The following is a 72089-nucleotide window of genomic DNA, read 5'->3' as shown; positions in this document are numbered from 1 at the left end:
GGTTTTGGGAAGGTGGTGGGAGGGCTCTTGGACCCTATAGGGGAGTGGTCTATTCTCCCTAGTCCACTGAAAGCATGCTACTGTTGAGTCCCATACTTCAGTGTGGCCTTGAGCCAGGGCCGTCTTAAGCATACCCGGCGCCGTGGTGCAAAGATCCCTCCGGTGTCCATCCCCCCTTTCCCAGAGTTGTCGGCCTTTTTTTAGGGCTGGAGGAGGCGGGCAGCAGCTGGAGGGCGGCTCCTCTGGCGGGGAAGAGGCGGAGGCTGGACGCGGAGCCTCCCGGCTCAGCTGGACACTTCATGCCACCGTGGCTACACCAGGCAGCACACCTGCGCTGAGCGAACGAGGGCACGTGCGCTGCTCCCGCTGAGCGTCAGTTCGGTTTCCCTCCTTTTAGCCCTCTGCCCCACAGAATTCTGCATCTGAAGGCTAAATTGGGAAAAAACTGAGTCGGTGCTCGGCGGGAGTGGCGCACACACCCTTGCTCACTCAGCGCGCTCATTCGGTGTTCCCCGAACTCTCGCCTGGCGCCCTCCAGAACTTGGCACCCTAGTGCCCCGCGCCACTAGCCTCTATTGGTAAGACGGGCCTGCCTTGAGCAAATGCCATCAGACTGGCTCAATCTCAGCGGGTCAAAGCTGAATTAAATCGAAAGGTCTTCCCACATTTCTGACAGACCGCTGGGCTTGAAAGCAGCCAAATTCTCCAGGAAGGTGGAGTTGGGTCAAGCAAAACGACCAATTTCTTAAGATGCAGCTAGATGCGCAGGAAGCATTAGCAGTAATTTGGCCTTACACATGGGGAGCAAATGAATAATCCTTACTAGGGAAGCGCACAGAACACTGTGTGCTGAATTTAAACTGCCGTGAATTAACCACAGAGGTGGTTAATGCCCTGCCTTACAGGGCACAGGTGTTGTGTGGACCACAAGAAGGAAGGAAAGGAACAACATTTCTAGGCAGATGAAAAATGTCCCAGTGAGCCCATTTTCCTTTATCTGTATTCGTAGCTACTTCTTCAGAAGATGCGGTGGCGCTTGGCAGACTTGTTGTATCTGGCAGATCTCGGGCTCTCCAACCGGTGTGTAAGTCTGCTGAGGCAGTGGGCAGCATGTCTGGACGGGAGGGCAGTACCGTTGGATGGGAGGGCAGTACTGCTGCACGGGAGGGCAATACTTCTGCTGCTTGGGTGGGTAGCATTTCTGAACCGGAGGGCAGCATTGTTGCACAGGAGGGCAATATTTTTGCTGAGGCGGGCAGCATTTTGGGACTGGAGGGCAGTACTTTTGAATGGGAGGACAGTACTTTTGCGCAGGAGGGCAGTATTTCTGGGCGGGAGGGCAATATTTCTGCTGAGGCGGGCAGTATTTTTGCTGAGGAGGGCAGTACTTTTGCTGAGGAGGGCGGTATTTTTGCTGAGGCGGGCAGTATTTTTGCTGAGGAGGGCAGTACTTTTGTGCAGGAGGACAGTATTTTTGCTGAGGTGGGCAGTATTTTTGTGCAGGAGGGCAGTACTTTTGTTCAGGAGGGCAATACTGTTGTGCAGGGGGATAGTATTGCTGTGATGATGTACCACAGTAGTCCACCGCGGAGCCCGAGCTCACAGAGTGACAGGGGTCCCACGATGGCTCAGAAGACACTGGTGCTCCATAATCATCACAGGAATCTTGACCATCTCTATTCTGGGGCGGATACATCTCCTGGGAGTATGGACAAGACCTGGAAAAATGTGCAAGAATTATTATTATCCTTACAGGTACTGTCACCGTTCTGTTGCTGTTGGTCTTGGAAATATACCTTCACTATAAGTTTCAGAGCTGATTACAAAAGCAAATGAAACATTTAATACACAAGCTTTAAAGCACAGATTAAAGCATCAAAACATAGAACATGAGAACAGCATTCACACACCCTCCTCACTCCTATTTTCCAGGGACAGTCCCGGATTTAGAGAAGCTGCCCGATTTCTGATTTGATCCCAGAATGTCCTGCTTTCCCTTAAAAAAGGTAAAGGGACCCCTGACCATTAGGTCCAGTCGTGACCGACTCTGGGGTTGCGTCGCTCATCTCGCGTTATTGGCCGAGGGAGCCGGCATACAGCTTCCAGGTCATGTGGCTAGCATGACAACAAAGCCACTTCTGGCGAACCAGAGCAGCACACGGAAACGCCGTTTACCTTCCCGCTGTAGTGGTACCTAATAATCTACTTGCACTTTTACGTGCTTTCAAGCTGCTAGGTTGGCAGGAGCTGGGACCCAGCAACGTTGTGGGGATTCGAACTGCCGACCTTCTGATCGGCAAGCCTAGGCTCTGTGGTTTAACCCACAGCGCCTCCCATGTCCCCTTAGGACTTCCCTATTTTCATCAGAGAAATATTGGAGAGTATCCTTCCCCAGCAGCCATTCGCGCGCCCAACCAGACAGCTGCTCCGGAAGCCCTGCAACTTCTGCTCGGCGCCTCCACGCAGCCATGCTCCCTCCTTCCCCAGCAGCCATTCGCACGCCCAACCAGACAGCCGCTCTCCCATTCGTGTGCCTGCCCTGCTTTGTCTTGCGAAGCACGGCCATAGGAAACTTCGTCTTACGAGTCTCCAAAAAACTCGCAAAACGCTTTCGTCTTGCGAGTTTTTCTTCGTGCGAGGTCTTCGTCTAGCAAGGTATCGCTGTACATCAAACTGAAAAAGCATGCAGTGGGTAAGTGTCAGGGGACCACCAGGGGTCAGCGGAGAGTCCAGAAAGTGTGGACAAGGGCTCCCTGATGCAGTAGGAGCCCAGGACGGCAGCACTTCAGAACTGTTCGCAGAAGGTGGTGCTGACCCTCAGACAGCAGTGCAGACCCTTGATAATGCTGAGAGGGAAAGGTTCCCAGAGGGAAGTGTTGGAGGGTCAGATCAGAGCACTCAGGAAGGGGAGGTGCCAGAGGAGACAGCACCAGCCCCCCGGCTGGGCAGTTCCAGTGGGGAGGGTTCTCCAGCAGCCCCATCACCCCAACAATGGAGGGGTGAAAAGAGGCGGGCAGAGAGGAGGAGATTCCGAATGCCCAGTGTGTTCTGTTGGAGGAAGTCACGAAGCGGGGTGCTTCCAGATTCTGACTCGGGATAGAACAGTCATGCTTTTTGTTGCTCTTTCTTGTACATATGTATATAAATAAAACTCCATAAAAACAAGCCACAGAGTTTGGAGCGGATTACTGGTGAGGAAGCCCCAGCACCATTTCAATAAGAGCAATCAAACTTATTAATAAAAGCAGAAAATGTCCTTAGAACACTTGCTGAAATCGGAAAGTCTTTTTCCAAGAGCACTACAATTTAAAGAAATTTAAAGACACTGCGACACTTTTTGGGGGAAAGGGTTCTGCACCCTTTTTCATCTGCTGCATCTGTTAATACATTGTTCCACCCAGTGCTTTTTTTCCTAAAAAAGAAAATGTTTAGGGGTACTCTCATTTTGACTCAAGAAACCCCACCATTTTATAGTTCAAATCGGGAAAAGTAAATACAGTAAATGGACAAAAGTACAAAGATTCTCAAAAGGTTTAGGGGTATGCATACCCCTGTGTACCCCAGAAAAAAGCATTGGTTCCACCGACAGAGTGATTCAGGATTCAGGAGCAAAGTTCTTGCTTTACATCAAGAGTGGGGTACCTTGGGCCTGGAGAGGAGGGAATGTAGCCCTCCAAAATCAGAGGTTTCTACACAGAAACACACATACCCATGTCTCCAAGCTTCATCTAGGCAAGCAGGAAGCATTTTTCAGCCCAACGGCAAGCTCAAGCTTAGGAACACTACTCGACAAAGGCATACAGGAGAGCTGTTGAGTTGTGGGTGGGTGGGTGGCCCAGAGAGAGTTTCAAGGGTAACACAGAGAAAGAAACCTGGAAGGCCACTTCTTCCTCTTCTGGGCCTGAGGTTCCCCATCCTTAATGCAAAGGAAGATCTTAGCCCCTGGATCCTTCACCTTTTCAATGCAACAGCATAAAAAAATCAACCATTTGGAGCAGTTGGAACAGGTTGAGGCACAGAGTTTCCCATTAAGCACCTGAACAAATTGTGCTGCTCCCACAGTAATAAACCGGTCCATTATTATATTGCTGCACAAGCTATTAGCAGGAAGGAGTGGATGAAGCACCATGCTCAGCAAATTCCTTCAAAGAATACCGTATTGCCCCAAATATAAGCCGCACTTCAACATTTCATGGTCGACACTTGGGGAAAAAAGTGTGGCTTATATTCGGGCCAAGCTAAAAAAAGTATCCATCTGGCTCAAGCAATTGCGTCAAAATTAGTGCTGAGTGAAGCTCTGAGTTTCTTCTGGGTTCCTCATGTCCCCCAATTTATGTTCAGTTCTGCGATTTGCGCATCAGTTTGCAATTATGATTATGATGACTAAGCCTCATGAAAATGCATCTGAGTTCTATTACAAATACAGGGTGCTGTTTTGCCAGGGCGTTTCCTGCAAGGAACATGCTGGCAAAGCAGAACCCTGCAGCCGGCAGGATTGAAATTTGTGGTCACCAGCCAGATTCCTTTCATTCTATGGCCATATCATTGTTATTGTTATTGCTATTGCTATTGCTATTGTTATTGCTATTATTTATTATTATTAATTATTATTATTATTATTTATTTATTTAAGGCATTTGTACCCTGTTCTTCTGCCAAAAATGTTCCCAGAGCAGCTTACATACAATCAAAATAAGACAGTTCCTACCCACAGGATTACCATCTAAACAAAAAAATAAAAATAAAATAAACACAGCACACAAGGGAAAGGGGACTGGGAGGGAAGAGGAAAACAAAACTCAGAAACCAGTTTCTAAACAGTTGCTCCTATAATGACCAAATGCTGGCACAGTTCAGGGACAGGAGGTGCCTGGTGGAACTGGGCCTTCAGCAAAGCTGATGAAATGAGCCCTTCTTCCTATCTCTCCTGCTGGGGCAGCCTAATGGAATGTCTGTCCCCAGGGAACAGCTGAGATGAGAGGAGAAGGCCTGTTGGATAAGGCCTGTCACAGCAGAACAGATGGAGTGAGCTCTGCTTCCCAGCTTTCCCACTGCACAGCCCAACCAACACCAACACTCTTCAGCCCATGCCACCCAACAAATGACACACTTGAAAAGGAATTTCAACCCAGGTCTTTCCTCAGCTGGAACCCAACCATCTCAGGGAGACTGCTCCCTTAAACCATGTAGTCCTTAGAAGGCAAGATGCCATATACTCTCAATGAATGAGGTTCTCTTATAATGGCAGTGGTACCCACCAGAGAGTGGCCAGAACTGAGTTCTGAGTGGCCGGAACTTCTGCTTATACTGAGTCAAATCTTTGGTCTATCTATCTAGCTAAGGATTGCCCACACTGATGGGCAGAGGCTCTCTAGGATTTGTAAATCATTCTTAGGGACTGGACCTGGGACCTTCCACATGAAAATGTCTAGAGCTGAGTCCTAAAATAAGGTCCCAGTCCGCATGCATTCTAAGGAAAGGTCTGATTTAAGTAGGAACACAGGAAGTTGCCTTATACCAGATAGCTACAGTGAGTGGCTGTGGGTCATCAGGCTTTTGGGCAGAAGTTTTCCACAGACTTTCCTAAAAAGCTCTGGAGATTCAGCCTGGGAAATTCTGCAGGAAAAGCTGATGCTCTGTCGCTGAATTGTGGCTTTTTTTCTCATTGGGAGCCCTCAGTAACAAATTCAAATTAATTCCCCATTTGTCAAAGGGAGCAGAAGGTTCAGCTGTGCTCAACCACAAATAGGTGACATCATGGCTTCGCTCACCTCACCTGAAGCCACAAATCCCTTAAACCACAACTTAAGCCAAATCCCTTAAACCACAAAGCCGTTACAGCCTTGCTAATTATGTGCAGGGCTGTCAGGGATTGGTTGGATGACAAAGAGCGGCAGGTAAAGGTAAAAGGTAAAGGTAAAGGAAACCCTGACTGTTAAGCTCAGTCGCGGATGACTTTGGGGTTGTGGCGCTCATCTCGCTTTACTGGCCGAGGGAGCCGGCGTTTGTCCGCAGACAGCTTCCGGGTCATGTGGCCAGAGCAGTGCATGGAAATGCCGTTTACCTTCCCGCTGGAGCGGTACCTATTTATCTACTTGCTCTTTAATTGTGCTTTCGAACTGCTAGGTTGGCAGGAGCTGGGACCGAGCAACAGGAGCTCACCCCGTCGCGGGGATTCGAACCGCCGACCTTCTGAATGGCAAGCCCTAGGCTCTGTGGTTTAGACCACAGCGCCACCCGTGTCCCGAGGAACTCCTTAGGGAAGCTGAAGAAGAAGAAGAAGAAGAAGAAGAAGAAGGAGGAGGAGGAGGAGGAGGAGGAGGAGGTTCAGACCCAGGGGAGTGGTGGTGGGATCCAGAAGACAGATCAGAGGAGGGAGGAACCCAGGAGGTAGAAGACGCAGAAGGCTTGAGTGAAGAGTGAAGAAGGCAGCGAGTTCTTCAAGGACAGGGCTGGTTGCAGAGGGACCCACTCTGAGTGCAGGGTCTGACGGAGAGGACAGGGAGAGGTCAGACGCTGCCTGGTCCCTCTGCCTTGAGCTCCCCTTCCCCTTTGACTCTGAGGTCATGCAGAGCATTAACATACTGGTAGCTAAACAGGAAGTCAGAAAAGCCTAATGAAGGGGTCCCTCCTTCCCCCAGAGTTTCTGTCTGCATGGAAGATTTCAGGAAGAGGAGGGGTAGCAGGAGGGGAGATGCCATGAGCCAGTCTTGGCAACATCTTCATGGAGGCAGCCATGCCAGAATGATCTCTAAATTTCCTAAATAAAAGAGCTGACTTTTCCTTCGAGGCTCTGAGACTCCCTTCTGACCCGTTGATGAAGCTGCTCCCTTGACAGCCCCCTGACAAGGGTTGGCACAAGCCAACGACATCTCTGGGCATCTGCTAGAGCCCCATCTCCCCATCTGTCCTGCATGCTGAGGCTCCCAGTTGCAGTCCCTGGCATCTCCAGATAGAGCTGGGTGGGAGCTGTGCCTGAAATCATGAAGAGTCACTGCCAGTCAGTGTAGGCAATACTGAGCTAGATGGGGGCAATGATCCAACTTGCTACAAAGCAGAAAACTTCCCTTAGTCCTGTGCTGGGAGAATGGCTGCTGCTGCCCACCACCTCTTGTGAAGACTTCCAGGCAGCATTGCTGCCTTCAACTGTGGAAACAGAGCATGGTGATCATGGCTGATAGCCATCAATAGCCCTTCCTCCATCAATTTGTCTAATCCTCTTTCAAAGTCATCTCGGTTTGGGGCAATCACTGCCCCCTGTGGGAGCGAGTTCCATAGTTCAACCACACACAGCATTGTTCCTTGAATCTAAGACGTCTGCGCCGAACAAAGCACTTGCTTGACTACATCCCAGGTGTCTTTTTCAAAAAAGTATTCCACCCATGGATGTCAATGTCATAGCCATGAATCTGACTTACCCAATAGGCTGGTAATCGTCTGTGAAGGAGATCTGCAGTTATGATAGTGAACAGTGCCAAGACGAGGGCCTTTTATATGGTTCTGGAACCACCCTCTTATGATTGGGCTCTTCATTTCCTGCATAAGTTCTAAAGGAGAGAAGACAGAATGAATTCAGAATCGCCCGGTCACCCTTCTGGACGCATGGCTTTTGACTTCGTCACCTTCATTTTTCTCTTATGCCTTGCCACTTTGCTCGTTTGCAAGTTGATCAGCTGGAGGAAATTAGGACATCTTCCCACCTGCCTTGGGTGAATCTACCAATAAGAAAGAACAGGGATGATGAAAGAAGTACGCCTAAGGGAGTATCACCTGTGGCAGAGATGTGATTAGGCAAAACAGACTTCTGGTTCTCAGCCTTGTGACGGCAGCAGAACAGAAATGTATAAGTGTGATGGACAATGCTGATCGGAACGCATTGCAAATGCAGTTACGATGGACTTCATGTTGGACATGGTCATGCTCACAAGGGTGGCGCATGCCATATCGCAGATCACATGCCACATGGATATTCTGCAAGAGCAGAAGACATCTTCTGTTATATCAAGAACCACTCTATGCTCCAGAAAATAGTTTCTGGGCTCCAGAATGGGGGAATTATGACACCCATCCTGAGACCCTATGGTGGGTGCCGCTCACATTCCACAGGGATGGACAATTCAGGACATATACCAGGAAAGACTTCCTGGTTAAATCATGGAGTTCTCTCCAATGAGATGTAGGGATCGCCACCAACTTGGATGACTTTAAAAGAGGATTAGACAAAGATATGGAGGATAAAGTGATTGATGGTCGACAGCCATGATGACCATGTTCCTCCAAATACCAGTTTATAGCAATGAGAAGCATAGCTGTCAACTTTTCCCTTTTCTCGCGAGGAATCCTATTTAGAATAAGGGAATTTCCCTTAAAAAAGGGGGAAAGTTGTCGTGTGGTTATTCTTTTCGACAACATATTGTTGATGTACATTGCTTTTTTTAATTGTTTGTATACTTTTGAAACCAATAAAGCTTTATTATTATTAAAAAAAAAGGGGGGGGGAAGTTGACAGCTATGATGAGAAGTGGGGAGCGTGCTTTTGAGCTCAGGTTCTCCTTGTGAGCTTCTTATACAGGTAGGCATCTGGTTCCCCACTGTGGGGAAGAGGATTCTGGGCCAATAGCCTTTTCCAGTAGGCAGCCTCTTGCATTCCTTTGTTACATCCCTTAACTCACAAACGTGAACCCACTTTGTCTACCAACTCCTCCTTCTTTCTGCTTTCCTCACCATCAGCAACCCCCATCTTCCCTAGGCCTTGGGTGCTCAGCAGTAGTGACCCAACAGCATTTAAGCCGATGGCTCTGGAAAGCTCATTTCAGCCAGAGCTCTCGCTGCCAACAGCTATGGTGGTTTCAAACACCTATTTCCTCCAAGTGTGCCTTTATTTCTTTTTTTATCTTCGTCAAGATTATGGGATTTGGGGGTGGAAAACTGACAAGCTTCTAGTTCTTCTTTTGCAAAATTTTCATGTCTGTTGTCTGAACCATTTATATAATGTTTGAAAAGATGCAGTTGTCATGTTATTCTTGTGTTATCAGGGATAATAATAATAATAATAATAATAATAATAATAATAATAATAATTTATTATTTATACCCCGCCCATCTGGCTGAGTTTCCCCAGCCACTGTGGGTGGCTTCCAACAGAACATTAAAATGCAATAATCTATTAAACATTAAAAGTTTCCCTAAACAGGGCTGCCTTCAGATGACTTCTGAAAGTCAGATAGTTGTTTATTTCCTTGACATCTGATGGAAGGACATTCCACAGGGTAGGGGCCACTACCGAGAAGGCCCTCTGCCTGGTTCCCTGTAACTTGGCTTCTCGTAGTGAGGGAACCCCCAGAAGGCCCTTGACACTGGACCTCAGTGTCCGGGCAGAACCAGTGGCGAACGTTGCTGCTTTGCTGCCCGGGGCGGTACATATGCAGTGTACGTAATGACACGGCCTGACACATGCGTTGTGACATCACGACACACGCCCCGGGACGGACCACACATGCACAGCCCATCCGCGGTGGCGTGTGAGGGCGGCGGCCGGCGCACTCTGCTTGGGCGGCAGCGGGCGGTGTGCTCGGCTCAGGCGGCGGTGGCCTGTGCACTCCGCTCGGGCGGCAGGCGGCGAGGGCAGTTGCCAGCATGCGAGGGGCCGGCCAGGGGCCAGCGGCGCTGCCCTGCGCACTGCCCCCGTGCTGCCCCCACCAGACTGGAGCCAGGGGCGGCCAGCCCCCTGCCCCTCCCTTGCTACGTGCCTGGGCAGAACGATGGGGGTGGAGACGCTCCTTCAGGTATATAGGACCGAGGCTGTTTAAAGCCCTAAAGGTCAGCACCAACACTTTGAATTGTGCTTGGAAACGTACTGGGATGAGGCTGTGGTGATGAAGGCTCCTAGTATGTTTCCGAATGCAATTCAGAGTGTTGGTGCTGACCTTTAAAGCCATAACCGGCTTCAGCCCTGCATACCTGAAGAAGGCATGTCCAAAGTCTGTTTCAGGGACCTATTCCAGCCCACTGGTTGGTTTAATCTGGCCCTTGTGGCAGTTTATTTCCTGGGGTAAATTCCTAAAAAAAAGAACCCCACACAACTCAACAACTTCAACTCTAAAAACAGCTCAACAACTTCAATCCTAAAAAAAAGGTTTTTAGTCAGCCCTCATGGCCCTTCACTTCATCAAATCTGGCCCTCTTTGAAAAAAGTTTGGACACCACTGGTATAAATAATAAAATCATCACCATCACCATACTGGACTACAAGCCCCACCATCCCTGCCCACTGGCTACACTTCTCAGCACCTGTGTTGAAAGTTGAAAGACTGGAAGAGTGTAATGTTTACGTTTTGTTTGCCAAACAGGAGGCGTATATGACACTGAGAGGAGGAGAACAGGGGAAAAAAGCAATGAAGAAGAATTAGCTGAGACCGCAGAAGAGAAGGTGAGAGCTCAGAGGCGTGATTTCAAGGATTGTGGCTTACCGCCTGACATTGCAGGATGACTCATGTGAATTAGGGTTAATTATAGAGCTCTGGAATCCTCCTTTGCATAAAGAGAAAGGTAATTCCCAGGATTTTGAACACGATGCCTGCTTAAATCGCTTAGCAAGAAGATGCTCTGCGTAGTCTGTCATCACTGGGTAGCACTGCAGGAATGCAGAATGTGATAAGACAAATAAGCATAAGAAGTGCCTTCCTGGGTCCAGATCTCCCAGCATCCTGCTTCCAACAGGGGACAGACAGAGAGCTTCAGGAAGCACACACCCAAGGCATGGAGACTATCGCCCTTCCTTGTTGTTTTGCCCCAGGCATCTTGCCCTCTGTGCTCATGCCTGGCAACTGCATTCTTCGAATAAGCCACTGTCATGGTAGTGCCTGTACTTAGTTTGCAGTATAAACCACATAATGGTTCTGTGGTTTCAAAGTCTGTTCTTCTCCGGTTCATCTCATTTTCTTTACTGTCCCTTGCTTTGATAGAATGTGAAGACGGAATGATATTCCCCAGCCACTCTGGGCAGCTTCCAACAGAAATATTAAAATACACTAATTTCTTAAGGATTAAAAGATGAAACAGGGCTGCCTTCAGATGTCCTCTAAAAGTCTGGTAGTTATTTTTCTTTTTGACATCTGGTGGGAGGGCGTTCTACAGGGCGGGTGCCACCACCGAGAAGGCCTTCTGCCTGGTTCCCTGCAACTTGGCTTCTCGCAGCGAGGGAACCGCCAGAAGGCCCTCGGCACTGGACATCAGTGTCTGGGCAGAGCGATGGAGGTGGAGACACTCCTTCAGGTATACTGGACCGAGGCTGTTTAGGGCTTTAAAGGTCAGCACCAACACTTTGAATTGTGCTCAGAAACGTACTGGGAGCCAATGCAGGTCTTTCAAGAGCGGTGTTATGTGGTCTCGGCGGCTGCTCCCAGTCACCAGTCTAGCTGCCGCATTCTGGATTAATTGTAGTTTCCAGGTCACCTTCAAAGGTAGCCCCACATAGAGCACATTGCAGTAGTCCAAGCGGGAGATAACTAGAGCATGCACCACTCTGGTGAGACAGTCCGCGGGGAGGTAGGGTCTCAGCCTGTGTACCAGATGAAGCTGTTAGACAGCCGCCCTGGACACAAAATTAACCTGTGCCTCCATGGACAGCTGTGAGTCCAAAATGACTCCCAGGCTGCGCACCTGGTCCTTCATGGGCACAGTTACACCATTCAGGACCAGAGAGTCCCCCACACCTGCCCGCCTCCTGTCCCCCACAAACAGTACTTCTGTCTTGTCAGGATTCAGCCTCAATCCGTTAGCCACCATCCATCCTCCAACCGCCTCCATGCACTCACAGAGGACCTTCACCGCCTTCACTGGTTCTGATTTAAAAGAGAGGTAGAGCTGGGTGTCATCTGCATACTGATGAACACCCAGCCCACCCCCACCCCCGATGATCTCTCCCAGTGGCTTCATATAGATATTAAAAAGCATGGGGGAGAGAACGGAACCCTGAGGCACCCCACAAGTGAGTGCCCAGGGGTCTGAACACTCCACCACTTTCTGAACATGGCCCAGGAGGAATAATAACAATAATAATAATTTATTATTTATACCCCGCCCATCTGGCTGGGTTTCCCCAGCCACTCTGGGCGGCTTCCAACAGAAAAATAAAACACAGTAATCTATTAAACATTAAAAGCCTCCCTGAACAGGGCTGCCTTCAGATGTCTTCTAAAAGTCTGGTAGTTATTTTCCTCTTTGACATCTGTTGGGAGGGCGTTCCACAGGGCAGGCGCCACCACCGAGAAGGCCCTCTGCAGAGAAGTCCAGTTGCACCAGGTAGTGCACCAGGAAGGAGCGGAACTGCTGTATGACAGTGCCCCCAGCTCCCAACCCCTCTAGACGGACCAGAAGGATATTATGGTTGATGGTGTCAAAAGCCGCTGAGAGATCCAGCAGAACTACGTTAGGAAGCAGCTCTCACCTTTGTCCCTAGCTCGCCGGAGATCATCAACCAGTGTGACCAAGGCAGTTTCAGTCCCATGATAGTTAAACCACTCTGAGAACTGCAGCTCTTTGAGCGGAATAGGGGTCTCTGAGCAACTCATGCCACCCTTAACACCTCTCAGGATGTTTTTTTTTTGGGGGGGGTGACTGTTTGGGGGGTGACTGTCTCATAGGGTGTTGGCTAGACTGTGACACAGGTATGCAAGGATGCTTTGGTTATTAATGTGAACTGTTGCCGTAGGAAAGCTTTGCTCTTTGCTGTCTCAGAAAAAGTAACCCATCCCCTCATCATACCGTTCAATTGCCCCCAAAATACTGGGATCGTCACAAAAGCCCATAAATATTCACGGCTTCTCACTTTGTCACACAAAGTCCTAAATTCTCAAGGGCCATTCCCTTCAGTACAACATTTCAATGTGTTCCTGCTAGTTCAGATCAGTGTGTCCCTCTAACACATGAGTAGGCAAACTAAGGTCCAGGGACCGGATCCGGCCCAATTGCCTTCTAAATCTGGCCTGTGGACGGTCCGGGAATCAGCATGTTTTTACATGAGTAGAATGTGTCCTTTTATTTAAAATGCATCTCTGCGTTATTTGTGGGGCATAGGAATTTGTTTTCTCTCCCCCCCAAAAAAATATAGTCCAGCCCCCCACAAGGTCTGAGGGACATTGGACCAGCCCCCTGCTGAAAAAGTTTGCTGACCCCTGCTCTAACATATTTCCTAAATCTATGCCTCACCCTGCCTTAAAATGGCGTCACTTCCTGTTTTCATGAAAACAATATCTGGGCCACCTGAATGCCCCCCAAGAAAGTTTTCCACTGATTCCCCTTTCCTCAGTAAAGAAAGCAGTGAGTGGGGGAGCGAAGGGGGTGGGGTCCATCTGTGAGGCCGCTGTCATGGTTATGAGGGGTGGTGAGAGGCCACGGGCAATGAAGAGCGGTCATTATGGTCACTTGTCTCTGGCTTCTGGCTCTGAGGAGGAGGTGCAGGGATGGGGGGGCGATGACACTGATGTTTTCATCTGAGGAATGTAGGAGGGCATGCCTTATGCTTTTGAAGGGGACTGTGAAACCAACAGACGTTGCTGCCCTTGTCCCAGTGAAGGATGACTTTATTTGGCAATACCTATGACAATACCTGGGACGCTTGCTGATTAGAAGGTCGGTGGTTCGAATCCCTGCGACGGGGTGAGCTCCCGTTGCTCGGTCCCAGCTCCTGCCAACCTAGCAGTTCGAAAGCACATCAAAGTGCAAGTAGATAAATAGGGACCGCTCCGGCGGGAAGGTAAATGGCGTTTCTGTGCACTGCTCTGGTCCACCAGAAGCGGCTTTGTCATGCTGGCCACATGACCTGGAAGCTGTACACCGGCTCCCTCGGCCAATAATGCGAGATGAGCGCTGCAACCCCACAGTCTGTCATGACTGGACCTAATGGTCAGGGGTCCCTTTACCTTTTATGACATATAAATTTGTTGGACTGGATTTGTTGGCTTCCTCAAACTCAGCCCTCCAGATGTTTTCAGACTACAATTCCCATCATCCCTGACCACTGGTCCTGCTAGCTAGGGATCATGGGAGTTGTTGGCCAAAAACATCTGAAGGGCCGAGTTTGAGGGAGCCTGGTCTAAACCTTGCCTCCTTCGCCCACCCCTGTTTAATACAACAACATTTCTCCTCTTTATGTATTGCCTTATACCTCTCTCCCACTCTGTTTTATACTTACTGTACTTAAGTTTTTCATAAAATCATCCAGGTGACTGTTTCCTCATTCTTTCCTTCAGAATGTTTACTGTAACTATAATATGATATATTAGCATTGTTGCCCTTCAAAGGTTTTAAGTGCTTAAATGTATGGTGTACCGTGGTACCTCGACTTACGAACGACTCGACAACTGAATTTTTTGACTTACGAATGTGGGGTAATGGCCGCACGCTTACGAATGTCTTGACATCCGGGAAAAAAAACCACGACGGTTTTAGATAGGGATTTTTCGACTTACGAATTTTTAGATAGGGTTGCTTCGACTTATGAATTTTTCCGTTTTCAATGCATTCCTATGGGAAATCGCGTTTCCAATGGCATTTTTCGACTTACAAATTTTTTGACTTACGAAGGTGCCTTCAGAACGGATTAAATTCGTAAGTCGAGGCACCACTGTATATGGTTGCAAAACCTCCTGCTTGGAGCTGAAGTCTCCTGGTTTGTCTGGCCCTCTCCAGGAGGCAGTTCGAGGGCTTGAAACTCCAGGTGAATGAGAGTGCCTTTGATAATAATAAATGGATAAAACAAAATAAATCAATAAAACAATGATTAAGAAGACTGTCTATGCGGCTTGCAAGATTCAGCCCAGAAGGAGCTGGCTGCAAGTTATAGCATAGATATTCAGCCTGCCCCTGTGACATGACCAGAAGGAGCCCCTGGGTCTTAGTTTGGGGTCCTGAAATCTCAGAGTCTCGCATGCTCCTTACATGGCACCCCTAATGGTGTACCAACCATAATGTACCGTTAAAAGTACCATAATTAGGAATGCCATATTCCCCAAAGTAAAAATCTAGACAAAGCTGTTGGATTTTTGCAGCATTTTTCTTTTCAAAAACCGGCCTCGTTGGTTTTCCATAATATGGTTGCTTTCTAGTTCTTTGAGAGTAGGAAACTCCCCAGAAAGGTCTGTGCAGTCCTGTTCAATTCAAGGTTGAGATCAGGATGAAAATGCAAGCAAAGGATGGAGGAGAGTGACCTTTTTATACAGCTCAGAGATTAAATTTCCCGGATTGAGAAAGAATGTCTGTGTTTTTCAGGACTGACTACTTCACTGCCTTCCTGGGTGTTCCATAGTGACACTCCAGTGACAGATTTTTGGCCTGCAGGGAAACAGTTTTGGAACTCAATCCCCATTCCTCACAAACAACTCAAAGAGGTGGAAAATAAAACATCAAATACGTATGCTTTATTATGTTCATTAAACCGTGGAAAATTATGTGCAGAGCATTTAGCATGCTGGAGTTTCCCACACTTCTTCCTGCCAATAAATTTCAGTGGGTTCATTCTGAACAGGAATAACATTGAATACAAACCAAATATTTCATCTGGAAGAAGCTTTTTAAAAAATTACATTCCAAAGGAAGTTTTGTTTTTAGTATTCATTGGTAGGGATGGGAGAGAAATTCATTCCACTTCACATTTAAAGGCAAATCCCTCACATTTGCCATTTCCTAAACAATACGAGAACAAAAATATAGCCATTCTTTGAAATTTGCACTTATCTGAATTTTGCAAATGCAATTTTAAAATTGCATCATATTTTGAAAAGCTGCTTGAAAAATGTGCACATTAGTCAAAACTGCATACGAAAATGTGTTTATTAGGAGAAATTTACATCCAGGTGCTGATAATTTTTCATGAGGACTGAACTTGGGCCCTTCTGCATGCTAAACAGAGCTATGGCGCTCTGCTACTGAGCTATGGCGCTCTCCCTTCTAATAAATCAAGATCCCAGTTCTCATGATTACAAGGAAAGGGAAACAGGAAGCTGCCTTATACTGAGGCCATTGTCCATCTAGATCAGAACTTCCCACTCTGACCTCCAGCAGGTCTGGGAATTCAGGCATGGTCAAACCTGAGACCTTTTATGTACAAGGCAGATGCTCAACTACTGAGCACTTCCTTTGTAAAGCTATAGGGTTATTTCTCATTTTTGTAATATTATGTATCACAGGTCAGTTGGTAAGAGCGTGAGAATGACTCTTAATCTCAGGATTTTGGGTTCAAGCCCAACATGGGGCAAAAAGATTCCTTCATTGGATGGGGTTGAACTAGATGACCCTTCCAGGTCCCTTCCAATTCTACAATTCCATGTGCTTTTGTGGGGGGGGGGAGGTGGGAGAACTCACTACAAAGTTTGCCTGTTTGTTGCTGGCCCAATTGCAGTGCCGCCATCCCCACCACCCCCCGGCAGTGGCTAAACGTAATATGTGATTTAAAAACTCAAGCAATGACCTGGATTAGAAATGGTCACAACTTTATTGATTGTAGATATAGGTGGGTTTATGTCACAGGCATTGGGGAGATATCCATTCCAGCCCGGCACCCACCCACAAAAAACATTTACCGTACTTTCCCGTGTATAAGACTAGGTTTTTGTTTTTGTTTACTCTAAAATTATGTGGAAAACTGTGGGTCGTCTTATACATGGGGCAATCTCCTCCCTATTTACGTAAATCGAAGTCCCTAAAAATAGGGGGTGTCTTATACATGGGGGCGTCTTATAGGTAAGCGAACTCAGTTTTCTTGAGTTCCTGCTAAAAAAACAACCCTTGTCTACGAGTCCATGAAAAAAGTGAGTTGGATATATAATGGGTTGCATGCAATGTCGCCCCTACTCAGAGTAGGCCCATTGAAATCAATGGACATGACAGGTGTAGATCCTTTTCTTTCAGTGGGTCTACTCTTGAGTTGAACTTAGTTGGATGCAACCCAAAGTTTTCATGTTTAGCAGTAGGGATATACAAAGACCTGGAGAGGATGCTGGTCATTTCTTCCTTTATCACACTTCTCCATCATCGAAATATAGTAAGCTCCGTTATGCCAAATCTGCTCATTGATCCATCCTCCTGGTTCAGTAATGTCTATACTGACTGGCAGCGCCTGCCCAGGGCTTCATGCAGCTGCACTTGGAGATGCCTGGGAGCAAACTTGGGACCTTCTGCATGCAAAACAGATGCTCTGTCACTGAGCTACGTCCCTTCCCATCTATCTGTGTCTTCAAGCAAACCCAGCCAGCCATACCTATTGCCATGATGACCTGCCTATACCGGCTTGAGCTTCAAATAGTTTATTTATTTTTTTACAATTGCTGTTTATGACATTGCTTTTATGGGGGAAAATTAGTTTAGAGGCAGTGACAGGCCAACCATCCAATGGGACAATTAGGTGTCATGGAACCTATTTCCTAATAATTAGCCTTAAGCTGGGTGCTTAATGAGTAATAATGTCTTTTGACTGCCACCGTCCTCGTGCATGCATTCTGATATCCTCAAAAATTGCCTCCTGGGTTCTGCCTCCTGGCCCTGATACAGGCTTTTCTGGATCGTTATTTGCCAAATAGGTCTCATCACTCAGGGCAGGGCTGCGTATCCGTCCAAAAATGTGGACCTCGGGACCGAATCGAGGAGGACCGGCAGGAATAACGCAAACAACTTGATTGGCAAATCAAGAATTCTCCATTCTCCATCTGTGTCTCATTTCCTGGGCTCAGTTTGTTCGGAGCTGTATAAAAAGTCCAGCCCTGGCCGAGAGTCCTTCACACATTTGACTTCGCTGCTCTTCGCCTGCTCTTCGCTTTGTGAACAGGGTAAGTCATTCTCTTCTGATCCTCATCATTTTGATGCTGAAGCAATGGGTGCTGAAGGCTGAAGGGTTGTGGCTCAGGGGTAGAACACCTGCTCTGCATGTAGAAGGGCATAGGTTCAATCCCCAGCAACTCTGGGAAGGGCTGGGAAACCGTCCCTGTCTATTTATCCCTGGAAAGCTGCTGTCAGCCAAAGTAGACAGTACTGAGCTAGGAGGGCTATGGGGCAGCTTCCAATCTTAGGATTTTTAATTATTATTTTGCTGTAAATCTGTAGGCAGTGATTCAGCAAAGTAAAATACAGTATCTTATATAAGGCCTACACAGAAGATAAAGGGGATTAAGGAGGCTGGTCCTCTGTGATTTTGAACCAATGGGTGGATATTGCAGGAAAGCAAGTATTGACTTTGAAAAAAAAATGGAGAAATTCCTAATTGTATGAGATTCATAAGGAGGTGGGCTCTTTTCCCTCTGAAAGTATTTGAGCAGAGGCAATGTGGACATCTGAAAGTATTTGAGCAGAGGCAATGTGGACATCTGTAGCAGAGGTAGTAGATCAAAGCATTCTGCACTAGCTTCCTGCAAGAAACTCTGCACTAGCTTCCTGCAAGAAACTGAGTGTTGGATTAGATCAGCCTCCCCTAACCCGGTTCCCTCCAGATGTTTTTGGACTCCAACACCCAACAGCCCTGGTGAACATGGTCAATGGCAAGGGAGGGTGGGAGTTGTAGTTCAACACCATCTGGAGATCTCCTTACATGAAACATTGAGACCATTGTACTTAAGTGAATTATGTGCCTCCGTTGATCTCAGTTACGGTAAATATGGTCTGGGTATGACTTAGTCAGATAACACATTGAATCCAACTACAGTAAACACATTGAAAATGATGGGTGTTAAGTTAGCCATCTCTATTAATGTCTGCGGTTTTACTCTGAGTAGAGGACCAGCACTGGGGATGCAGCCTTAATTGATGGACTTAATCGAGCCATGTCCACCATAATTCAGTGGGCCTTCCCTGATTTATGGATAGAATTTATTTATTTATTTAAAAATTATACATTACTTGATTGTAAAAGAATAAAAAACAAACCTCCTCAAACAAACCTCTTTGGTTTACAAAATTAATTTCAATGGGTCTGCAAGCATGATAATTTGGATATCACCCTTTGAATTTCTCACTGTAAAATGCTTAATAATGTGCTGGGGTGTGATCTCATGTAGAGTTATTACCCGGTTTGTAAACAGATTTCAGAATAGAAGTTTCTGGAAGACTTTATAAGTAACCCTGGCTTTTGACACTTGTGTATATTTTTAAGACCTGCCTTATTTTAAAGAAGTTGTTTTAAACTGGGTTTTTTTTTAAAAAATGTTGTAAACTGCCCCAGGACCTTAGGATGAAGGGCAGGTGATAAATAAATAAAGCCTATTAAAAAATATGTGTGTAAGGTCATAAATCTGCCATTCAAAAATAACCCTTTGATGTGACCCTTTGGGGAAGGACCATAACTCAATAGTAGATAAAATGCTTTGCATGAAGAAGATTTCAGGTTCGACCCCTGGTATAGGCAGGTAGGACTGGGTGTATCCTCCACCTGAAACCCTCGAGAGCTTCTGCCGGTCAGTGTGGACAATACTGAGCAAGATGGACCCATGATCTGACTCAGTCTAAGGCAGCTTCCTATGGGTCTACATTCCCCATTCGTAATTATCAAATGCATTTCCCCCTATTAATTCAATGGGAAATATTTGTGCAGGGTCAGAGGGAGGAGGCAGGAGGCAGGAGAAATTTCTGACACAAAGCACTGCTTTGACCCTTTTCGTTCTTTTCAGTTTTTAACCCAGACTTCAAGATGAGTTGTTGCGGCTGTTGTGGTGGAAGCAGTCAATCCAGCAAGCAGATCATGTGTATGCCTATGCAGGGCGCCTCTCAATCCAATGGGTCTTGCTGTGGATCGAGCAGCGGATCGTGCTGTGGATCTAGCAGTGGATCGTGCTGTGGATCTTGCTGCGGATCATGCTGTGGATCGTCCGGACAATCCTCCAAGATTGTGTATATCCGCCCCATGCGATACTGTTGCTCTCCCATGATGGCATACTGTGCACCGGCCCAATATAGCCAGGGTTGCTGTGCCCCGAAGAAGTGCTGCTAAAGACATCCACCCGGTCTTCCGACGGTTCACCCCAACAACTGGAGATCCCTCTGGGAGATCCTGATGGTTCACTCCTGGCTCTCACCCTGCTGAGATTGCTGCTCAAAGCTACACTTGCTCCTCTGCCTTCCTGCACACCTTTGCAAGCTATTTTCCCAACCCAGAGATTATGCTCTGTGAAGTAAATAGAAAAGAAAGCCACCACCCGCCAGCCCACATTGGTGTGTCATTTCCAATACTTGATGGCTGGTCTTCTGCGGATGCAAGATGGGATCTCATTCTTTAGCTGATTTCCCCACACACCCCAAGCCTTTCCTCAGTCTTCCGCTGAAGCCAATAAATCTGGAAATCTGTTCTGCATCTCAGTTGTTTAAAGCATGTGCTTGACTTATCTCTTTATTGCATTTACATCTGACCTTTTTCTCTAAGGAGTCTCAAGTGGCACACATGGTTCTCCTTCTTATTTAACCTCCATGACAACCCTGTGAAGTAGATTGGGCTGAGAGGCAGTGAATGGCCCAGGGTCACCCAGTGAGCTTTGTTGGCCAAGTGGAGATTTTAAGCCCGGGCTCTCGGTTTCTAGTGTGACACTAACCAAGGTATCACACTGGCTCCCCTAACGTATACCATCTTACTTATTTAGGACTCTTTGATGGTGTTTCCTGCTTGGTAGGGGGTTGGACTGGATGGCCTTTGTGGTCTCTTCCAACTCTATGATTCTATGATTCTTACTGACTTATGTAAGGGTAAGGGTAAAGGTAAAGGTAAAGGTAAAGGGACCCTTGGCCATTAGGTCCAGTCGTGACCGACTCTGGGGTTGCGGCGCTCATCTCGCATTATTGGCCGAGGGAGCCGGCGTACAGCTTCCAGGTCATGTGGCCAGCATGACAAAGCCGCTTCTGGCGAACCAGAGCAGCACACAGAAACGCCGTTTACCTTCCCGCTGTAGCGGTACCTATTTGTCTACTTGCACTTTGATGTGCTTTCGAATTGCTGGGTTGGCAGGAGCTGGGACCAAGCAACGGGAGCTCACCCCGTCGCGGGGATTCGAACTGCCAACCTTCTGATCGGCAAGCCCTAGATCAGCCCTAAGGTGGTCCTTCCCTTCAGACTCACAATCTAACTATACAAGTCAGATATGGGATAGAAAGGAAGCCGGCCACACAGCATTCCACAGAAGGAAATAGGAATATAGTTTTGATATAACCCTGTTTCCTTAGCAAAGATAACCGGAGAGTCCCTTTCTTTCTTAGAATCAGAGAATCATAGAGAGTTGGAAGGGACTCTACTCATCTAATCTACCCTCTGCAATGCAGGAATTACAGCTAATATTCCTTTATTGCATTACACAATACAAAAGGTTCTACATGCTCTGTTGTATTCTTCATCTGATACTCTGCAATAAGCCTTCATCCCTTCATTGAAAAGCCAGGATGAGGTCTGCAGTGGCACCGTCAGGGCAGAATGTTGGCACTAACTACTCAGCTGAATGAGTAGGTGGGACACACGCCCACCCCCACCCCAATGCAACAGCACTAGTGTGCCGCATTTTGAAGTGGGAGACTCAACACATAAGAACAAAGAGGGAAATCAGTTCATCACTGAGGATGTTCTGGCAAAAAGGTGGGAGCTTCACTCTGAGGGGCACCAGGAGTTGGGAGTTGGGCAAGGGGTTTGGGGGGTGTACCCAGGAATGAGACCTGAGAGACTGAACGAGATGCCAATACTGCCCCCTATCCCCCAAAAAAGCAAATCAAAACTACCTGGACCTGGGAAGATCACTGTTGCAGTTGCAGGCAAAGTCTCAATCCAAACCGGATGCCTTTTTTAAAGTCCTTCCTGTTGTAGACAGCCAGTGAGCTGGCAATTATAGCAAAGAAAATCAAGAGGCTTCCATACACAGCAATTTCAAAAGCATAATCCCCAAATCAGGAGGGAGTTGTCCTCCTTCATAACAGCCCTTCATCAGTGCTGCAAAGCCACAGGCAAACCACTTAACATATTTTTGCCCAGAAATCCTGCAGTGTGATTAAAAAAATAGGTCAAAAATGCCTCCTAGGCTCTCCTGGGAATTACAGTGTGGTTATATAGGTGGGGGGGAGCACCAATCATGCACCAAAACCTGTTATTTAAGAGGGAGTGAGAAACTGAGACTTGAAGGGAAACTTCCAGTTATCTGTACAGCAAGCAGAGATGAGTTATAGGAATTGTCCTTCGTGATAGATGCCTCTAAGAACATAAAACAAGCCTGCTGGATCAGGCCAATGGCCCATCTAGTCTAGCATCCTATTCTCACAGTGGCCACCCAGGTGCCCCATGGGAAGCAAAACCCAAACACAAGAGCCCTTGTTACTGCATTGCATGGGGTTGGACTAGATGCCCCTTAGGGTTCCTTCCAACTCTGCAATTCTAGGATTCTAGGATTCTTCCTTTCCTGTGGTTTCCAGGAACTGGTATTCAGAAGCATCACTGCCCCCAACAGTGGAGGCAGAGCATGGCCATCCTGGTTTGCAGCTATTGATAGCCTTATCCTCTGTGAATTTGTCTAATCCTCTTTTAAAGTCATCTAAGTTGGTGGCCAGGATTGCATCCTGCAGGATAAAGTTCCATAGTTAAACTATGCACTGCACTTGGTTTTCCTGGGTTGGGGAAAAGGCAGCTCGGATTATAGGAGGTGCTTCTGATAGCAAATATATGTATTTATCCATTTATATTTAGCATAGGGAAATCATGAGCCCTCCAGATGGGGTCAGACGTAGGGATGGGGTGGCTTTCAACTCACTTCACATTTTAATGCAAGACTACCTCACCTGCGCTTTCATCAACAATATGGCAACCCTTCAAAATTTGAAAAAAAATGTGATGTGTACATGTGGGATGGGAAGAGTATCGGCTTCATAAGCAGAAATTTGACCTCCCCACCCCCTTTGTGGTTTCTTCTCTAGTTTAAATTATTAACACTGCATTTTTCATTTTATCCATTTCTAAGTTATTCTTCCATTTCTCTTAATGACGATTTTAACTTCTTGATTTAAGTTAGTCCTACTAATGAACTTACTTGCATGCCAGAATTTTTCAAATATTCTACAAATGCTCCCCAGCCAGAAGGTCTTTCTGAGTCCAGCCACCAAGTGCTCAGATTCGATCTAGGTATAAATAGTCCATAAGATTATCCATTTCCGAATCATTTGGGACCAGCTTACCCTAAGCACTACTGCCTAACACAGGCATCCCCAAACTCCCATGATCCCTGGCTAACAGGACCAGTGGTCAGGGATGATGGGGATTGTAGTCCAAAACATCTGGAGGGCCGAAGTTTGGGGATGCCTGGCCTAACGGCACTAGTTTTTTTGGAGGGCGGCTGAAGAGCTGTTTGGTCTAAAAGAATTTACAAGGTTTCGTAACTGATATTTTGTCACCAAAAGAATAGATCAGGCATCCCCAAACTTGGCCCTCCAGATTTTTGGGGCTACAATTCCCATCATCCCTGACCACTGGTCCCGTTAACTGGGGATCATGAGAGTTGTAGTCCTAAAACATCTGGAGGGCCAAGTTTTGGGGTGCCTGGAATCGAGGAACATGGGGTAGCAGGCTATCTTTAAATACCAAGTGGAATTTGTTTAGGGGAAGGTTGCTAGAAGGAGGAATGGTTGAAATAGATCCCATAGTCTGGGTGTTCTGATGCGGCCCAGGATATCAGTAAAACATGGGGGTTGGGGAGAAAGAAGGAATACAAAGGCTCTTCAGTATATTCATGCTTTATTGCATTGGAGACAGAAGAAAGAATGTAACAGGTAGACTTTAGCAACATGCAAGATTCCGGATGTTAAGAACATATTGTAAATGATGGAGAATGGGGACAAAATTGCATCTGTTCAAGATACAAGTCCATTGAAATAGCCATTATCAACATTAAGCACATCGCTATGATGATGCTCTACATAATAAAATGCACACTAAGTCACTGTCCCATGGAACTTATAATCTAAATTTCAACAAGGGGAGGGGAAACGGGGAGGACAGCGAGAGGCCGGGGTAATGAGAGACTGGTGTGAACAAATATTCAATCAGAGTTTCAGTTTGGGTGATGAAGATTAAGGGGTAGAATTCAAGGGAGAGGTGGAAAGCCAGGAAGGCTTTGAAGGAAGAGGCAAAATATGAGCAACTGATGGATTTGTGGCTGTTTACGGCATGAAAGCTGCTAGAAACAGATTCATCCAGCACACTTCTGACCAGAGTGTTTAGCAGAGTTGAAATACAGTCCACAGGAAAGCGTGAGGAAATTGGCTCTGTGTCTTGATTGATGAGCAACACACAATCGTTCTGGGCAGATTACTTTCTTGCCTGTCATTAAACTTAACGGTTGCTATTTACAGAGATTGCTGTGGATCCCCACAGCGGCAGATCTACTAGTGCCCTCTCAGCAGATCAAAACTGAAACTCCCTCAGTTACTCTCACATAACGCACTGCGCATGTACATGACTTCACTGTCTTATCTTTGCATCAGCTTCACACCCAGAGTTTCATCTTATGTGCAGAAACTCACGGTTTTCTGAAAACGAATGACCAATACCCACAACAGGATCCTGGTGTAAAAATCACTGATCTGATTTTACAAATACAGTGGTATCTCGGTTTTCCAATGTAATCCATTCTGGAAGACCGTTTGACTTTTGAAATGTTCAAAAACCGAAGCATTTACTTCCAGAAGCATTTATGTACGAAAAACTCAATACGGAAGCTGCGTGGCACGTTTGACTTCTGAAGCAGCTACTTCCGGGTTTTCGGCGTTCAAAAACCGAAACGTTCAACTTCTGAGATGTTAAAAAACCGAGGTACCACTGTAAGTGCCCCAGATATACAGTGGTTTTCAAAACATTATTGGCCATTGTGTTCGGAAAATAAAGCAACTGAATTTGCAAGGTGATGTGTTATAGTGTAGAGAATGGGCTCTTGTCTGGACTGTACATTCTGGAATGGATATATAAGAGCTGTACACCAGATCTGGCCAAAGCCCAAATCCTGAACCACATTAGGCTGATTTGAGGGGGTGAGGGCTTAGGCCAAGTTGAGCTGGGATAGCCCCAAATATCTCCAGGTTGGATCAGGCCACCTAAAGTGATCCTTAGATGTCAAGGGGTGGGATGTTGGGTGGGATGAAGGAGAGGGGTACAGCATCTGCAAAGAGCAGCTCAGGGCTGTCTGCATGAGGGTATCTAAACAGCCCTGAACCATCATCTAGCCCAGAGGTTTTCAACCTTTTTGAGTCCTTGGCTCCCTTAACCAACTACATTCTTTCTGCGGCACCCCTGTGGGGCTCAAGAGCCCAGTTATGTCACCCCTTGCCTGCAGAGCTGGCAGCCCCTCACCTTTTTTCGAGCAGCCTTCCTTGTGGAGTGTTCCCTCAGCCTCCTCTCCTCTCTCCTTGGTTGTCCACTGGGCAGTTGCTGCTGCTGTCCCTGGTCTCTGAGCTGGCTCCCTCCTCCCCAAAGAGAGGGGTCTCCCAGAGGCACCATTTGCCTTCAGAGCTTATAGCCAGGGCTGCTGCTGCTGCAAAAAAAGCTGTGCAAGCCTTTGGGAGGCAGAGACGCAAGAGGGCATCAGAGGAGGGAGGGAAGGGAAGCTGGACAGAGGCCAGGGTTGCCCATGACACCCCTGGCCATCATTCAAGGCCCCCCAGGGTGCCATGGCATACTGGTTGAAAACCAGTGATCTAGCCGCATGTGTCTGGTCCCAGTAAAGAAACACGTGTGTGCAGTAAAACCTGCTGCCTGCTGGGCTCTGCATCACCAGCTCATTCAACACAAGGAAAGCTGAGACGAGGAGGATTGAATCCTCTGCCCATCAGCAGGTGAGCGGAGGGTGCAATTCTGCTAGCTGCAGGGATCTGCTTCACCTGTGGGGTACACTCTGGAGAAGCAGACCCAGATCTCTCAAGGTGGCCTGAACCGAATCCAAATCCTGACCCAATTTGAAATGATCTTTTCAGTAGTTTATGAAGGATACTTAGGATTTGCTCTACCCGTTATACCCTATCTTCAGACATGGAATCTAAGGGTTGCGTCCAACATTAATCCTACTCATTGCTTTTAAAGGACACATCTAACTTAAGTCAATAAATTTAAACAGTTCCACTCTGAGTGGAACTGTGTTGGATACAACCCTACTTATATTCTGGGCTTTTAGCAATGAAAACTTTTTTATATGCATAAAGTTTTGGTTCAGCACACAATTTGGCATTAGCACAATAATATAGGTGCACGACCCAGTTCTTTAGGCTTGCAGTATTTCAGCATGGGGGACCAGCGATAGCTCACTGTATAGGAATTCAGAACTATCAGATTGTCAGAGGCAGACGAGCCACTGGCTGCCATTTCATTATGGCGGGGTGACATTTCATTTCCCCCGCAGTCAAGCTGGGGGATAGTAAAGCTATGCCCAGTTCTTTCCTCTCCAGAGTTTGGAGAGGTGCTCTTATCAACATCTGCACAGGATAAAGCACTGTGCTTGTCATAAGCCATCTCCCCTGAAGGCTCATCTTCGATGTCCACTAGGGTAGCAGTTGCCTTAGTCATCTCCCCTGAAGGTTCCCCTTCGACAGCAACTAGGTTGGCAGTTGCACTAGCCATCTCCCCTGAAGGCTTGACACCAACCACGTAAGTACTTGCATGACGATCCGAGCTTGGGCAGCTGCCATGACCCATCTGCCTTGCATCTTGCTCTTGAATGAAGACTACCTGCCCAGGTACATAAGCAATGCCAAGCGGTTCATGGCATCCAGTGTGTGGACAGGTGCAATTGCCACTTGTCTCACCCCAAGGTTGCCCTGGAGAGCAAACTAAGTTTGTCACTGCAAGGTGTCCATTTCCATGACTCGGGCTGTCACCGCAGTTCATTCTTCCTAAATACTGAGGTTAAATCTAAAAGAAACAAATGAGCATGTATATATATATTTGCCTGAAAGGGGGTGGGGAGTGGAACAGGATTCCAGGGGGAGAAGGCAGAATCATTTTAAAAATCTGAAGGTAGTTTGTAAAGGCTTTGGGGTTCTCCTGGAGTCCAAGAGGACAGCTCCCAGGGCTCAGGCCTGAGAAAAATATTATAGGTCTGCCCAGACATTATTGCATAGCTGCCAAGTTATCCCCTTTTTTAAGGGATTTTCCCTTATGCTGAATAGGCTTCCTCGTGAGAAAAGGGAAAACTTGGCAGCTATGCGTTATTGGAATATAACTCCCATCAGTCCCAGTCTTCAAAGCCAATGATCAGGAATAATGGGAGCTGAGGTCCACCAAAATCTGGAGAGTTACAGGTTCTGCACCCTTGATGTCTGAGAACCCCCACATTTTAAAAGATCTTTGCACACTCCTGGTCCTCTTCTTCCAGAATACGTTATTCTGCTTGAAGAGCAAATAATATGGTACTCTGAGGTAGTGTGGAACACTTCGTTTCCATGACTTAGCTACCACATACCAAGAGCTACTTGCAAAACAATCAGATAATAATAATAATAATAATAATAATAATAATAATAATAATAATAATAATTTTTATTTATACCCCACCCTTCCCAGTCAAGATCGGGCTCAGGGCGGCTAAAAACAAATAATAACACAAGTATAAAAGAAACAATTCAGTTAAAATGCAGAGTAATACAATGTTAAAATTCAATTTTAAAATTAAAAATCTACGAATAAGATAAAACCATTATGAAATAAACATTAGGGGAGGGTAACCGTTGGGTCCGACTGCGTCAGTCCAAAGGCCAAACAGAACAGCTCTGTCTTGCAGGCCCCACGAAAAGATGACAAATCCCGCAGGGCCCTAGTCTCCTGGGACAGAGCGTTCCACCAGGTCAGGGCCAGTACTGAGAAGGCCCTGGTCCTGGTCGAGGCCAGCCTAACCACCTTGTGACTCGGGATCTCCAATATGTTATTATTTGTGGACCTTAATGTCCTCTGTGGGTCATACCAGGAGAGGCGGTCCTGTAGGTACGAGGGTCCTAAGCCGAATAAGGCTTTAAAGGTCAAAACCAGCACCTTAAACCTGATCCTGTACTCCACCGGGAGCCAGTGCAGTTGGCAAAGCACTGGATGAATGTGATCCCGCAGCCGGGACCCTGTAAGGAGCCTCGCTGCAGCATTCTGCACCCGCTGGAGTTTCTGGGTCAGTTTCGAGGGCAGCCCCGCGTAGAGCGAGTTACAATAATCAAGCCTAGAGGTGACCATCACATGGATCACTGTGGCCAGATCAGGTTGAGAGAGGCTCAGACTTCAAGGGTGCAGATAAGAACATGCTAGATCAGGCCAGTCGCCCGTCTAGCCCAGCATCCTGTTCTTACGGTGGCTGATGGCACCCTCCTGGGACACTTACAAGAAGAACCTGACCTTCCAGCAACTGGAATTCAGAAGCACACTGCCTCCAACAGTGGAGGGAGAACATATCCACCAAGGTTACTAGCCATCGATAGCCTTCTCCCCTACAAATTTGTCTCATCTTCTTTTACACCTATCAAAATTAGCGTCTCTCATTGCCTCTTGTGGAGAGCAAATTCCAGATGACATCTTTCTAACCATGTCTACTTAGAAGGAACTCCCATTGAATTCAATGGAGCTTGCCCCCAGGAAAGTGGGCATAGGACATTTGCCTTAGTTTGGAAATAATAAGGAAAACCAACTTACCCGTTTCAACAGCAGCAGCTCATGGAAAGTAGAGAAGCTAAGTGATGAAAGGAGGGTTATTTAACATGGGAGAAGCCTTAAAAGTCTCTCTGCTCATCCACCCCAGGAAATGAGGCACTGTAAAAGAATGGTGTAGTGGTACAATTTGCCGGCACAGCATGCTTTTATCTGCCGTTTTCAGGGTCTGCTCTCTTTCGTTGTGTGTTGACTCAGTCTGTATATCACCCCCTGCCCCCAGTTTATAATAAGAAGGAATATATTCAGTGCTTCCCATAGACAATTAAACCCTTTTATCCAGCTTAATGATACAGTAGCTTACATGGTAATCATACCTCCATCATGGGGCTAAAAACACCTTTGGGGAGTAATCCCAGAAGGCATGCTTAGCCCCATTTTCCAGGTAAAAGGACCAGTACTTGTGTGCAGTTTCTGGCTTGCTCACTGGGATTAAATTTTTAGCCAGATGATGCCCAGTTTACACATAGGAATGCAGGAAGTTGCTTTGTACTGAACCAGAGCAATTGGTCCACCTAGTTCACTGTTGTCTACACCGATAGGCAGCAGCTCTTTGGAGTTTCAGGCAGGGGTCTCTCCCAGTCCTATCAGGACGTGCGTGGAATTGAGCCTGGGACATTCTGCAAGCAAAAACATGAGACAAAGGACTGAATTGCTCTCCTTCGGTTTTGAAGCCATCCAAGTTGGCAGCCATCACTGCCCCTTGTGAGATCAAATTGCATAGTTTATGGCAATTAATGGACCAATGGTCTGACTCCGTGTAAGACAGGAACCGGAGTCCCTCCATATTTTGTTGAACTTCTTGCTCCAATCAGCCCCTGCTTGTGTGACCGATAACCAAGAATGATGGAGCCCTAATTTCCATGATCTCCAGTTCAACATGATGAATAGCCAGGAATGATGGGGCTGGAACTCCATCTGCAAATTCTACTACACAGTTATTGTGGGTGGATGTTAAAGAGCTACCCCCCTCTCACCAAAAGCCAAATGTGAAAACTTTGCAAAGAAGTTCAGACATCCCTCATGTTGTGGGGGACATAAAGTCCAGGCATTCATTAAGGAGTCACTGCATAGTTAACTTATAGTGAATAATACATATGTACACTCAGAAGTCAGCCTCTTTGTGTTGAATGGGACTTACTCCCAGGTAAGGGGCCACGGGATTGCATCTGAGGCTTTCTTGTGAGGAACAGGCAGAGAAGAGGGTCATAAGAACGTAAGAAAAGCCTGCTGGATCAGGCCAGTTGCCCATTTTGTCCAGCATCCTGTTGTCATCGTGGCCTCCTAGACGCCTGTGGAAAACCCAAAAGCAGGGCTTGGACACAAGGGCATTCTCACCTCCTATGCTTCCAGCATCACTGTCTCTGACAATGGAGGCAGAGCATAGGAATCAGGGCTAGTAGCCATTGATAGCCAGTGTGGTGTAGTGGTTAAGAGCAGTAGACTCGTAATCTGGTGAACCGGGTTCACGTCTCCGCTCTTCCACATGTAGCTGCTGGGTGACCTTGGGCTAGTCACACTTCTTTGAAGTCTCTCTGCCTCACTCACCTCACAGGGTGTTTGTTGTGGGGGAGGAAAGGAAAGGAGAATGTTAGCCCCTTTGAGACTCCTTAAAGGTAAAGGTAAAGGGGCCCCTGATCATCAGGTCCAGTCGTGTCCGAGTTACGGTGCTCATCTCGCTCTATAGGCCAAGGGAGCTGGCGTTTGTCTGCAGACAGCTTCCAGGTCATGTTGCCAGCATGACAAAGCTGCTTCTGGCGAACCAGAGCAGCACACGAAAATGCCGTTTACCTTCCCGCAGGAGCGGTTCCTATTTATCTACTTGGACTTTGATGTGCTTTTGAACTGCTAGGTGGGCAGGAGCTGGGACCGAGCAACGGGAGCTCACCCCATTGCAGGGATTCGAACTGCCGACCTTCTGATCGGCAAGCCCTAGGCTCTGTGGTTTAACCCACAGCGCCACCTGGGTCCCTTGAGACTCCTTAGGGTAGTGATAAAGCAGGATATCAAATCCAAACTCCTCCTCCTCCTCCTCCTCCTCCTCCTCCTCCAGCATGAATTTCTCCAACACTCATCTAAAGCCATTCCTGTACATACTATGCACATGTATGGCGGTCAACGGATTGAGGTTGAATCCTGACTAGACAGAAGTACTGTTTCTGGGAGACAGGGGATGGGCAGGTGTGGGGGACTCCCTGGTCCTGAATAGGGTAACTTTGCCCTTAGAGGACCAGGTGTGCGATCTTGGGATCATTTGGGAATCACAACTGCCCATCTGGTATTCTGACTGAGAACCTACCTGCCTTTACATTTTCTCATGAGAGTGATGCAAGCTCTGATTATCCCCCACTTGGACTACTGCAATGCGCTCTATGTCGGGCTACCTTGGAAGGCGACTTGGAAACTACAATTAATCCAGAATGTGGCTGCCAGACTGGTGACTGGGAGCAGCCGCTGGGTCCATATTACACTGGCCCTAAAAGATCTACTTTGGCTCCCAGTATGTTTCCGAGCATAATTCAAAGTGTTGGTGCTGGCATTTAAAGCCCTAAATGACCTCAGCATTTCCACCCTGATCATTCAACCCTCACACTGAGGTACTGTTCTGAGGGCCTTCTGGCAGTTCCCTCATTACAAGAAGTGAAGTTACAGGGAACCAGGCAGAGGGCCCTGTCGGTAGCGGCACCTGCCTTGTGGAACAACCTCCCGTCAGATGTCAAACAGATAAACAACTACGTATATGGCATTCAGAAGACATCTGAAGGCAGCCCTGAATTGGGAATTTTCTAATGTTTGGTGTTTTGTTATGTTTTATAGTGGGGTGAGGTAGCTCAGTCAAATGGGTTTAAAACAAACAAACAAACAAACAAACAAACAAACAAACAAACAAATCCCCCGTATGAGGAATGCTCTCCCCAGTGTGGTTCATCTGGTGCCTTCATTATATATCTTTAGGCACCAGGTGAAAATATTCCTTTTCAACCAGGCCTTTGGCTAATTAACATCCTACAGCCTTTTAAATGTGTTTGTGGGAGGGGCGTATCATTTTGTTGTTTTTATTTTAACTATTTATTTGTGCTTCTGCCTTGAATTTTTATCTTGTGAACCACCCTGAGATCTTGTGATGTAGAGTGGTATACAAATCTAATAGATAGATGATAGATAGATAGATAGATAGATAGATAAGTATTTTTATACCAACCTGGGAGTTAGCTCAGGCGATCACTTAAGTGTGACTTAAGCATCTCAAGATGACACAACAATCGGGCCAGAGTAAGTCTGAACACAATGTGTGGGTTGTTGGACCCCAACATTGGCCTTCTCAAACTGGAACCTGGAAATTCAGCTCTAATTCTTGCTAAGTATGTCATTTCTGCTAACAGTGACCTCTTTGAGCGTCTTTCAAGTGAGGCCAGGGAGCTATCCAGCAGTGAAAGACCAAAGCTGTAGCAAAGCAGGTGGGGGGAGCTGTCCAACCAAGACAAAACTGGGAAATGTGATGCAGGGCTCACATTTCACAAAAAAAGGTACAAAAGTGCTCATATGAAGGGAGAGTGTGAATTAAAATAAAAAATATTCATGAAAAATTCAATTTAAAAATCCAACCCCACATCCACCCTCAAATTCAGTTCCGCTTTTAGGCATCAGTTTTATTGGAAGGAGCTTGAAGACTACTTTGTTAATCCAAAAGCTTCAAAACCCAGGATATTTTGGAGCTGGATTGAATGAATGAGAAGAGTCATTTTTCCATTTATTACCCACTGATGAACTTGTTAGGGATCTGCAAAGTTGTATGTGTAAGAAAGGGGCCACCTGAGGATGGCCCTGGCTACATTTGAGTACATTTCACACAGGTGTCAGTTTCACATGGGTACCTATTTGGAAATCTGGAGGTCTTGTGTTATAGGTTTAAGGGGTCACCAAATCAAAGAGTCACAAGATCTCCTCTTAGATCAGCAAAAGCCAACAAGGTACCATTGAAGCATCTGGATCACAGCTCCCATAGTCCCCAGCCATAGGCCATGGTGATGGGGTTTGCAACCCCTGGAGGGCGCCATGTTGGCTAACCATGCCCTAGATAATCTGTTCCAGTTTTCCAGAATAATCTCTATGTTAAGAACTTGCCTTGACACCAAACTCCCAGAACATTCCTGTCATGGGTGCAAAGCCATTTTGTTCTGTCAACTGTAGACTCTTGTGAGCAAAACTGTTTTTTGTTAAGAAATGACCATGATAGTTAGCATCTTGGGTGATTTCACAAATTTTATTGTGTTTCAATCAATGTAGAAGGTGTGAAGGTGGAAGATAATCCAACCCATCAACAAGACAATTTTAACATCATCTGCACTTGCCAACAAACATGCTTTCTTCACCAATCAGATCATCGCCAAAGGCTTTTCAAGGATTAATCTTGCATAACAAGTAGCTGTCACAATGCTTTGTGTTTCACCAGCAATGAAATATATAGAATGGAGGAGAAGAAAAACATTACATCAGGATGATGGGGGTGTTGTGCTTGACACTGGGGGGTGGCAGAAATGAACTTGAGATGGACTTGTGACAGATCTCAATGAGTTAGTGCATAAAGGGGTTAAGACAATAAAGCTGGATTCATAGACTAGCTAGGTAACACCCTCTCTTCTCCGAAGCAATGAATTGTACAGAGCAAGGAATAAGATTCACTGTTTATGGGGCCTGGTTTCTGAGGATAGTCAGCTGACTTCAGGCTATGCGGTCAGCAGTTAACAGTACTCATCAGTACTCATCAGCCCAGCTGTTAAGAAGACACCATCAATACACAGGGTCTTCCCCAACCAAGTGTTTTGGACTACAACTCCCATATTCATCCTCATGGTGTAGTGGTTAAGAGCGGTAGACTCATAATCGTAAACTGGTGAACCGGGTTCGCGCCTCCGCTCCTCCACATGCAGCTGCTGGGTGACCTTGGGCTAGTCACACTTCTTTGAAGTCTCTCAACCCCACTCACCTCACAGAGGGTTTGTTGTGGGGGAGGAAGGGAAAGGAGAATGTTAGCCCCTTTGAGACTCCTTAGGGTAGTGATAAAGCAGGATATTAAATCCAAACTCCTCCTCCTCCTCTTCTTCTTGAAATAATGAACCTAATTTAGTCATATCCATCAGTCTCAATGAATCAACTCAGAGTAGGGCTCACATAGGATGTAACCCTACATTTTTTTATACTGATTGATCCATCAATATAGGGTTGGGTCTAAAGTAGACCTGCTGAAGTGAATGAACCTTCTTTGGAGGTCTTTAAGCAGAGGCTTGACAGGCATATGTCCAGAATGCTTTGATGGTGTTTCCTGCTTGGCAGGGGGTTGGACTGGATGGCCCTTGTGGTCTCTTCCAACTCTATGATCCTTTGGTAGCTATTAACCTCAGTGGGTCTACTCTGAGTAAGACAAATGTTGGCTATAATCCATGGATAGATGATAGATAGAGATAGATGATATAGGTAGGTAGGTAGATGATAGATAGATAGATAGATAGATAGATAGATAGATAGATGATAGATAGATAGATAGATATAGATAGCTCTGCATCCAAAGTTATCCCTACTCAGAGTAGATTCCATGTTATTTGGGCAATTCTATGTACGTTTTCCTCTAACCTAAACATTTTTGTTTACTTTGTTTGTTTGTTGGCGACCCACACCACAAAATCCCAAGTATTCCATTTACATCTTGTGTCATCAAATCCTTGAATTGTAGAGTTGGGAGGAACTCCAATGGTCATCTAGTTCAATCCCTTGCAGTACAGAAATCACATCTCAAGAATCCCTGACAGGTGGCCATACAACCTCTGTTTAGAAACCTCCAATGAAGGAGAATGCACCACCATCAAGAAAGGCAAAGTGTGTAGGTTCACATTACAATGGAATCCAACCCTAATTTCACCTGGATCCCGGACAGAGGAGACTGAACTGCGTCTGGCTTCTAAAAGCTGAAGTGAGGCATCAGCCAAGAATGGCTAATTCTTTTTTTATTATTAAAGACCAGACTACCCACTGTTTGGCACATATTGAGACTCAACCCCTATCATTAAAAGCAAATATTTTCCTATCGGGGGTAATTAAAAGGTCACATTCCACTGAGAACACTATAATTCACATGCTTTACCAGGATGTGTACATAGAAAGCTGCGTTTGGCACCAGGATGTTAGGTTTGGTGAATATCGTGGTCAGTTGGGCTCCATGTGCCTGAAAAATCATGATAACTTAAATGTGGGATGTTCCTGGCTGTCCTTAACCACTCTGGGCTGTATCAAACTAAATTCCACTTAGATGGGCTATAACCAGCCAAGACCCATTGAAATTAATGGACCTATTAGCCATGGCCATCAATTTCAATGGATCTGCTCTGAGTAGGACTAACATTAGATACAACCCTCTGTTCTTTGTTCTGTTATCATTCAGTAAGCCCAACCCGATTCTGCCCTCTTACATATGAGTGGTGTGGCTTCGGCTAAATATGAGCAGGGCCTGGTTGCTGGATCAGGCCAGCGGCCCATCTAGCCCAGCATCCTGTTCTCTCAGTGACTAACCTTTTTTGCATCTTCAGTCTGCATGGAAAGAGTCCTGTTGTTACCGTTATGATTCATTTCAAGAGGGGCTTGCCCCCCACAGCAGGGCAGCACTCTCCTAGCCAGCCTTCAGTCAACCTACCCAAGATGGATCTCTGTCTGTTCTCTCCCTTCTTTCTCCCAGCTGCAAAGACTCTCTTTTCCTGACACTTCAAACACCCCCCATCACTATGGGAACCTCTGTCAACCCAGGCCCAAAAATGCTTCTCAAATAGACCATCACACCTTTTGTCCAGACTGTGGCTTGGAAAGGAGGTTTAGCTCAGGCACCCCCAAACTGTGGCCCTCCAGATGTTTTTGCCTACAACTCCCATGATCCCTAGCTAATAGGACCAGTGGTCAGGGATGATGGGAATTGTAGTCCAAAACATCTGGAGGGCCGAAGTTTGGGGATGCCTGGTTTAGCTTGTCTATTTTCTACTGGCCTGCAATCTTCCCTTCAATACTCCAAATAATAAAACCCCCACTATTTATTAATGTCTAGGGTTTAGGGGGTTCCCCCCCAAACTATAATAATACAATTGACACTAATAGCCTTCAGTGTAATTTCTTCTTCTTCTGGATACCTAAAATTGATACAAAATACCATACAATGGAATTCCCATTAAGTGAGCAAGAAATGATTTTTTGGGTGTGTGTGTGTGTGTGTGTGTGTGTGTGTGTGTGTGTGTGTGTGTAAGAAGCATGGCTTTGGGTTCATGGATTTTGTTAAGCAGGTCTATAGATACAAACATTATTGCCCTGAATTCTTTTAGCACCGCTGTCTGGATTAAGGACCACCCTGTTATTAGGTTAATAACCCAGCTGAATATGTAGAATGGTAATGATGCCTAGTGGCCCGGTCAAGTACCACATGGCAGAAAATAGCACATGGTCTTGTTAGGGATGTGCAGACTAATGGCTAATAAGAGTTTACCATTTGGGAAGGGGGTGCCTCATTTCCTCTGGAAACATACCAGGGAGCTGTATAAAAGGCCCACAACTCCAGACCTCTTCATTCAATCACTGGGTTCCTCAACCTTACAACTCTTCATCTACCACCAAACAAGGTAAGCTGTGCTTCTAAATGCATCGTGTATTTGAGAGACACACACACAGTGTGTGAATCCAATTCTCAGATTAGAACCAATGAAGTAAATGGATATGGCCATCTTCGGTCCATTAATTTCATTAGGTCTACTCTGAATGTAACTTGGGTATAGTTAAGTTGCATACACCCCTTTAACTAAACACCTCTGCATATTATTGCATTTCTATTCTGTTCTAAGTTCTGAGCTGACGTCTGTAGCAAGGCTTACCTTGATTATGAATCAGAGAAACACACCTGATCCCATCTCATCCCTTTTTTTAAATCGCCACTTAAGTCCCATTCTTAAGTACCATTTTAAAAGGGGGGACAGGTGTTTTGCTTCACAGAGAAGTTTGGGAGCACACCATCCCCCCCCCCATGATATCTGATAGCTCACAAGTGCTCACAAAAACCTATTTGTCCTTTTGAGTTATGACTCTTTTAATCTGCTCCTTCTAATGTTATCTTTTTCTTATATGCTAATTTACTGCATTTTTATTGTCAGTTGCCAAGTGGGTGGAATTATGGAAATATTACTATTGAAATAGTTAACATCTAAAACTTCTGGTTACGGAAGCTTCAGGTTATGAACTCTGCTAACCCGGAAGTAGTTGCTCCTCCTGGTTGCGAACTTTGCCCCAGGATGCGAACACAAATCGCGCGCCAGAGGCGTGTGCGCGCAGCGGGAGGCCCCATTAGCAAAAGCGCGCCTCAGGATAAGAATGGTTTCAGCTTAAGAACGGACCTCCGGAACAAATTAAGTTCATAACCGAGGTACCACTATAATAATAATACAGAGGATCAGAATAGACCTACTACTAATACTGTTACTGGACGGCATGAATAAATTTCTGGAGCTCAGATCAGTGCCAAGTGTCTAGCAGCCATTTGGATTTCCCACAATGCACTGGAATGACAATTCATCAGGGGCACTGGGTGAACGTAAAATAGTGGCTAGAATAGGAAACTCGGTGCTGCTTGGAACACCAATGCCCATAGTCCAGTAAACCCGCCAGGCTCTACCATTCCATCAGGCTTCCCTGAACCTGGTACAAGCCCTACAGTGGTTAGCAAGTGTCAGTTCCTATTAGTCAACCCACCATGGTGCGAATGTAATTCCTCCTCTACATCACAAACATAATGCAACTTTCATCTGTTTCAGCCTACCTTCCAAGTGCAAAGATGACTTGCTGTGGCTGTGGCTCCGGCTCCGGCTCCAATTCAAATAGTGGACCCAACATCATCTGCATCCCCTGCGGTGGCGGTTGTGGCTGCGGTTGCGGCTGTGGTTGCGGCTGCGGTTGCTGCTGCTCCCCTTGCTGTTGCTGCTGCTCCCCCAGCTGCTGCTGCTGCAGCCCTTGCTGCTGCTGCTCTCCATGCTGCTGCTGCTGCCCCTGCTCCTGCTGTGGCGGTTCCAGTGGTGGGTGCTGTATCTACTACATTGGGTCTTCTAATGGCAGTGGCTCTTCTGGCTGTTGTGGCTGCTACTGATAATTTGGACGTTCCACTCTGGCTGCAGTAACAGCACGATCTCCCCAGCATCCCAAATGACATCATTAGCATGGGCATCCTTCGGAAGACCTGTCGGACGACCTCCTTTTCTCTTGACCAAGTCAGAAACCCCAGAGATTTTCCTCTGTATCTTTATTATAGCACTCTGATTCTCTCGTTCTCTTTAATTTCTTCAGAAGATTTTCCCCACCCATTTGGAAGCTCTAATATGTAAAGGAAGCAGGATGATGGTGTAGAATTAGATGGGTAGGACTTATTCTCCTTCTCCTTCTCCTTCTCCTTCTCCTCTTTCTCTTTCTCTTTCTCTTTCTCTTTCTCCTCCTCCTCCTTCTCTTTCTCTTTCTCTTTCTCCTTCTCCTTCTTCCTGAGCTGTGGATCTGCCTTGTACTCCAAACTGTTGCATAAATAAAAATACAAAATAAAACTATTATATTTATTGTCTATGAGGTTTCTTGGATGTTAGCTGCTTCATGTGCTAGGGTTGTACATTGCTAGGAGGGCGTTCTACAAGTGAGGAACTACTACTGAGAAGGACCTTTCATGTGCCAGTGTCAACCAGGCAGCAACCAGAGGCAACACCACCAAGAGGGCCTCCCCTGATGATCACAGGGCCTGAGCTGGCTTATATTGAGGGAGCTGATCCTTTATATACTCAGACCCCAAGGCATTTAGGGCTTTATGCTATAATGTCAACACATCGAAATGGACTTTGTAGCTCACTGGCAGCCTCTGCAGACCTTTCAAGACCGGTGACATATGGTTTCCTCACTGCCATATTTACCATAGAATCATAGAGTTGGAAGAGACCACAAGGGCCATCCAGTCCAACCCCCTGCCAAGCAGGAAACACCATCAAAGCATTCTTGACATATGCCTGTCAAGCCTCTGCTTAAAGACCTCCAAAGAAGGAGACTCCACCACACTCCTTGGTAGCAAATTCCACTGCCGAACAGCTCTTACTGTCAGGAAGTTCTTCCTAATGTTTAGGTGGAATCTTCTTTCTTGTAGTTTGAATCCATTGTTCCGTGTCCGCTTCTCTGGAGCAGCAGAAAACAACCTTTCTCCCTCCTCTATATGGCATCCTTTTATATATTTGAACATGCCTATCATATCACCCCTTAACCTTCTCTTCTCCAGGCTAAACATGCCCAGCTCCCTAAGCCGTTCCTCATAAGGCATAGTTTCCAGGCCTTTGACCATTTTGGTTGCTCCTCTTCCAGTCCATCTCTAAGACCAGCCCCACACAGTGGGCATTGCAGTAGTCTAAGTAGGAGGTCACTAGACCATGAGCTCAGGCTATCCCAGTACAGGAATGGCTATAGAAAACTAGCCTAAACTGCACATAAGCACCCCTAGTCACAGAAGCTACTTAAGAGTGTAGGAGCAAGATGGAATCAAGAATATAGATAGAGACAATGAGAGAGAGAGAGAGAGAGAGAGAGAGAGAGAGAGAGAGAGAGAGAGAGAGAGAGAGAGAGAGAGAGAGAGAGAGAGAGAGATCTGGGGTAACACAATTTGGAGTGCAAGGGCACTCATAACTGCTGGAGTTTAGTGAATAAGTGATAGAATTTAGATAATATTTGGAGTATTGAAGGAAAGATGACAGGCCAGTGAAAAACACAGACAAAGCTTCTTCTCCAGGCCAGGGTCTCACCTAGGATAAAAGTTATTAAGAATGATAAAAGATACTAGAAGCAAGTCATTAACCCATCAATGGAAACAAGAAAGGAGGCTCTGCTGGTGAGGGGAGGAGGTTGCTCAGGTGAAGGCTGGATATCACAAAGAAAAATGTTGTCCTTAAAAAGAGAGAGAGATATGAAGATAGGGGGCAAGCATACAGATGTGGGGGAGTTGCTTGGAGCAGGCCAGGACTGAAGTCTCAAAGTGTGTGTGTGTGTATACACACTCCATCAAAACCATATCCATCATCTACTTCTCCCCTAAATCTTTGTATGGAGGTCATTTCCATTTCCATGTGACCCTCTGCTTCCTTCCATTTGATTATTTCTTGATCCAGTCCTGCCAACCTTTTACCAGTTTGGTCTGGGACCTCTGCAGATTCCCTATTTCCATTTTCTACCTCATATTCCTCTGGTTCATCCCCCCCCGCCCCATCATTGTCTGGCTCCCCCCCCCAATCTTCATCAAACACTGATCTGATCATTTTTAATTGTTCAACCATGTGGACTATAGCCACCAGGTCATCACAGCCAGTGATATAACACCAAATGAGTCTACACACAAGCTCATCATGATTGACCCCCTTGTCCTTCAGTGTTATCAGTGGACATACATGTTGATCAGAAATATAGAGGGAGAGAATCAGAAGGCATTGGACACCTTAAGAAGTGGTACAAAATTTAGTATCCCCCCCTAAGGTTCTAAAGAAGATTCTTAATGCATTGGTTCTGCTTTAGAAAAGACCACAGAAATAATAAGATCCCAAATCTGGGCCAAATAGAATTTCAGCAAGTTTCCTATGTTAGGAAAATCAATCTTTGACATTACAGCAGGTTCGGGGGAACATTTGGTATGCCATAAGTTGTTGAACTACAGTTCCCATGATTCCAGTCTATTGGCCTTGCTCTTGGGGCTGATGGGAGATGTAGTTCAGCAACATCTGGAGAAGAAAAGGGATCTACACACATGCATTATAATCTTGAGGATCACAATGGTTACTATATATCTGCCAGCTCTTCCACCTTACCTTTGTACACTATGCACTTTTTGCCAAAGGTACATTGTTTTCTTTAATGAAAATATAATTGTTGGAAAGAGCCTGGAGGAGTTGAGCTCCCTTCCCCGCTCCTCCACATGCAGCTGATGGGTGTCCTTGGGCTAGTCAAACTTCTCTGAAGTCTCTCAGCCCAACTCACATCACAGAGTGTTTGTTGTGGGGGAGGAAGGGAAAGGAGATTGTTAACCGCTTTGAGACTCCTTAAAAGGTAAAGGTAAAGGACCCCAACAGTTAAGTCCAATCGCAGACAACTCTGGGGTTGTGGCGCTCATCTCACTTTATAGGGTTAGGGAGCCGGGGTTTATCCGCAGACAGTTTTTCTGGGTCATGTGGCCAGCATGACTAAGCCGCTTCTGGTGCAATGGAACACCAAAAGCAGAGCAGTGCACGGAAACGCCGTTTGCCTTCCCGCCAGAGTGGTACCTATTTATCTACTTTCCCTGGCATGCTTTCGAACTGCTGGTTGGCAGGAGCTGGGACCGAGCAACGGGAGCTCACCCCATCGCGGGGATTTGAACCGCCGACCTTCTGATTGGCAAACCCAATAGGCTCAGTGGTTTAGACCCGCGTCCCTTGAGACTCCTTAGGGTAGTGAGTTTGGATTTGATATCCTGCTTTATCACTACCAGCAATGGTGAATCAGATATTTTTGGGTGCGATAGGTTTTGCCTTGGGTTCATGGATTCTGTTAAGCATGTCTACCAATATAAACATTCCCCATAATACTCTTAGCATCCTCCAGTTAAACTGTGGATAATATAGCTATTAGGTTTACTGATGCTTTTAAAGACATAGTGTTGACCATGAGCCAGATCAAGGTTATTGCAGCTGACGACAGAGCATCATTTGGATAGAGATGGGTACTTCAATGGGTAATGAAGAGTTTACCTTCTATCACTCTCCCTCTCTGGCAGTAATGAGTGATGGTATCCTGCCTGCAAATTTCATCCACTTCTTTGAAAGGCAAAAAATTTAGCTATTTCACCAACAGTTAAAGTCAGGGAATGAAGCAGACCCTGAAACTTGAATGGCCATCCTTGAAGAAAAGCACTGTGATATTGGGCACGATTCATGCTTTCAGAAGCAACAACATTGCTTGCAAATGATATCCTTACCTGCTTTAAAAGGAACTAAGTGGAGCATTCCTTTTATTATTATTCTTTTTCTGGGGGTGGGGGCTTTTAGAGCAAAAAAAACCACCTGCCCCTGTTTCACTTTAACTTATTAAGCTTTTTCCATTCTGAAGAGTGCTACCAGTCTTTGTTGAAAGGGCCAGTTATAGCCATTTGCAATTTCATCAGTGGTGGTGGGGATGAAAATGACTCATATTAATTCCCCACAGGAGGATCATAAAAATTGATGTACCAGTACTCAAACCTTGATAAAAGTGTGATGGGTGCCAGCTAGAGATGGGGGAGACAAAAAAAACCCCAATTTTTAATGCATCACTTCTACTATGAAAAAAGAAGAAGTGTGTATTATGAGGTTCCAAATCTGAGGTGAAGAGAATTTCAGAAGGATTTCCGTGTTAGGAAATACAGTCATACCTTGGGTTACGGTTGCTTCAGGTTGCACATTTTCAGGTTGCGCACCGCACTGAACCCGGAAGTCCGGGTTTCGGTGCTCGTGCATGCGCATGCGCAGAAGCACTAAACCACGCTTTGCGCATGCGCAGAAGCACTGAATTGTGACCCGCGTGTGCGCAGATGCGGTGCTGCAGGTTGCGAACGCTGTGGGTTGCGAACGTGCCTCCTGCATGGCTCATGTTCACAACCCGAGCGTCCATTGTACTGTGTTTGGTGCTAGACTTTGATGTCCATGATTGTTACAACTGCTAACACTTCCTCACTGCCATTGTTAAAGACTAGATCTTCCTTGCCAAAGGCAGTTTGTCTCCCTTAATAACAATACAATTGGCACTAAGAGCTTACTGTGTCCGTTTGTGTTGTTTTTCTCTGCATGTATCTGCGTAATATCATACAATGGAACTCACACTTAATGGGCCAGCAATAAGGAATTGGATGTTTCTACTATAAGAAGCATGGCCTTGGGTTCATGGATTTTGTTAAGCTGGTCCCTGGATGCCACCATCCTTGTTCATAATCTTCTCAGTACCCTCTGGCCAGCTCAAGGACTGTTATTAGTTTTAATCATATTTTAGGTTACAGTATTAGGTTTAAGACGTGGAGTGGAAATGACGAATATGAGCCAGGTCAAGGGCCATTCAGATGATGATGGCACATTGTCCCGACGGGGATGGATTCTTTGATGGCTAATGAAGAGTTTACCATTTTTGTTGTGATACCTCACTTCCTCTGGAAAAACAACAGAGATGTATAAAAGGTCCACCGCTTGAGACTTCTCTATTCAATCTCTGGGTTTCTGAACCTTACACCTCTCCATCTACTACCAAACAAGGTAAGTTGTAGTACTTTATATCTGGGATATTTTTTTTTCCTGGTGTTGGACCTACTCTGAATAGACCTATTGAAATTAATGGATATGGTTAACCCTTTTGGCTGGATATGTCCTTTTAACTGAACTGATTTGCATATGATTCTATTTATATTCACCTCTAATTTATGACCTTATTTATCTTGTAGCAACAGTTGCAATACTTTGCAAATCCCCACCTATTGACATCAAGCAGATGTCTTCCCTGTGCCCTCTCCAGCACCTGCTTAAATCATTTTTGTTTTGTCAAGGCTATTCAGACATGTAGATGTTGACATGCTTCAATCCTTTTTTTTACTGATAATTTCAATTACATACGTTTAATTATTTTTAACCATTTTTATTGATACTTTAAATTTTTCTAGTAAACAGCTTAGAGGTTTTATTACCATCAAGCAGTACAGTGGTGCCTCGGTTTATGAACTTAATCCATTCCAGAAGTCTGTTCTTAAACCAAATCCGTTCTTAAACCGAGGCGCACTTTCCTTAATGAGGCCTCCCGCCGTTGGTGCTCTTCCACCGTTCGGCTTCCGTTCGTAGACCGAGGTAAACGTCGCAAACTGGGACACTACCGGTTTTGCGGAGTTCATAAACCGAATAGTTCTTATACAGGGCTGTTCGTAAACTGAGGTACCGCTGTATATAAATCCTGCTAACTAAATAAACAACTTACAAATCAGATCAGCAGAACTGGTCTCATCTCAATTCACATCAACATCTGTATATGATGCCCTACTGTAGATGCCCCCATTATCTCAAATGAGATGGACTCTAACTGGAGGGGTGGGTGGGCTTTGGGAGTTGATGTCTACTTAATGAAGATACTTGCATGGCCTCCATTCTGAGTTTTCAGTTTACTAGCTGCTGCTTTTAGTATCACAGTCTTGGGGTTTGCCATTTTGTTCCATTTGTGTGGTGGATAGCAAGGTGGAATGAAGAAACCTTTTAGAAATGTTTTAACAACCATGAATATAATCAGTGTCAAGGACCGTGCAAGATTCTCTGAAAACTTTACACGAGTTGAGAATAGGCCTACTATTTATAATAATCCTGAGCAATGCCAGGTTTACGTATAAGCTAAACAATCTATATATTAGGGCCCCACTCTCTTGGGGCCCCCCAAAAAACTAAAACACACACACCTGGATGTACATTTCCAAAATATAATATAAAAAACAAATAAAATAAAACCTACACACAGCAACAGTGTTTTGTGTTGTGTAGGCTCGTATTTGTTATGTGCAAATGGCTTTAGTTACCTATTAGGTCCATAAATTACCATATCACATATATTCAACAACAAAAAACAGCGACAATCTGTTGTTAACAAAGGACATCTGGACATATAAAGGGCCCCATGACCTTCAGTAGCTTAGGGCCTCTTCAAACCTAAATCTGGCCCTCACCCTGAGTTCCCATTAAAACTTTTCTGGAGCTCCAGTCAGTGCCAAGTGGCTGGGTCTAGTAGCCATTTTGATTTCCCACAATGCTTTGGAACAGCACTACATCAGGAGCATCTGGGGAACTTAGAAATTATGTGTCTCCTTGGAACACTGCTGCCCATTGCCAGGTAAGTCTGCCAAGCCCCACCAATGGTACTACCCCCCAGGGTACCTTAAACCTGGAATGAGCCCTACAGAAGTCAGCAAGTGGTAGTTCTCAATGGTTAGTGCACTAAATTGTGGACATCATTTCTCCTCTACATCACACACACACACACATTCTAAATGTAATGCATGTTTCATCTGTTTCAGCCTACCTTCCACTCACAAAGATGAATTGCTGTGGCTGTGGCTCTGGCTCCGGCTCCAGTTCAAATAGTGGACCCAACATCATCTGCATCCCCTGTTGTGGCGGTTCCAGCTGCGGTTCCAGCTGCTGCTGCCGCCCCTGCTGCTGCTCTCAGTGCTGCTCCCCTGGCTGCGGTTCTGGAATGTGCCGCATCATCTACATCAGGAATAACAACAGCAGTTCTTCCGGCTGCGGTTGCTGTGGTTGATACTTCGGACGTCCCTCTCAGCCTGAAATAGCAACACGATCTGTCCAACATCCAGAATAATATCCACACCATCAACCTCCTTTTGAAGACCTGTTGGGTCACCTCCTCCTGTTCCCTTTGCCAAGTGGAAAACCCTAAAGCTTTGCACCTGCCACCTATAATAAGCTGCAAATTTGCTTCCCTTCCCTTTAATCTCTTCAGAGGAGGTCCTGCAAGAAGACCTTAGAAGCAAAAGAGGCATGACTGTTGCGTAGAATTAAATCGGTAGGGTTTCACCACAATATTCCCCCCATTTGCTGGGCTGCGGAAGTGCCTTCTGCTTTCAGCTCTTGCATAAATGAAAATAAGATAAATAAAATATATGCTATAATGAAATTATCGTCTCCGGAACTTCTTGAAAATTAGGTATTGTATGTTATAAGGTTGTCTAGCAACTCCAATGGTTTATCTAACACCATCTCTAAGGCTTTTAAGCCAGAAGTCACCATTGATTTTTCTACCAGCCAATTCTACAGTGACCCATGGCCAGAGTCCGTGATGCTTCTCAATACCAGTTGCTAGAAACCACAGAAAGGGAGAGTGTTTCTGTGCTCAGGGTCTGCTTTCTGGTTTCCTATAGGCCATCGGTAGGCAAAGTAAGGCCCGTAGGCTGGATCTGGCCCAATCACCTTCTAAATCCGCCCCACGGATGGTCTGGGAATCAGTGTGTTTTTACATGAGTAGAATGTGTCCTTTTATTTAAAATGCATCTCTAGGTTATTTGTGGGGCATAGGAATTTGTTCATCCCCCCCAAAAAAAAATATTGTCCGAGCCCCCCACAAGGTATGAGGGACAGTGGACTGACCCCTTGCTGAAAAAGTTTGCTGACCCCTGCTATAGACATAAGGTTGGCCTTTGTGAAAAGAAGATGCTGATTTAGATGCATCACTATCCTAATCCAGCAGACTCTTCTCATGTTCTTATCTTCTTTTGATTACATCCTGTATGCAGGTTGGGGAAATGTTTCCTTTCATATGTCCAAAATCTATTTGCCATGAATTTCACTGGCCTACCAATATCTTCTATAGTGCTGAGAGATCATTACTAGCACTAATGGTTTGGAAATATGAGACAGGGGGCTGATATATACACACAGAACCTGACAATGACAAAGTTTCATACCCCACATGTTAGTCCAGAAATGCTATTGTTTAGTTTGCAGAACACTCTGTCCTCATCTCTTGAAAAATGGAACATATTTGGGTTCTTTCTATTTTCTGGAAGTGAACAGGACTGGGATGAAGAAATTGAGGAAATCTTTCCTCTGAGCTTCCAGTTCAGGCATAGGAAACCTTGGCCCTCCAGATGTTTTCGGACTACAACTCCCATGATCCCTAGCTAACAGGACCAGTGGTCAGGGATGATGGGAGTTGTAGTCCCAAAACATCTGCCGGGTCGAGGTTGCCTTTGCCTGTTCCAGTTCATAGTGCTATACTGTAGTAAAATGATTGCTGTTTTTCAGTCCCCCAAATTAAAGGTACATTTTTCGGTTATTTCATAGAATGATATAATCATAGAATCATAGAGTTGGAAGAGACCACAAGGGTCATCCAGTCCAACCACCTGCCGAGCAGGAAACACCATCAAAGCATTCTTGACATATGCCTGTCAAGCCTCTGCTTAAAGACCTCCAAAGAAGGAGACTCCACCACACTCCTTGGTAGCAAATTCCACTGCTGAACAGCTCTTACTGTCAGGAAGTTCTTCCTAATGTTTAGGTGGAATCTTCTTTCTTGTAGTTTGAATCCATTGCTCTGTGTCTGCTTCTCTGGAGCAGCAGAAAACAACCTTTCTCCCTCCTCTATATGACATCCTTTAATATATTTGAACATGGCTATCATATCACCCCTTAACTTTCTCTTCTCCAGGCTAAACATACCCAGCTCCCTAAGCCGTTCCTCATAAGGCATCATTTCCAGGCCTTTGACCATTTTGGTTGCCCTCTTCTGGACACATTCCAGCTTGTCAGTATTTAATATTTGCATAGGAAGAAGTCCTGCTGAATCAAGTCAAAGGTCCGTTTTAATTCAGCATCTGTGGCCAAGATGTTCTTGGGGAGCCAAAATATAGATCCTAAAAGCAGCAGCTCTCAACCCCTACATATGATTCCCCGAACTAGTATTCAGAGACATACTGCCTCTTTTCCCCCCACAAAGATTTTTTTTCACAATACAATAAAATAGCATCTAGAACAAATAGAATCAAAATAGAGCATTTAACTGCAGTATTCTGTTATCTCGATGCATGTCTGTGGAAAAACACTGCTGGGCCAGAGCCAATACCCTCACTTTCCCTTTCTCTGTACATCAGTGCTTTAGCAGTGCATAATGTGCTATTTCATAGCATGTGGGAGACTATGAAATGCAAGACCTCAAGCCAGGGTGTTGGCCTTTTAAGAATCTGAAGTCTCCACTAGGGGGCAGAGCCTAGAGGAGTCTAGGCAGAGACTTGACAGAGCTCAGACTGCTCTCTGACTCTCTTGGAGCAACTTACTCACTTGGAGTTTCCTGACATTCAGTGAAGCTGCTTATTGGAAGATTCAGGACAGATAAAGGAAAGCATATCTTCATGCACTGCAAAGTTAAACTATGAGACTCACTCATGCGAGGGGCGGTGATCACCACCAACTTGGGTAGCTTTAAAAGAGAATTTTGGAGGGGAATCATAGATGATAAAGCCATCAATGGATACTGGACATAATGGCTGCACTTTGCCTTCATAGTTAGATATGAATCTGAATATGACTTGCTGTAAACCACAGGACGCGGGTGGTGCTGTGGGTTAAACCACAGAGCCTAGGGCTTGCCGAACAGAAGGTCGGCGGTTCAAATCCCCACGACGGGGTGAGCTCCCGTTGCTCGGTCCCTGCTCCTGCCAATCTAGCAGTTCGAAAGCACGCCAGTGCAAGTAGATAAATAGGTGCCGCTACAGCGGGAAGGTAAACGGCGTTTCCGTGTGCTGCTCTGGTTTGCCAGAAGAGGCTTTGTCACGCTGGCCACATGACCTGGAAGCTGTAAGCCGGCTCCCTCGGCCAATAATGCGAGATGAGTGCCACAACCCCAGAGTCAGTCACGACTGGACCTAATTGTCAGGGGTCCCTTTACCTTTACTTTTAAACCACAGGAAGGGTTCCCCATAAGGATCTGGGTGGACACTGTGAGAAACGGGATTCTAGTCTAGAGGGGCCATTGGCTTGATCCAGCAGGGCTTTTCATATATGTTCTGACCTGCCTGGTTTCCTTGATCCACAATAAAGTATTAAAGTATGCAAATTTTCACCCATTTCAGCCTCTGTGCATTCATTGAGAGCCAGTGTGGTGTAGTGGTTAAGAGCGGTAGACTCGTAATCTGGTGAACCGGGTTCGCGTCTCCGCTCCTCCACATGCAGCTGCTGGGTGACCTTGGGCTAGTCACACTTCTCTGAAGTCTCTCAGCCCCACTCACCTCACAGAGTGTTTGTTGTGGGGGAGGAAGGGAAAGGAGAATGTTAGCCGCTTTGAGACTCCTTCGGGTAGTGATAAAGCGGGATATCAAATCCAACCTCCTCCTCCTCCTCCTCCTCCTCCTCCTCCTCCTCCTCCTCCTCCTCCTCCTCCTCCTCCTCCTCCTCCTCCTCTTCTTCTTCTTCTTCTTCTTCTTCTTCTTCTTCTTCTTCTTCTTCTTCTTCTTCTTCTTCTTCTTCTTCTTCTTCTTCTTCAACACATATAAAGAGCAGTTGGACTGTTACGGCTAACCAATGCTTCCAACATTAGTTTGTTCTCTGACCATGCTCCTGATATCTAAGTGTTCAGTTAGTCATATGAGAGGGAGTCAGTGTGCATAGTACTGTATGTACATAGGGACTTGTGTTGGGGAACCCACCTGTTCCCGAAGCCTATGCAGACTTTTGCAAATTAAAACTAGCACCTTGGAAGCATACCAAAAGCCGGTGCACTTGGCAAAACAGGAATAGCATTTATTTATTTTTAAATAAAACATGGGCATATTTACTTATGATAGGTTATTATAGCCTTGTTCAGCTAATACAGATAATCAGATTAGAACAGGGCTGGACTGCTTTATACTCATCTCTCAGAGGAAAACTGGAACACTATCATATACTTGCAGTGCTCCAAATCCTCAGTGCCCATGCATGCACATATATTTATAGGTATATGAGCACTTGTCTAAAGTCAAGAAATATCAATTTCCATCCAAACTTGATGGATAGCAACCACAAAGACCATATCCTATTCTGGATAGCACCCCACTCCTAAACAGGAAATGCACAATAACTCAGTGGTAGAACATCTGATTTGCAGTAAGAAGGTATCAGGTGTTTTATCACTGCCAGCTTGATGTCATGCTATCATTCCTTTGTCATACTCCTATAAGTGCTTTCAGCTCTGATTTCAAAATAACCAGGGCATCAAGCCAATAGAGCATTAATCACCCACAGTTAATAAATGCCTAGTCAATGAGAGATATGGATTAAGCAGAGGAATACCAATTGGAATGGAGAAATGCAGAAGGATGTCAGCAGTACACCGGGAATCAGCTGGTGTTCAGAGATGGCTCACTTCCTTTGGGATGGGTTGATGGCACTATATAAAATAGGAGAGGGTTCTTCACTCCTTCACTGGAACTTGTTGTTCTAAGGAACTACCGCTGCTGAACAAGGTAAGGTGTTTATTATTATTCATGCAAGATGTGGCAGGGTATGAGAGAAGTTTGAGATTTGCACTCCCCCCTTCCCGAGTTCAGCAATTCTTCTGTGTTGGGATGGACAGAATTTCAAACTATCCATTAGAAATAGGCATGGAGACACTGGATCCATGTTCCTCCATATACAGTGGTGCCTCGCTAGACAAATGCCCTGCTAGACAAATTTTTCTCTAGACGAATGGGTTTTGCGATCGGAGGTTGCCTGGCAAGACGAATTCATTTTGTGAAAAATTCATCTAGCGAATCGCGGTTTGCCATAGGAATGCATTGAAATTCAATTAATGCGTTCCTATGGGCAAAATAATAATAATAATAAATTCAATGCATTCCTATGGGATTTGCAAGACGAATTTTTTGCAAAACGAATTGACTCACAGAACGAATTAAATTCGTCTTGCGAGGCACCACTGTACTTGCTCCTTGGTGACCCATCCCAAAGAATCTAGGGAGCTCAAGGGAGTGTAGATGGTTCACACAAGATCTCTGTAGAGATTTAGGCTGAAAGAGAGTGATAGGCCAAGGGCCCCTACCCAGTGAACTTCATGATGACTAAGTGGGAATTTGAACCATGGTTTCCTGGGTCCTAGTCCAACACTTTAACTACTAAGCCACAATGGCTGTAGATTTTGTCTTCAATGCCAGACCAGTGTAGCAAATATGGAGTGGGAGGACAATAGCAGCAGGTGTTGAATAGCTTTGAGGTGTTCATCAACATATTATCTTTGCCAAGTCTTAAGGTGGGGAGGTAGTCTGGATGTGTCTAAGTTTTCTCAGTCTTTGGGAAGGAGAAGCTTGCCTGGATCTCAACCAGAGGTTTCTCCCAGCTCAAACTGAAGATGTCAGGAATTGAAAGTGGCACCTTCTGCATGCAAAACAGATGCTGTGCCATTGAACTATGGCTGTTCTCCAAGACATAGAACTGGTGATTGAGGGGTGTTGAAAAATCATTCAGAGATTGGTGGATCACACAGAGCATCAGCAGGATCCCAATGAGTCTAATTCCAGTCTATAGATCAAGTCTATGCAGCCCATCACCCTGATTGCGTGGCCCCTAGGTTCATGACACAAACCTCACTATTTTTTGCAATCCCAGTCAAGCAGCAAAGACTGACATCTCATGAGCTCATGGTGTGTCATGATAGGAGACCAACTGGTGGCCAGTATAAAAGCCTGATCTAAATAATATGTTTTAAAAAGTGTTGTGTGGTTCCTCCTCCAACCATCTCTCTGTCTCCTTTACAGGTTCATCTTCCTACTCTTTAAAAATGAGTTGCTGCTGTTGTGGAGGTCGTGGCTGCTGCTGCTGCAACACACGTAGGCCAAGAGTGGTCTACTATGTCAGGAGGCAGGTCCCCGTTGCATCCAGCTGTTGTGGCCGCCGGTATTCTTATGTCCCTTCACGAATTTGCTGCTCCCGTGGATCTCAGCTCCCCATCCAGCAGTGCTGCCCACCAGCAAAGAGATGCTAAATAAATCTCTGCAGGCATTGAGAAATGCTCGGAATCTCCACCTCAACAGCCGGGTGGAGAAAACCATCATGGAGAACCCCAATTTGAAAACCTGTTAGATTGCATCTTGCAATCACATCTTGCTGAGTTAAATGCCTGAAACCTTCCTCACCACCCTGATCACATCCTCTGCTCAACTGAACAATTTCTATTTGTTTTATTCCTTGGAATGAATCCCTGAATTTGTTTCAAACAATTGAATGAGAGGCGATGCCATGCTTTTGAGCCACATGGTGTACAAAGCAAACAATAAAAAAATTGTGAAATTAAATAAGTTCTCATTGTCTTGATACTTCACCACCACATCACCACCTCTTGTCTGCAAACTACACCTCAGGTCCTGTCAGGTTTAGCAATCCAGACAATCCAGGATTTTCCAGAGGCAGTCCTGGATTTATAGAAGCCGTCTCAGTTTCTGATTTGATCCTGGAATGTCCCGCTTTTCCTTAGGACTTCTCTATTTTCATCGGAGAAATGTTGGAGGGTATGGAGTTATGCAATCCCTGAACCAAGGAGATACAGCCTTTAGAAGGCATCTGAAGGCAGCCCCATATAGGGAAGTTTTTAATGTTTAATGTTTTATTATGTTTTTACATATGTTGGAAACTACCCAGTCAAATGGGTGACGTATTACTATTACTATTACGACTAAGGGTGTCCCTATTTCCATTGAAAAAATGTTGGAGGGCATGAACAACCAATCCCTTTCATCAGGGAATTCTGGGGGTTCTAGCTCTGTGAGGGGAATGCACAGGATCCTTAACAAACTACAGTTCACGGGTGTCAGATAGGCCAGACTTTAAGGGAATACGAACTCCCTCGCTCACGACTGGATGCCAGAAACAGGAATCAAGAGGTCTTACCAATGTATTTATTTAAGAATCACAGAGACATGGAAAGTGCATCCACTTGAAAGATGGCGTTGCTCCAACTGGGCTGCTCCCCCCTCCCTTCCTAGCAACAGTACTTCCCCTTATGGTGGCCGCCAGGGGTTAATTGTCTCTGACTCTTTTGCTCTTGCACTTTCAGTGCATGCCGGCAGGGCCAGATTTAGGTTTGATGAGGCCCTTAAACTACTGAAGGTAATGGGGCCCTTTATATGTCCAGCTGTCCTTTGTCAACAACAGATTGTCGCTGGTTTTTTTGTGTTGAATATACAGTGGTGCCTCACTTAACGAATGCCCTGCTTAACGAAATTTCCGCTTAACGAAAGGTTTTTTTTAACGGAGGTTGCCTCGCTAGACGAATTCATTTTATGAAAAATTCGTCTAGCGAATCGCGGTTTCCCATAGGAATGCATTGAAATTCAATTAATGCATTCCTATGGGCAAAAAAAAATAAAAAATCCCAAAAAAATTCAATGCATTCTTATGGGATTTGCTAGACGAATTTTTCGTTATAAGAAAAGACCCGTGGAACAAATTAAATTCGTCTAGCGAGGCACCACTGTATGCTATATGGTAATTTATAGACCTAATAGGTCAAGGGTCAGCAAACCTTTTCAGCAGGGGGCCAGTCCACTGTCCCTCAGACCTTGTGGGGGGCCAGACTATATTTTGAAGGGGAAAAAGAACGAATTCCTATGCCCCACAAATAACCCAGAGATGTATTTTAAATAAAAGGACACATTCTACTCATGTAAAAACACGCTGATTCCCGGACGGTCCGCAGGCTGGATTTAGAAGGCGATTGGGCCGGATCCGGCCCCCAGGCCTTAGTTTGCCTACCCATGTAATAGGTATCTAAAGCCATTTGCACATGTTGCCATGGAGTCCATGCAGAATGTACGCACCCTATATCACTGGCAGAGGAAGAGGAGTGCGGGGGGAGCGCATCGCCCCCGGCAGCGCGATCCCAGTAGGGTGCCATCGCGGCTGCCCCCCCGCCCATGCTGGATGCCCCGCCCCTGCAGGTGGCATGCCCCGGGGACGCGCACCAGCCCTGTCCCCGCCTGCTCTCCGCCCCCCCCCCCCCGGTGCTGGAGCATGAAGCTCCGCCACTGCCCTATATGTAGAAAGGAGCAAACCAGTGATATTTTAGGGAGCAGGCTAGCAGGCGGGGCCCATTACTTACACCATAGGAACCTACACAACACAAAACACAGTTGTTGTATGTAGGTTTTATTTTTTTTATCTTATATTTTGGAAATGTACATCCAGGTTTTTTTTTTCTTTAGTTTTTTTTGGGGGGGGGGCTCAAGATGGTGTGGCCCTAAGCTATAGCTTGTTTAGCTTATACGTAGATCCAGGACTGCACGACGGATTCTGGGAGAAGTGGGGTTGGGAATGCTTTCCAGTGCTAAGGTGTCATCTGGCTGTTCTGGCTCTGTCTCCCCCATCCCTTATCCCAACACACCTCCCAACTCTTCTGTTTACCTGGCTCTGAGCTGTGACCCTCCTCAAACCACTGCTGTAAATCAATACTATTTTCCCCTTCTAGGGAAGGTTCGGGGGGGGGCAGTCTCCACCATTCCTCCTCAGTTCTGTCCTCCTCAGTCCAGTCCCTGACAACAGGCTTCTTTGAGGGGAAAAGGTTATAGTTTAAAATTGTGAAATATTGCTTTGGATGTATAGTGTAGATGGGACCTAAGAGTCAACTGCCAGGTCTTTCAGCTTCTATATGTAAACTTGGGGTTGATGGATGCCATTTTATCAATAACAAGGCACAAAGGTAAACATTGGCCACCAACATGGATGGCTTTAAAAGAGGATTAGAAAGATTCACAGAGGATAAGGCTATCTCCATGGTCGAAGGCAGCAATGCTTCTGAATACCAGAGAGTGCTCCTGTGTTTGGTACCTTGTGGGCTCCATTTTGAGGCATCTGGGTGGCCATTTTGAGAGGAAGATTCCCCCAAAGGAAGGAAGAAATGTAGCTCAGTGGTAGAACAGCAGAAGGACACATGTTCAGTCCCCAGAGAGCGGCCGCATCTTATAATGTGCATCTTATAATGAAATGCCTCCACACAAAATGGCTTGAGAATTGGAATTGTGGCAGTGTTTTCTTCTTCTTAAATAATTGAAGGATGGCGGGATATTGAGGCAGATTTGAACCAGTAATCATTCGAATCTACTTTCCCTCAGCCCACCAGGTAAATCATCAGCCTTCCACCAAACTGGGCAGTGGGAGAGCATGTGTGTGTGTGTGTGTGTGTGTGTGTGTGTGAGAGAGAGAGAGAGAGAGAGAGAGAGAGAGAGAGAGAGAGAGAGAGAGAGAGAGAGAGAGAGACCTATCAGCAAAAAAAAAAAAAAATCTGCACAGAAATTTATAGGGAAAATAATTGTCCCATCTTTGAAGGAGAATTTATGTGGGGTGAGGTTCAGAGTGTTTTCATGAGGTAATTTTGAGGGGAAGATCTGGAGAGGAATAAGAACAAATGCTTGGACTAAGAAATTGCCAATAAGGAATTGGTGCATTAGATTTCCACTGAGGGAAAAGAGAAATGGAGTTTACCTCATCAGGCTCTTTGCAGCATAGCTGCCAAGTCTCCCGTTTTTCACGGGAAACCCCCGTATTCAAACCCGTTTCCCGCTGTTATCCTGAATAGAGAAAAATCCCGTAACCCCCCCGGATTTCCTACCTGCCAGGGAGGCTCCTTCTGCGCATGTCTGGACATGTGCAGAAGATTTCGGGTGCCACTCTGCCTATGTCTGGGCACCAGAAATCGGGCAGCGCTGGCACCAGAAGTTGCTTCTACGCATGTCCAGACATGCGTAGAAGCAACTTCCGGTGCCGCGCCGCTGCTGATCCCAGATTCTTCTTACCAGGAGTTGGAGGGGATGCTTTGCAGTCAAGTGGCTTCTAGAACTGGAGGGGAAGGAATGTAAGGGCAAAGAATGCCTCCTTGCATCCCTAGCCGTGCATACAGAAAATCTTAATGAATAAAAAAAGGCAGTACGGGGTAGCTTTTATGATTTCTTAATTTTATTATTGTCTGCACATGGAGTTGGAGAAAGCATGCATTATAGCTGTGGACCCTAGAACACCAAGAGGAAAATCAAAACACCATCTATGCTACATACAGTAGGCTTGGCTACATGCAATAGGCTCCTTTGCTGTTGAGAAGGCTGTTGAAGGAATAATAGGAAACAAAGGAGGAGATTCAAAGTAGTGACTGAAGGAGCCTGGTGAGAAGCTTCAGGCAATTCATTCTTTGTAGGCTAATCAAGTAACCCAGCAGCCTTAACAACCAATGCTGTTGGTCGCGATGCTATTCCGGTTGTTGCACTGACTGCTTCTGGACTTTGTTTGACTCTGGACGGTCCTTTAGCACTTCTTGGTGCCACAACCTTTGGTGGTACAGCATGATTTCACCGGAGCACAACATATCTGGCTGCAGCAGGGGGAGCAGCAAGATTTGGAACTGCTGCAGGGGGAGCAGCAGGACTGGCCACAGCAGGGGGAGCAACAGGACTGACCACAGCAGGGGGAACAACAGGACTGGCCACAGCAGGACTGGCCACAGCAGGGGGAACAACAGGACTGGCCACAGCAGGACTGGCCACAGCAGGGGGAGCAGCAGGACTGACCACAGCAGGACTGGCCACAGCAGGGGGAGCAGCAGGACTGACCACAGCAGGACTGGCCGCAGCAGGGGGAGCAGCAGGACTGGCCACAGCAGGACTGGCCACAGCAGGGGGAGCAGCAGGACTGACCACAGCAGGACTGGCCACAGCAGGGGGAGCAGCAGGACTGACCACAGCAGGACTGGCCACAGCAGGGGGAGCAGCAGGACTGGCCACAGCAGGGGGAGCAGCAAGACTGGCCACAGCAGGACTGGCCACAACAGGGGGAACAACAGGACTGGCCACAGCAGGGGGAGCAGCAGGACTGGCCACAGCAGGGCACAGGGCAGCACAGGACAGCTGTCCCGCAGGATGAAGAGCAGCAATCGTTACAGCCCATTTTTTGTGGAGTGAAGACAAAACTGAAAGAGAACCAAAAGGATACATTCTCTCTCTCTCTCCTCTCTCTCTCACCATCCCTTGTAGGGGCTGCCACCATCCCACTCACCAACCTCACCAACCCAGCTGTTAATCTCCCTTCCCCCACATTTGGCCAATTCATCCTCCCTTTACACAAAAACCCATCTCCTTAAATCTACCCCCTCTATTACCCCCTCACTGCTCATCCCAACCCTATTCATCTGAAGAAGGAAGGGGCTTCAGAAAGTGGTTTGCCAAATTGCTCTCTGAAGCAGTCTACGCCACAATGTTTTGTTGTATCTAGCTTGTTGTGCAAAGTAGAATATAGGAATGCAGTAGATGGGAACATAGGATGCTGCCTTATGCTGAGACAGACAATCATTCCACTGAGCTCAATATTGTCTGCACTGACTGGTAGCATCTCTCCAGGGTTTCATAACTGGGGTCAATTCCCAGCCCTACTTGGAGATACCGAAGTCTGAACCTAGAATCTTCAACATGCAAAGCACGTACTCTGCCGCTGAGCTACGGTCCTTCCCAGCATATAATGGCCCCAGCAGAGAGTTCAGAACTCACTTACACTAGATTCTCGCACTGTGAAGGAAGGGCTCCAATTCTGTCAAAGGTTCTTCCCACTTCCCCGCTTTTAAAATACAAAAGAACCAGTGGAACTTACCAGTTGTAGTAGACTGTGAAGTCAATGAAGTAATGTGAGTGAAGGACGGAGGGATGGGAGTCCTTTTATACAGTTCCACAAGCCCATCCCCAAGGAAGTGAGGCAGCGTGAAAGCATGCCCAGTTCTTACTTGGCCATTCAAGCGCATTGTCATCCGCTGCGCCATCATCCGGTCTGTAATCCTTCTTGGGATCTTGTTGTATTTGTGACGAACAAAGTATATTTGGGGCCTATTATTTAACTTAGGTTCAGCTAATAACACTGTAATTTCCCCATGTGTCTAAGAGGCACTCAAAGGAACAATTTAATAGGAAGAATATTTCACATGGTGGACATTTCACTGAGCTGCCTTCCCGGATCTGGTGACAACACTCTGATACATGAGCCGGAAGGTCTCATTGTAGGCTTATCCCACTAGAGATGCACGGACTAAATGTCATCCCCATCTCATTAGGAGATTCATGTGACTTTCTAGGTCAGTTATACTTATTGAGGAGGAAATATGACAACCAGCAAAGTCAAGTTGCCCATCTACATGGGGAGACATTGACAATATTAAAATTATCCTGATCTATGGTATTGATAGAGAGATGCAATGGCCTGAGGCAGGAATGGCCAATTAGGGTCTGGATGAAATTCCCTTCCCAAAGCTATTTTATGTGGCCCCTACTGCAATGAAGCTCACCACATTTAAGCACCTCTCATTTGTGGGCCTGGTCCAACTCCAAAAGACTGGAAATGTGCAGAAATCAATTGTGAGTTGGGTTCTGACCTGCAGACAAGTTTGGGTCAAGTTCAAAGTGATGGTTCTGACATAGTGTATTCTGCAAGAAATGACACAAAGGCTCGCTTGGACTACTGCAATGCGCTCTAAGTGGGGCTACCTTTGAAAGTGACCCGGAAACTGCAATTAATCCAGAATGCGGCAGCTAGACTGGTGACTGGGAGCAGCTGCCGAGACCACATAACACCGGTCCTAAGAGACCACATAACACCGGTCCTAAGAGACCTACATTGGCTCCCAGTACGTTTCCGAGTACAATTCAAAGTGTTGGTGCTGACCTTTAAAGCCCTAAACGACCTCGGCCCTATATACCTGAAGGAGCATCTCCACCCCCATTGTTCAGCCCGGACACTGAGATCCAGCGGCGAGGGCCTTCTGGCAGTTCCCTCACTGTGAGAAGCAAAGCTACAGGGAACCAGGCAGAGGGCTTTCTCGGTAGTGGGGCCCGCCCTGTGGAACGCTCTTCCATCGGAGGTCAAGGAAATAAACAACTACCTGACATTTAGAAAACACCTAAAGGCAGCCCTGTTTAGGGAAGTTTTTAATCTGTGATATTTTAATGTATTTTGGTATTTGTTGGAAGCCGCCCAGAGTGGCAGGGTATAAATAATAAATAATAATAATAAATAATAATAAATACCTCAAGGAATGCCTGTCCCCACATTAACCAAACCAAACCCCACATTCATTATCTAAGGCCCTTCTTCATGTGCCCCCTCAGAACAAGATGAGTGGGTGGGGACATAAGAATAGGCCCTTTTAGTGGTGGCTCCCCAAATGTGAAATGCTCTTCTCAAAGAGGAACACCTGCCATCACCACTATTTGTTTTTAGGGAAACATTTTTATTCACTAACACTGTGGGAACTTAATTTTTGGCTCATTTTTTGGAGTTTGGGGGTTTGAAGTTGAGTTGGATTTACTCTTTTATACATATTACTATTTTCTTTTTATACTTGCTTTGAAGGTTTCTTTCTGAAAGTTGCTTTGAGTTCACATTTTTTAAAACAAAAGTGACTAATTATAGCAGTGGCTGCCAACTTGGATGCCTTTAAAAGAGGACTAGATATATCCATGAAAGATCGGGTTGTCAATTTCTGCTAACATTGATGACTATGTTCTCCTTCCCATATAAGCATATCTGTGATAGTCATTTTCTGGGGAACCTAAATGGGTAGAATAGCTGTTCCATTTATATTCTGTCTTGCTTGCCAATTTCCCCAGAGGCCTTTGGTTTACTACTATGAGAAGAGGATGCTAGATTAGATATGCCTTTGGCCTGATCCAGCAGGGCTTCTCTTGTGTAACTTGCAACTTTGCTTATGCAACTTTCCATGCTGAATTACTAAGAAATATGCTTGTAATGGGAGATTACTGATTTCTGTTTGCCAGCCTAGCATAGTACCATGAAAGTGAAACCTCAAAGGAAACACTTCCTAAAACTCTTCGTCCCATTTCCTGTTCATCTCCAGGACTTGGGCAGGGGAAATTTGGCTGAAATCCAACTAAGTTCTATTCAGCATAGACTCAGTGAAATAAAGGAACCTAAATCCATTCCCATGAGCTTCAATGTAGGATTAGTAGTGGATGCAACCCATAATAAATAACAACAATGTATGTAACTAGAACAATGTAACTAGAACAATGTATGTTGTTAGACTCCAATTCCCATTGGGTCCAGTTAGCCTACTCAGTGGTCAGGGGTGGTGGGAATTGGTGTCCAACAACATCTGGTGAGGGAGTCTCTAATCTGGGTGATAATAGCCATGATATTCAGCCTCGTAGGGTTTTTTGGGGTGAACTTCTAATTTACCCCTAGGTCTAGTTCATACTTCTAAGCACATGCTGGTTAGACCTGAGAATTGCTCTGCTATTAGTATAAGATGGTGTTAATGATATGCCATTAGCCAACCTTCTTTTAATGAAAGCTGTGAATATAGACAAAGAGAGCAGAGTGGAATGTGCTGTGCTAGAACGACATCCCCTTTACTTAACCTGAATGTGGTGCATCACTTCTTAAGGAAGGTCAAAGTAAGTTGCAGCAGCAACCCTCTGTGTCAGGCAGCAGAGAAACCAACCCCCATGGCAGGTTGCTAGGAATGAACAAGACAAGGAAAGGTCTTTCCCATCTGCTTTTATTCAATATTCACAGAGAGAGGGTTGGGAATGCAGACTCTCAGAACAATGACATTGTCCCGAGGAAAGCCCCACCCCTCTTTTCTCCCACATCCTCATTCATCAACAGCACCCCCCACACTTTACGGTTGTCTGTCTCCAAGCTCTTTGCTCTCCTACTTTCAAGGCCCACCGGGTTCTGGGAGATGGTGGGTCTGGAATGCTTTCTACTGATAACGTGTCAGCCAGGCTCTGCCTCCGTCTCCTCTCCCATCATTTCCCAACTTTCCTTCTCATCTTCCTCTGAGCTGTGACCTCCCTCAAACCCCTCTTGTAATTCTGAACTGTCTTCTTCTTCTCTGGAAGGGTCAGGCTTTGGAGGCGGTCTCCACCATTTCTCCCCAGCTCAGTTCCTGACACTGTGTCACAGAACCATGAAGGACAAAATAAATGTTCTAATGGATCAGACTAAGGTGAGGAGGGGATCTATCTAGTTCAGCAGCTGGTGTCCCACAGTGGATCCAAGCAGATGCTTCCTGGACCCCCCCCCGAAAGAAACATTTCTGAGGGGTGTTGTGCATGAGTGTGTAGAGGCATGCCATTATCCTTTTTATTGGTGCCATGAGAAACAACCGAAATGAATATGAGTGTATTTGCAAGCTTTTATTTAGTTCACAAACATTACTTAATTCCATTATTTATTTAAGCATTGTGTTTCTGTTTAAATGCATTGAAGTCAATTGCATAATTCATTAGTTTTGGCCATAGCAGAACAGAATAGCGGTAGCTGAACTGCAGGAGAACGGACACAGTGACTGTGACTAACAATGAATGTGACACATATCTCTGCCTCCATACATCACTAGATACAACCTATTATAGTAATAGTAGTAGCAGCAGTAATAATGTTTTTTTAAAAAAGCAATGGTTATATTTATTAAGAGAGAGCAAGCACATGACCATAGAAATCCAAAGCCAAATGTTCTGAGCAGGCTGAGGAATCAACAAGCTTTCAGTTGTATGAGAAATGGGGATTTGGGACGGGGGATTCGGCCACCAGGGTATTGTAGGATTCCAATTCCCACCAGACCTTGCCAGAATGGCCAGTGATAAAGTATGGAGGGAAACATCTGGAGGGGCCACACTTTCCACATCTGTGCCTAAGGTCCTGGACTGACTGAGCAACTCATGTGTTGTCCATTCATCCCTATGAGTGCCATTTTGGCTAGAGACTGAGAATTACAAGGTTAACTACGAAGAAAGAGCTCTAACGAAGGGTGTGTGCACAGTCAAGGATCATACACCAGATGATGTTGTAGTGGAAGCCAATGCCATGTTTTAATGGAGACATGAGCATTGTTGAGTAATGGCCTCACTACTCGGGGGAGCAGTCACAGAGCTGCATAAGAACGTTCACCACCAGGTAGCCGTGTTGGTCTGCCGTAGTCAAAACAAAACAAACAAACAATAATAAAGCTCATACCAATGACAAACTTCGTTGGTCTTTAAGGTGTTTCTGGAAAGAATTTTTAAATTTTGTTTCCACCACCAGATAGTTATTCATTCACTCACAGGATGCCATATTTTATCCCGTTCTTACCAGATACTACATGACATCTTTTTTGCAAATAGTTGAGATTGTAGTGGATCAAACAATAATCCCAGACTTACATTTGTGATGGACCTGGAGAGTTAATGTCCCAAGAAAGTCTATCAAAAATTCTTATTTTTCCAAGTGTCTCCAAAAACCTAGAATATCCCACTAAGTTCTGAATTCATTTAGCACATCAGAATTCATCAACAGCCTGCCCCCTTGCAAAATTCTAATATGGCACAATGTTGGTCTTTGTTTTTCTTCCACCTAGGAAGCTTTCTGCTGCTTTGGTCCATCTAGCAGAGGGAACTGTGGTCTTGCAGATAGTGCTAGACATCACCCCCAATTATTTTTGGCCATGGGTTATGCTGTCTGGAGTTTGTGAATCCAAAAACATATGACATATGGAACTTCCACAGCTTGTGGTCCTTGAGGGCTTAGGGGCTGGGGAGAAATTCAATTCCATTACTCAATGGCTTGGGTGACCACATGCTTTTCATGCAGAAGATCATAACCCCCGGCTCATAGCTTCCCCACTGGAAAGAACTCAAGAATGGAAAAAAAAAAGTGACAGAGAAATCCTGAGAGGAAAAACAACAGTTATGAGGGATTTAAGTAAAAGTGAGATGGAGAGAAAGTGAAGATTTTTAAAGAACAACAACACAGAAGCAAATTACTTTTAATGGGGAGGAATAGCAGAGATGGGTACAACACAGAGAAGGCAACATCTTTTTGCAAAGCTCAAACAACAGAGCCTTTCCAAGCAACATGTTATCTGCATTCAATCCTTATATTAAACTGCCACTGCCCCGTGGGGATTATGAGAATTATTATGAGAAATTATGGACGTAGGCAGGTCATGCTGCAAACAGCGGATTGACTGGGCCTGGATCCACGAGACATTGTTTCTGATAAAATTCCCAGAAGCCTCTTTCTCTCTAAAGCAGGACAGTCACGTACATAGGCATTTGGCCAGGACATTTTTCCAAGCCATCCTTCCTATCATAAAGGATCCAGAGTACCTTTGATGTAGATCTGCTATCTTTCCCAGGTTCCTGTGTGTTTTAGTGCTTTATGATTTCCTGCTACTGCTCCTGTGTGCATGCTTTGGTATCTAGGAATGTAGAAGCTTTGTAGGTGATAAGATGAGCTTCCTGTAACCCTTGTAACCTAATTCTCCCATGTGAAACCTTTTTGGGATGTTCTATGTGAAATCTGATTGGTCCTTTTTTGAATTCTGTGATGTCATCCCTTGGTGAATAAAAAATGACCTGGCACACGAGGAGGGGGCAGACTCCACTCTACACTCATGCACTCCTGACGTGCTCAGAGTCTTGCTGGTCTTTGTCTTTCTTTACCTTCCCCATTCTTTCCTTACTCATGAGTAAACACAACACTGCCCCTGTGTGTTGCCCCTTGCAAACCTCTGTCATTGCTTAAAACTACCACTTCCCACTTCTCAGTGTCCTCCCACCACTGCTTTACTCAACCCTCTGCTGTTCTTTAAAACCAGTTTTCCTCTCAGTGGGTCCCCACTGCAGCTTTACTCAAACCTCTGGCATTCTTTAAAGTTACCCCCTTTCTCTCCACCCCAAATTATTCAAACTTATGCCATTGTTAAAACAGCCCTCTTTCTTTTTCCAGCGTTTCTTCTTTACCAATAGTCAAACTTCTGCCTCTTCTATCCCTCAGTGATGTGGGAAAGATGCAGAATCCTGAAATAGTCCATCTTACCTTATTCAAACATTTTGTATTGTTTGAAACCACCCCGCAGTTGCATCTATCCCTCCTTTACTCAAACTTCTGCTGATGTTTAAACCACTACTTTCCTCCTCTCAGTTTCTCTCTTCTTGCCTGCCATTCTATGTCCACTGCTGTTGCGCAACCTGTCTTCACTTTTGCTCCCCTATCCCACCTTGACTTCATGCAAATCCAGATTGTGATCCATAACAAGGAATCTGTCAGCAAAGTTCAGATGCTGACAAGAGGAGAAGAAGCAAGCATAGGGAGAGGACAGTTACCGGTAGCAGTGGAAGGCAGAGAGGGGGGGGGAGCAGCTGTAATCTGAGCTCTGAAAAAAAGGGAGGAGAAAAACAGGGTCAGAGTGGCAGGCAGCTGTGTGAGAGTGACAAGGAGAAGGTGGGGGATTCTGAGCTGGGGAAGGGGGAGGAGCTCAGTCCAGCCAACTCCATCTTCTGGGGAGGACGATGAGTAGAGGAGCTCCATCCCAGTTGTTGTTTTAGCAATAAATCTGAAATAATTAACAGCCAGAGTTGTCTCGTGTTTGTGGGAGAGACCAAGCCATAACAGAATCCTCTGGTGGGGGCTGCACAGTGACAACCTTACATTTTTATTATATAGAGAGATAATGCTCTCCTAGTATTTTCCAGACTACTTCTGTTGATGCAAAAAATGGTGGGGGTTGTGGATGAGAAGAAGCATTTGACTAAATCTTCTCTAGTAGGAGCTAAGCTTCATATTTTTGGGTGAAGTAAGCAATGGGCTCAGAGAAGAGATCTTAAAGTAGATGGGGGGTGGTCAAAAGAGTTGCTATTATCAACATTATCAAATTATATTAGGCTGGATCCACACGTAGCACTCAAAATGATGCAGCTTAAAATATCATCTCTTCCCTCCTATAGCCATCCAATCAATGTTGGTTGCAAAAAAAGAGCAGGGGTGCTAAATTGAATAAAATATTGTGGGGGCCTTGATATGCCCCACACCACATAATTGAGCACCATTTGAATGGCAACACCCATCAACTTGGGGGAGCCCAGCCCCATCAAATATTTTATTGCGGGGGCCGAAGCCCCCAAAGCCCCTTGGAGTTGACTCCTATGAGGGAGAACCTCCTGCAGATAGTGCCTATCAGGAAATCCCTACAAGATACTGATTTAATCAGGTTTTGTATGTGGCAGCACCTATTTTGGGAACTCTCTGCCGTTACACACCTGGTGCCTCTGACAGGCATCTGTCTCAGATCTCAGACAAAGGACCTTCCTTGCCCTTCCTTGTGTCTGCTACAACCATTAATTCAAGGAGAGATAACAGCTAGTGAAACTGGGGTGTTATGTGTGTCATACATGTGCCCTTCCAATGAGCTATGGCCCCCTTCCCAATCTTGTATGTGAGATGACGTGCTCCCCCAAAACTCAGCTTCTGATCCTTTCTTGGGGAGCAGCCCTTCAACAGGAGAAGCTTGCAAAGCAGGTGACTCATGCAGGGATCAATGACACATTCCCCATCTCAATGAAAAGGAACACAAGAACACTCTACTGTGCTTTAGAATCTTTATTAACCACCATATGAACATATTTCCCACCACAGTGGAGTTATTTAAACAGATGAAAAGAGAATGTCCCCCAGCACCACCAAGATGATAAAGAGAAGACAACTGGCATGCCTCCTTGAAGGAAAAAAAAGCAAAGTAAAAAGGAGATGAGAAGAATCCAGGGTTGTAGAAGGAGGCAGGAATAAACTTAAGGCACAGAAACAGATGAATCCAAGGACTCCGCCAGCATAGATGAGGCAGCAGCTCTCAACACTTCACTGAACTTCTTCAGCAGCAGCCTTGCCTAGGATAGCAGCAACCACAACCACAGCCACAAGATCCGCAGCCACAGGAACCACAGCCGCAAGAGTTGCAGCAGCAGGGGGAACAGCAGCAGCAAGGAATGCAGCAACAGCAAGGACTGCAACTGCAGCAGCAAGGGCAGCAGCAGCACTTGCAGCAGCAGGGAGAGCAGCAACAATTGGAGCAGCAGGACATCTTAGCAGTGGAGAGGGAAGGTGGAGCTGAAAGAATTCAAGGGATTTCTCATTAAGCAAACACAACACAATATTAAGAACACCTTAGATATCCAAATATTACAACTTAAGACCAATGTGAAATGTATGTTTAAAGATTGCTACATGTTGCATCAAGGAAAGGAATGCATAAACTGGCCTCTTCTGAGTCTCCCTTGGGAACTCACTGGAAGTCAAGCGGACATATCTGACAGGATTATCTCTGAGCCCCAAAAGTCCAATAGGCAACAGATGACATGCTTGGCAGAAAAAAAGACTCTTTTGCAACCTGTGCAACACAACACTAGGCAAACGTGTTACTCCTATAATGCTGAAAAAATAGATTTATGAAGGCAATATCCCAGCTTCTCTTTGACTGAATAAAAACATGTGTTGTAAGAAATGGAGTTTCCAGGAGACCTGGATGAGATCTTCAATCCTTTGCACTGAAGAGAAAAGTAGGTTTTGAATTAGAATTAGCATCTAAGAAATTACACTTTTCTCCATGCACAACTCCCCATGTGGCAGGAGGAGGCCAAGATTTGTCACCAGGAATAAGAAATATAGTGAGCCAGTTTCATTGCAAAACCAGAGCTGTTAGACTACATCCTCAAGATCTCAAGCTCTCCTGGAATCTAGGGAACCAAAAGAGGGAGGACAGAACATACCTTTTTCAGTAATAAGATTTGGTGTGGATGTTGGATCCAGTGAGTGAGTGAAGAACTCCTGAATGGTGGGCCTTTATATACACCTCTGTGAATCCTTCCAGAAGCAATTATGCACCACCCAAAGATGACGAGGTCTTCATTAAAAGTCCTCTACCACACAGTCATCTGGTGCGTGATTCTTGACTGTGTCCACATCCGTCCATTTTAAAGACAGGTGATTAAAGTTATTCTGCAGTTGCAACACTGTAATTCCCAGTTCTGTCCAAAGGGGGCACTTATGGAATTGCTTCAAATCAATTATGTTGAGATGAACAGGAACCATAGGTGTTTCTCTATGAGATCTGATGCCATAGAGTTTTAGTTTTTAGATTGTTTACCTGTGGTCACAACTTTAGTCCATTCTTTCTTAGTACATCATGCAACATGTACTCAGGGCAGGCCCATTAAAGTTCATAGAACTTCTGGATACAAGCCAATCACTTTTGCACAGCTCAGATTTCTGGTGCAAATTAGTCTGTGATATTCTTTCTGTGTGACAGAATCCTGGAAGACAGTCATCAGAGGCAGCCCAAATGTTTTGCAGTAGTCTAGCACTTAATTTTTGCTGCAGTAAACATTTGTAAAAGCCACATATTAAATCAAAAATATGGAACTGCTATTGTTTACCCTCCTGTTCAGCTAACCATGCTCATTGCTGATAAATATGTGTTATGATGATCAAATAACAAGTCCCATGGATCCAAATGTCAGATCCTTTGAGCTTGGGGCGAGAGGTAGAGTCAGAAGGTCTGATGGTATTTCCTGGTAAAAGAACGTGTTGGATCACGATGAGAAGCTCCCACGGCACCCATTCATCTCAGCCTAATTGTTTTTAAAAACAGTCCCATAAATGCCCCTTTAATAAGGGCTGAGAATTACAGTCTTTCCAGAATGCAGTTTTAATCGTATACTTTCAAAAGGGGGATGGGTTGTGAATACAGTCAGAGGTCATGCCCCAGATGATGGTGTGTGGCAGCATCAAGGTTTAATGCAGACCATTTGATTCTTCAGTTGTGCATCATGGATTGTGACAGGGTTGACAGAGGTATATAAAAAGGTCCACCCTTCTGGAATACTTCAACACACAGTATCCAATATCCTCAGAGCACCTCCTATACTGAACAAAGGTAAGCTCATTTCCAATATTTATGCATTCTTCCTATTAATTGCAGGGGAGCTAAAGGTTTGAGGGAGGCCAGTGACTTTGGTCTTGCAAAATGCATCTGAATCAAATCCACAGGGGAGCCAACAGTCTCACAATTTGGATTCTGTTAGCATTTTAGATTTCAGCATCTCAACCGGCATATTTTAATACTGTACCTTGATGAAAAGTGGTTTGAAGAACACTCATTGTAGGTTCTTTGGGTTTTACTTGATGAGATCATCTAATTATCTATTCAACACATCTGTGTGATGGATGCTACATTTTCATAAGTTATATTTTTGTGGACTGACCATTTTCCCTCCCTCTGGGCTGTTGAATGGAGTCCTTGTTGCAGTAATGATTTTTCTAGAGATATTAACTTCTCATATCAACTGAGGTCGAATATTTCACTCATAATATTTCAAGTATACATTTAAGATTACTGATATCTATAACACAGGTGGCACTGTGTGTTAAACCACAGAGCCTAGGGCTTGCTAATCAGAAGGTCGGCGGTTTGAATCCCTGCGACGGGTTGAGCTCCCATTCCTTGGTCCCAGCTCCTGCCAACCTAGCAGTTTGAACGCACGTCAAAGTGCATGTAGATAAATAAAAACCGCTACAGCGGGAAGCTACACAGCGTTTCCATGTCCTGCTCTGGTCCACCAGAAGCGGCTTTGTCATGCTAGCCACATGACCTGGAAGCTGTACGCCGGCTCCCTCAGCCAATAACACGAGATGAGCCCCGCAACCCCAGAGTCGGTCATGACTGGACCTAATGGTCAGGGGTCCCTTTACCTTTGAAACATAAGAGGTAACACATGGAAATAACCAGGGAACACATCATATATATCAATCTGTGAGAGAATCCAGACTGCTTGTAAAACCTTTTTGTTTTTATACTGGGGGACACATCTGAGTTTCCTTTTAATAAAAGGGGGAAAGGGGATTCAGTGTGAAGTTAAAATCAATATTGAATTTTTGGTTGGACAGAAAGCTCCATTGCAACATTCAACAGGCAGACATTTCTCCCATTTTTTATATGACACACAAATCTTTGTATAATGTAGGGAAATGATTTCAGCTCCCTCACAAGTAGGAGAAAAGGTATGGGAAATATGCAGTGCTTAATAAAAAGTAAAATGTTTCTTTAACACAACTGACAAAGTAGCGCTCAGTTAACTGGTGATCCCTTGATTTCCTGCAGCTCAAGCTTCCTTCTCTGCCTCAAGATGTCGTGCTGTAGCAAGTGTGGCTGCTCCCCTTGCTGCTGCAAGCAGTGCTGCTGTTCCCCCTGCTGCGGCTGCGGCTGCGGCTGCGGCTGCGGCTGTGGCTGTTGCAAGCAGTGTTGCTGCTCCCCCTGCTGCTGTTGTTCCCCCTGCTGTGGTTCCGGGTGCTGTGGGTCTTCCTGCTGTGGTTCCAAATGCTGCTATCCCAAGCAATGCAAATGCTGAAGAACCCCAAGGGAAGTTCACAATGTTTACACTGAATCTACAGTTTATAGTCCTTCAAATAATCCCACCACCATGAGTGCTGGCTTCAAGGTCTACTGCTGCTTGATTCCTTGCATTCAGACTTCATATCTCTCTGGAATGTCCTTCTTTATCCTCAAGTTGTCTCTTCCTCTCCTCTTCTTGTTCTTTACTCTTTGACTCACCTGGATGTTCTCCTAGGAGCCATCTCTAACAAGGCATTTCCCATAGTGCCATCATGGCACTCTCAATGTGTGTGACACATTCTCTTTTCTCTCTCTTCTACATTTCTGATTCTTCTTTTATTGTATAACCTACCTGCTTGCACGGCAACTAATAAAATGGCAAACCATCTCCTATAGTCTTGTTTTATCTTTGCCTTAAATTGAGTTGAGGGGAGGCTCAATGTGTGTGAGCAGTGCTGCTTTGGATGTACATCATACCCCATCCCAATCAATGGCATTGAATGATCCAGGGGGGTTGGGGGAAATGCCCAGCTGTGGAAAATCTTGAGCAGCAGTATTGACCACTTCCAATCTCTGCTGGTATGCTTCCTGAAGACCTCTCAATGGAGTCACTGTAGGACACTGTTGGGTAGTGGACTAGTTGGTCATTTCTTCTGGATTTGGAGGGGTCTACTTCTGTCCTTCTGACTGCTTTCCAGGGCATTTAAGGAACATGTAAACATTAGGTTGGATTATATGACTCTTTGCTCCCTTCCAACTCGAGGATTCTATGGTTCTAAGAAGAACTTGCTCAATCAAATCAATGGCCCATCTAGTCCAGCATCCTGGCTTCACAATGGCAAGCCAGATGCCTATAGCACACAATCAGGACACAAACACCAGAGACTGTGGTTTCCAGCAAGTGGTATTAAGAACCATTACTGCCTAAAACCTGGAGACATCCGAGCTTCCACCTCCATGAATTCGTCTAATCCTGGTTTAAAGCCATCCAAGTTGGTGGTCAACACTGCCTCCCATGGGAGCACGTTTCATTGTTTTAGCTGTGTATGAAGACCTTCTTCTTCTCTGGGATCTTCCAACAGCTTTTAGACAGTGGAAGGTAAAACACACGAAAACACACACGTGATTTAACACTAGCTAAATTGATAGGAGGATGGGAATTTACCTGGTAGGGTGAGGATAAGTAGACTCAAATGGCTACTAGTTCAAATCAGCCTCAATATCCCTCCATCGTTTAATTAGGTAACAAAAAAGTACTCTCAAAATTCCAATATCCTAAGCATTTTGTATGGAGGCATTTCATTACAACAGGGGTGGCCAACTTCCAAGAGACTGCAATCTACTAACTGGCAGTGATTTACCCCCTTTGGGGGGGGGGTTCGGGTCAAAGTTGTTGAGTTTTTTTCAGGGAGGAGATAAAATGTTGAGCTTTTTTTAGGGGACCACAGGTGTTCAGCTTCTTTAGGGGGAATCAATGATCTACCAGTGATCTACCACAGACGTCCAGTGATCTACCGGTAGATCACGACCTACCTGTTCGACATGCCTGCATTACAAGAAGCACACTGATTGGCACCAGCTCTCTGCAGATTGAACTTGGACCTTTCTACATCCAAAATAGCTGCTCTACCACTGAGCTATGATCCTTCCTTCCTAGATGCCCTTTGGGGTTTGCTCCCAACTCTGTGATTCCGCCAATTCTATGATTCTATGAATTTCTGGCTGCAGGTTCCCCATCCCATCATCAAACTACTACAACTGCCATGGGGGACTTTGTCCAAAGCCTTAGTTAGATCAAGGTCCACTATGTCCACAGCAGCCCCGTGTTCCTCCAAGCTTGTAACTCTATCCAAAAAAGAATTGAGATTCATCAGCCATGAACAATTTTGGAGAAATGCATGCTGAGGCTTAGTAATCACAGCATCCCTTTCTATGTGCTCATAGACCAACTGTTTAATTATCTGTGCTAGAATCTTTCCTGGTATCGACGTCAAGCTAACCAGTCAGTAGCTACCTGTGTAGCTACTTATGCAGCTCCACTGATTTCTTTAGATACCTCCAAATTTTCTTTCTTGTTAGTATTCTCTGCCTTTGTACCTTCAATATTTCACTTTTAAGAAACTCCCATCCCTCCTTCTCTTCCTTCTCTTTGAGTTTTTCTGACCATGGGATCTCACCCAGCAGTTACTTAAGCTTTTTAAAATCAGTGCTCTTAAATCCAGAATAACATATTCAAATAAATCCAGATTTCCCTTGTCTCTGTATCATGAAACTGAAGAAGACACGATCACTTCCTCCCAAGGTCCCTAGTACATTGGTGCCTCACTAGACGAATGCCCTGTAAGATGAATTTTTCACTTAACGAAGAGATTTTTCGAGTGGAGGTTGCCTCGCAAGACGAATTCGTTTTGTGAAAAATTCATCTAGCGAATCGCGGTTTCCCATAGGAATGCACTGAAATTCAATTAATGCGTTCCTATGGGCAAAATAATAATAATAATAACAATAACAATAATAATAAAATTTCAATACATTCCTATGGGATTCGCTAGATGAATTTTTCATTATACGAATTGACCCGTGGAATGAATTAAATTCGTCTAGCGAGGCACCACTGTACTTCTAATTCAATGATCAGTTCCTGCCTATTGGTGAGGACCAGGTCCAATATAGATGATTCCCGTATTACTTCTTTCACCTTCTGGGCAATGAAATGATCAGTGAAGCAACCGCGGAATTTGTTGGGAGTTATATTCTTGGGAGTGTTTGAGTTCCAACCATAGCTGCCAAGTTATCCCCTTTTTAAAGGGATTTTCCCTTATGCTGAATAGGCTTCCTTGTGAGAAAAGGGAAAACATGGCAGCTATGGTTCCAACAGTTATCCAACAGCCTCCTCTCACCCCAATTTAAAGGAAAGACAAACCAAGACTATAAGAGATGCTTTATCATTTTATTAGTTGCCATGCAAGCAGGTAGATTCTACAACAGCAGAAGATTTAGAAATGTAGCAGAGACTGAAAAGAGAAAGAGTCATACACATTGAGAGTGCCATGAAGGCACCATTTCAAACGCCTTCCTTGTTAGAGTTGGCTACGGAGCGAATGGCCGAGTGAATCAGGAAGATGAGTGCAAGGAGTCAACCAGCAGCCCTGAAGCCAGAGCTCATGATGGTGGAATTATTTCTTGAACTGCGTAGACTCCCTGTTTGCATTTAGAGCTCCCCTTGGGGTTCTTCAGCATTTGCATTGCTTGGGATAGCAGCATTTGGAACCACAGCAGGAAGCCCCACAGCACCCGGAACCACAGCAGGGGGTACAACAGCAGCAGGGGGAGCAGCAACACTGCTTGCAACAACAGGGGGAGCAGCAACACTGCTTGCAACAGCCGCAGCCGCAGCAGGGGGAACAGCAGCACTGCTTGCAGCAGCAAGGGGAGCAGCCACACTTGCAACAGCACGACATCTTGAGGCAGAGAAGGAAGCTTGAGCTGCAGGAAATCAAGGGATCACCAGTTAACTGAGCGCTACTTTGCCAGATGTGTTAAAGAAACATTTTACTGGTGTTTTGCGTTAAGAGCTGCCTATTTCACATCGTTCTCCTGCTACTAGTTAGACAGCTGAAATAATTTC

General features: G+C 45.5%; 2 protein-coding genes across 2 annotated transcripts in view; both read right to left on the bottom strand.

The window, feature by feature from the left end:
- LOC118076543 (uncharacterized) overlaps positions 1–7557 on the bottom strand; it is an 8016-nt gene extending 459 nt beyond the window's left edge. Inside the window, exons 1-2 of the mRNA XM_088659548.1 lie at positions 7419–7557; positions 1–1718 (exon numbers count right to left, since the gene is read on the bottom strand). The exon at positions 1–1718 is cut by the window's left edge and continues 459 nt beyond it. Of these exons, the coding sequence (XP_088515674.1) occupies positions 1010–1696 (687 nt within the window). The 5' untranslated portion in view covers positions 1697–1718; positions 7419–7557 and the 3' untranslated portion in view covers positions 1–1009. The remainder of the gene's footprint in view (positions 1719–7418) is intronic.
- A 48000-nt stretch (positions 7558–55557) lies between these two features.
- On the bottom strand, positions 55558–56196 carry LOC148683192 (uncharacterized). The gene has a single exon (XM_088659928.1). It carries the CDS (start codon positions 56194–56196, stop codon positions 55558–55560), a length of 639 nt encoding a protein of 212 aa, XP_088516054.1.
- Between the last annotated feature and the right edge of the window lie 15893 nt (positions 56197–72089).

Source organism: Zootoca vivipara, chromosome 16, assembly GCF_965207765.1.
Source record: "Zootoca vivipara chromosome 16, rZooViv2.hap1.1, whole genome shotgun sequence".
Classification (NCBI taxonomy): Eukaryota; Metazoa; Chordata; class Lepidosauria; order Squamata; family Lacertidae; genus Zootoca; species Zootoca vivipara.
This window is presented reverse-complemented; position numbering and strand designations above follow the sequence as displayed.

Excerpts from the sequence above, each read along its gene's own strand:
- LOC148683192 (XM_088659928.1), bottom strand. The coding sequence starts at position 56,196 with ATGGGCTGTAACGATTGCTGCTCTTCATCCTGCGGGACAGCTGTCCTG.